The following is a 62,815-nucleotide window of genomic DNA, read 5'->3' as shown; positions in this document are numbered from 1 at the left end:
CTGTTCCCGTGCTGCAAGAATCTACTATTTTTAACTACGATAACGAATTTTCCTTTATGATATCGAAGAAAATAGTAAAATCGAGTAGAATCTTGCAGTACGGGAACAGGTCAAATGTGAAAAGCAGTGTACACACTTGGTCTGTTCCCGTACAGCAAGAATCTACTAGATTTTACTATTTTCTTTGATATCATAAAGCAAAATTCATTATCGTAGTAAAAAGTAGTGGATTCTTGCAGTACGGGAATATACCAACTATCATTTTTGACTGTCAACTTTTTTATCGATTAAGGGCTAAGCAGAATGCTCGCGTTGAGCAATCCGTTGCGTTATGTGTTATCGAAAAATCAAATCAATAATTTCAATATCTTATTTTTTTGGAGATGTAATGCAATATGCAATGTATAATAGTTATAATAGTAGTGTTGATCGATAACTTTTTTTAGGTATGCCGTCTACAAGAAGATGTTGTGTGACAGGATGCGTAAACGCATCTCTGATGTATAGAACAGCGGTTTCTGTGTATGCTGTAAAGAATGCATGGAAACCTATGTTGCTAGATATATACGGCATAACCACTAAGAACAGCTCGGTTATTTGTGCGAGACATTTTGAGGAGGAAATGTTCTCTAAAGCAAAAATGAAAAACGCCAAACATCTGCTATCGTCAGCAACACCATGTGTTAATATGCCACCTCCACTTGCTATTAACGCAACAACTGTAGAGACGTCTATGGTGGAAATTGATGACTGTAAGTATTTTTTTTTGTAATTTCGTTTTGTACATACTTTAAATAAAAATTGATATTCCAGTCACATATATTCCGGTACTTAGGTATTTGCATTTAAAGTTATCTGCCTCTAAAAGTATATCGGTTCTAAACCGATTATTAAAGGAAGGATTATCATATAACCCTCTGTAGTACAAATACATCCCCCACACGAAATGGAGTAAAAGGGTATGATTCTATATAGGATTTATATAGACATAATGTGTATATTTATTAGAGTATAATTTAAATATTACATTTATTTAAGATTTTTCGATAAGTCGACTCTAAGTATAAAAAAGAATACTATACGATATATTACTTCAGTTAGTTGTTCAAATTCATTAAATATAACTTAATTAAAATAATATTAATTACTAAATGTCAATTTAGAATAAAGGAATGTTAGAGCCAATATTTACTACTTGATCTGTTTACAATAAACCAGGCCTGTCACTACAATAAAAACAAATAAAAAAGCGTTAAGTTCGGCCGGGTCGAACTTCGGCTTCCCTCCACCATAGGTATAGGGATTTTTCCTAAAATCTGAAAACCCTAATATTTAAGTTTTGTATCTCAATTCTTTCCTTCTGGTGGTATCATCACATGGGGAGAAATGCTTGGCGACATATTTCATCATTATCAATCAGGTTCGACAGAAAAGTGTTCCAACAGCTGTGCTGACGCGCTGATTACTTTGATTTCTGGTTTCCATTTGTCGTCTGTAGCTGACATAGCACAATAAAAGGAAGTACAGCTGACTAGCTGATTAACTGTCAAAGTGCGTACTTTTTAATTCAATACGACGTTATGAGACATCGCGTAAAGCATTATTTCACCTCGTAACGCGTCAACGCGTACGACATTTTCTTTTACATATGTTATGTTCCCGTACTCAACATTTTTTTCAATTGCCTTCAGTCATTATTTTGTTTGTCTATATTGTATTTCTTTTTTTAGGTTTCGCCAATGGATTCAACAACAATAATGTAAATAGTATCGGTTTGACTAACAGCTATGTAGATAATCAACAATTTGTAGAATTTTGTGTAGATAGTAGTTTAGAATGTAACAACAGAACAGAAGAGGAGGACGTAGGGCCACAGACAAAAGGACAACTTTTACGAAACGAGATTGAGGTTCTTCGTGCAAAACTTTCTCTTCAAGAAGAGAAAATCGTTGCACTTGAGGAAAAAAACCAAATTCTACAAGATACTAACTTTGCTCTCGAAGAAAAGAACAGTTTTCTGCGAGACAGAGTTGGTACCCTTGAAGAACAAGTCACCAATCTCCAACGAAAAGTTGACAATCTTCTTGGAAGTGGCATTTTCCCTAGAGAAGAAGTTAGTAGTGCCGGCAAAGCGTTAGCCTCTTTAATTTGTCATTCCTCTCCACTACCATACAACGCTGCTGAAGTTGAAGTCTACAACATCTTTACCTCTTCTCAAAACACCTCTATAAATACATACAGTATTAAAATTCTCCCTTCCCAGCCCATGTTGTATATTTGGTCAAACAAAACCTTTCACAGTTGGTTTCGACCCCAAAATGATTGCTACTTTGCGCACCATTTTCGAAGGAATGACAGTGGCAGAACGTCAGTGCGCTTTACAGTTTGACCAACTAAAAGTAACAGACTCTGAAGATAATAATGTCGCTACATACGCAATGGGGTTGCAGTTAATTGGCTTAAGTAGTGATTGGAGTTTACTTGTAGGATTTGTACTTACAAAGGAATTCAATATCGTCCAACTGGAAGCAATTATAGATTGCGTTTTCAAGTGTATTAGCACATTGCAATTAAATGTAATTCTTTGCATTTATGACAGACATCCGGTTCACAGTATGTTTGTCCGTAAATATGCCACGTCTTCTGTATGTACTATTCCTTTCCCTCCAAATTCCGAAGGTGGTACTCGTTGTATATTCGACATTCCCCACATGCTTATAACATTAACAAATAGCTTTATGGAAAATAAATTGTACATTAAAGGCATGATGGAAGACACGCGAGAACTGGCATCCCTTGAGTTTATATCAAAAATTTTTGAATTAGATTCCGAAGTAATAGATCACGAACTTAAATTCAGTCCACAATTGCGGAAAACTCTATTCTGCCCAGGTTACTACAAGGGATATAATTTCGAATATGGACCTATGGACAGAGTGGCGGCACTTTTTAACCAAAATGTACTGGCCGCTCTGAACGTAGTACCATTTCCCGAAGAAGTCCAGTCTAGTTTACAGTCGACGATAAAATTCATTGCTAGGATGATACCAATTGTGCGACTTTGCTCAGAGAATATTGAACGCTCTGAATTAATAAATATAATATCCGATACTTGTAATTTTTTGAATCATGTTGAATGCGGTAGTGTTACTGAGATGCTCCAAATGACATTGACAACATTGTCGTCGCTGTTGTCAGAGCATACCGATGTCTTAGTAAAAAAATGTGTGAATGATGCCCTTGAGGGTGATTTTCTAGATATTAGAAAACGTTGCGGTAGAAGACCTTCGTTTATCGAACTAAGGGAAGTTAAGGCAAGATCCGATTATGTCATTATGCTAACCGGATCCCTTGACCGAACATTGTTTTGGGCCGAACATTGTTTTCAAACGTAATTTTCTAATTGATAAAAATTTATCTAGAGAGGAATCATTTCATTTATATTTTTTTCCTATTTTACATACCCAATTCAAGTTTTTTGTTTTTTATTCCGTATTAAATGAATGTCTAAAATACAACACTGTCTTCCGTGCAGTTCCCTGATTATAATCTGTTGTTTCGTCTGTTATTGTTGGTGTCCCATTTGTAGTGATGATATGCTGTGCACTGTTAGTTTTCGATTTACGTTTGAATTTTTATTTTCACTTCTTCTGTTCTATTTATTTTTCATTTTATTTTTGTTCTTTTTTATTTTATTCACTTCGTGCATGTTTGTAAATATTGTGCATGATTTTTTTGATTTTTTATTGTTATTTTGCCATGAATTGCCTGAATTACTAGACTGATTTATAAATATCTGAATATAATTCAATATTTAAAATATTTGTTATTGATTGTTATGTTGTCATAAATAATTACAAGTTTATTTTGAAAATATCTGAATTTAATTTTATGTTTCGTGTAATTTTTAATATTGTGCCTGCTTTTTTTATTTGTTATTGTTATGTTGCCATGAATTGCCTGAATTACTAGACTGTTTTATAAATATCTGAATATAATTCAATATTTAAAATTATTGTTATTTTATTTGTTATTGATTGTTATGTTGTCATAAATAATTACAAGTTTATTTTGAAAATATCTGAATTTAATTTCATGTTTCGTGTAATTTTTAATATATTTTTTTTAGTTCTAGATGGGGGTTATATGGGAAAGTGATGCGATTACATAGCCTCTCCTTTCCAAGTGTCAACCTCGCCCACCCATGGTGGCCCCTGTTTTCGCAAAAGAGGCGCTGGCGAATTAAATTATATACTAATTATATTTCGTTTAACTATTTTCTAAATATTTTTGTGCTCAACTTACTTTTTTATGTCTTTAATAGTACAGATGTGAAGAAGAGAATGCGGAACGCAACTACAGTGAAGTCAAGAACCCAGCCAGGTACAAAAATTCTCAATACGTCGTCGTCGTCGTACGCCACCAAAACAATTAAGACAATTTCTCATAATAGCGCTGTTGTGGTGAGAAACCAAAGAAACGAAAAAAAAGAATTTGTCACGAATAAAAAAATAATAAAATAGACAACTTCACGAGATTTTTCGGTTCCAAAAAATACTTAATTAACTTTTGCGGCAAATATTAATGCCGATAATGACGTTTTATGGTTTTAGTGTAAATCGATAAGTTAATCAAAAGGTAAAACAGAACGAAATCATGAAAAAAGTGTTAGAAACGAAAACTAAAAAATAATCATACGACACCCATTGGTTGGTGATCGAAGAAGTCAAAGAAGCAAAGCAAAAATTGAGCAATAATCTAAATGCGTTGCGTTTTTTTTCTAATATATTTGCAAAAGCAATAAAAACAAAACAACACGGAGGATTATGTGAAATATTGTGGAATAATATGTGGAAATATATCGGAAGTTAATTTATTCGTATTTTTTGTATTGCAAAATTGAAATTGTGGAAAATAAAAACGCACCTCGCATTGTTGTTGTTGCTGTTCAAAAGTTCTGTGTGATTTGTGGTTCATTTGGTTTATTATTATTATTATTATGACAACAACAAAACGAACTAAAAAACTATCATCAACGCTTCAACCTCTTCCAATTATTAAATAAAAACAACAATAACAATGTGGTATGAATAAAAAAACAAGATGTTACCCACCACCACCAGCTCTAAGTAATTTTAATATGAACTATTGGGAAGGTTAAATACAGTGTGTTGTTGTTTTTTTGCCCAATTATCTTATTGTTTCAATCAGGTGGTGGTTAGTTAGGTGTTTGATGGCCTGCTGAATTGAAAAAAATCGAAAAATTAAAAAAAATTAAATAATTTTATGCGGAAGTTTATGTTTCAAATTAAAATGAAATATTTATATTGAAAAAAAAAAATAAAAAAGAATTAAAATGTTGAAAATTTATAGAAAAGAAAAAAATATGGAAAAATTGCTATAACCGCTATCACACTTTCTATGCAGTTTTTCGAGTTATGTTCTATATTAAGCTTCAGCTTGAATACATTTTAAGCTAAAACTGAAAAAGGCTGGTTCCATATACTGTTCCATACATATACACCTTCCTTTGGGTTTTTACTCACCAGGACGGGACTTTATTTTGTGTTTCCAATTAATATCAACGGTTCTCCGAGCTCCTTAAAATTAGAAATATCGATCGGACTTGTCTGCCAGGTGGTTTTGAGAAAATGAAATAATAAAATAATGGTCCGGTTCCGGATAGTTTTAATGTTTTGCCTTGATTACAACATTTTATTTACACCCTTTGTGAGTTTGTACCGTTACGAAATATTGCTCCCAGACCCATATTTTTTTAGCACGATCATATCACCCCTTGCTGAGTCGATTTAGCCGGGTGTGTACGTTCCTCTATCCATTATGAATTGTAAACTGGCCACAATTAACGAGCAATAGTCACGAAAAGTATGTTCAGTCCGGAACAAAGCGGACCATTATTATTTTTCTTAATGATCGCTTTAGTCTAGTTTAGGGCCCCCTCGACCCTCGTTGGGGCCCCTACATTTTTTCACGGTTTTTAACATTTACAAAGGTAATATTGGTATCAATTTAAAGCATTTGAAGTCTTGATTACAAAAACACTATTCAAATTGAAAGGAGATGCGTAGCCGGAGCTGTCACCTGTCCATAGGAGAAAGCCTTAAATTCCCGGCCGAATGCCGGCTACCCACAAACACTTATCTACTTAAAGGAGATTCGTCTACACACAAACACCCACACCGTTTTTCAAAATTATAGAAGTGTCCCGCGGAATTTGGGATACCCATATCTCAGAATGCGTGAACTTATTTGATAAGAACATTATATGTTTGTAATCAGGACTTAAAACGCTTTAAATTGATACCCACATTTAAAATCATAAATACATTTTAAAAATCATGAGAAAATACAAGGGTCTCAAGGGGGCCGTAAACTAGACTTGTTCCAAAAACATCAAGGACCATGACCATACCTAAAATCAGTAAAAATTAAAATATTTAGCAGTGTTGACGGTTTATTTGGGATACCATTTGTATTTTGTTTTTGCAAAATAGTCAGGCTGAATCCCAATTTGTTGTTTTTATAAAAACAACTACTTATTAGTGGGGGAAGTTTTTATGCAGTTTTTCAAGTTATGTTCTATACGAAGTGGAAAAATTCCAATGAATCAAGTTTTAGCCAAAAAAAGTATACAAAACCGGCAAATTCCATATATACCTTTCATTGTATCGATATGTACCCGACTGGACTTTGTTAAGTGTTCTGCATTTATGTCGAAACTTATCTATGTCAAAAAAATAAATCGGAGACTAAACCAATTGATGATTTGACTAGAATACATTATGAACGAATCGAATCATACGACGTCATTAATTGTTGTTGTATCCACCTTATCATTAAATTTGATTTTGTTTTGATAATTTATTTCTAAACACTAGGAAATGCAAAAAACCACATTAAAAAAAAAACAACATTTCAACATTTCTTTAGGTTTTTGAACTTTTAAAAAACAATAATTTGTCTTAATTATATACACTAAACCTGTTTTGTCAATTTTATGTTTATTTATTTACTTTTGTTTCTATATTTTTTTTCAGCAAGCTTTGCTCTGCTTCATTATCTCGGAAGTTGTCTTTTTACGATATTGGTAAATGTTGCTGCGGTCGTCGTGGTGGTGCTGCAATTTCAAATTAGTAAACCTACAACAACAACTTAGAAATCCAACAACAACACCAGAAAAAGCCGGCAATATAAATTTTTCGTAATGTCGGAACCGGCAGCAGCACCAGCCGCAGCACCAACAACAAACAATGCACCCCCACCCGCCCAACAGCAACAAGCTGCAGGAGCCGGCGATGCTGCGGTGGAAATTAATGTCAATCAAATGGCAAATGTAATCAGTGTCAGCTATTTGGCAGCCAATGGTTTGAATAATCAACGAAATCGTGGTGGTGGAGGCGCTGGTGCAGCTGGGGGTGTAATTGGTATTGGAGCACCAGGACAGGTATGCATGTGAAATATTTAAAAATGTATTTGTGTTATTAATAATTATTCTTTTTTTTTTAGAATAACATCATGAACATGCGAAATCGTTTGTTCCATGCTATATATTTTAAAGTGGCACTAATCTATGCCCAAATGTTTCCCAAGTGAGTAACGGAGCTAAAAAACAATTAGGGACTCTCTAGAGGTCTTCTAGGGATACATTTCCGCAAGTAGTGATTCAAATCTTTTATCCAAAGATAAAGAAACAATCATAACGACATACAATATCATGAATTCTATATACTTCCTCAGACTGAAACACGTTTTTAAACAACAGCCCATGGCGTAATCTCCAAATAATTTACGTAAGGAGACGAGAATATTGTTTTTATTCCACGACACATCCGGGAGAACATCAAATACTTCCACCCGAACATCCAAGACATATTTCCAACTGAAGTCGAACGATTGTCAAACGCAGCCGTTCTGAAACAGCACATATTTTTGCCTGTCCAAATAACACTACAGATTTAGGTCTTCTAAAAGTTTTTAGGGGATATAATATTTTCTATTGGTTTCCTTTAAAGAACATCTAGAGATTGACGCCCTTCTATAGGTCTAGTAGAACTATACCAAATTTTCCAGATTTTATTTACACCCAAACTCAAAACTTGCTTTATTTTTGGGTATTTAAAAAATGTTTTTTAAAAGTCTAAACAACTTTTTTTTAAATACAATTTACCATTTACGGTCTAGCAGAGCTTTAAGCGGGATTTTCATAGAAAAATGTTTGGGATACTAAGACTGGGGAGTTATTGCAGATCTATAATCGTTGATTTCTAAGGAAGTTTTATGGATGTTTTGCAGAGCTATACCCTTGGATTTTTAAAGAGTACCTTTCGAAGATCTTGCAGAGCTTTAAGAGTGGATTTCTAAAAAATATTGTTTGGAGTTTTAGCAGAGCAATAAGCGTGGATTTTTTTAGAGGTCTTGCATAGCTATAAGCGTAGATTTTAACATAGCAGTTTTTTAGAGGTCTTGCCGAACTACAAGCATGGAATTTTAATAAATATTATTTGGAGGCCTTGTCGAACTAAAAGAGTGGAATTTTAAAGAATATTTTGGGGGGTCTTGCAGAGCTATAAGCCTGGGTTTTTAAATAATATTTTTGGAGGTCTTGAAGAGCTATAAGCCTGGGTTTTTAAATAATATTTTTAGGGGTCTTGTAGAGCTATAAGCATGGATATTTAAATAATATATTTTTAAGGTTTAGCAGAGCTATGAACGTGAATTTTTAAGGAATATTTTTTGGAGGATTAGAAGACCAATAAGCATGAGGTCTTACAGGGCTATAAGGATAAGGATTTTTAAAGAATGATTTTTGGGGGCATTGCAGAGCAATAAGCATGGATTTTTTATTGAAAAATGTTTTTGAGGTATTGCAAAGCTATAAACGACGATTTATAAAGACGAAACATATTTTGACGGTTCGGAAGAGCTATAAGCAAGTCCCTACAAATCTATGCATTCCAGTATATATAAGTAATTAATTTATCTCGAGAAGGCCTCTTACATGAAAGGTCTTGTCGCTAATATTTAAAATATCGATATAATGTTTATAACCCCATTTGTACGTAATCCGTACTTATATGTTTACTTTATATTATTTTACTTTGTTGCAGACCTTTTCAACGTGCTTTAGAATATTTTTTCCTCGCCAAAGCGTTACTCTTTTTCTCTGCTTTGGTATACATTCATATGTCGTTTATTAAAAATCCAGCTACATGTTTAGAGCACGTACAAGATTGGCCTAGAGATGGAGTCCTAAGGTATGTAAAAATTCTGTAAAAACCCGAATTAGTATAATTAATCATTTTTATTTTTTTTAGAGTTGAAGTCATTCCTAATTTAGACAAACGCATGGAATTATATGAGGAAAGTCAGGTCTATGAGAGGAATATGCGAAAGCTTTACTATGATTAGTAAGTCTTTAAGTAAATATATTAAAGTAGTACAAGAAGGATTACTTTGCTGCTGCTATAAAATCGTCATTATAATTAATGATAACATGATTTATTTTATTACTTCAATTATGTTTCTCCAATTGTTTTATCTCGTCTTTGTCACATTTCAGTTTTTATGGAATAGGACCTAAGACTAAAAATCAATTGTATCATCACAAATATGCTACAAATGAAACATTTACCTATTATCTAGAACATGAAGAAGTCTATGAAAGTTACTTAAAAGATAAACAACAACAGGCTACTGAATATCATGAGAATCCTGAAATGGAAGATGGTAAGTAAATTTAATTCAAAATATCAGATAATCAACAAGTTTATTCAAATAATATTTTATTTTTCTCCACACAGATGAACAATACATTGTGGAATATTCATTGGAATATGGTCATTTGCGTTTATCACCCGCCACCCGGAAGCGTTTACAAATCCCCGTTCGTGTTGTTCGTTTAGATCCCATGAATAATAAATGTTTTGGTGATAAATTTAGCAAATTTTTACTTAAAGAACTTTTAGGGTTAGTAAATGGAGATTTGAAATGAATATTTTATTTTTGTTCTGAACTTAAGTAATAAATTTCTTTTATATATTTTTTAGCTATGATGATTTACTTATGACCTCAGTACGTGTCATTGCCGAAAAAGAAGAGAATAAGGGCTATTTACGTAATGTCATTACTGGTGAACATTATCGTTTTGTATCGACCTGGTGGACGGCATGGAGTTCATATCCAACGGCATTTTTTGTTATGTTGTTATTTGTAAGTATTAATCGAAGTCATTGGAGACTTCTGAACGAAAGATCTATGAAGAATTCCAATAGGGAAAGGCAAATATTAAGAAGAACTAACGGAGCTAAAAGCTTGGATTTAACAATTATTTTAACATCAAATTAGCGGAAATATCAGTTTGGATTTTGAAAGTATACTTAGGAAAGGTCTTAGTTTATTCTAAATAAAATTTTCAAAGGTCTAGCTGGGCTATTAGCGTGGATTTTTAAAGAATATTTTTGAAGGTATAGAACAGCCGCAAGCATTGATTTTTAAATAATGTTTTGGAAGGTCTAGCAGTGCTATAAGAAAGGACTTAAACATAATTTGTATGTTTTCAGGACTAGCAGCAAGTGTGGATTTTTAGTGAGCATTTTGGAAAGTCTAGCAGAGCTTTAAGCGTGTGTTTTTAAGAAAATCTTTGGAAAGTATAGCCGAGATATAAATCTGCATTTTAAAATAATGTTATCGGAAGGTCTAGCAGAGCTATACGTGTGGATTTGTAAAGAATTTTTGGGAGGTTTGGCAGAGCTATAAACGTGGCTTTTTAGACAATATTTTTGGAAAGTTCCAGCAGAGCTAAAAACGTGATTTTTGATGAATAGTTTCGAATGTCTAGTGTGGATTTTTAAAGAAATTTTTTGAAAGGTCCAGAAAAGCTATGAGCTTGTATTTTTAAAGGATATTTTCGAAACGTCTAGCAGGGCTACAAGCGTGAATCTTTAAGGTCTAGCAGAACTATAAAAGTGGATTTAAAAAATATTTTTGAAGATTTAGCAGAGCAATAAGGGGGGATTTATAAGAATATTTTTTATAGGCCTAGCAGAGCTATAATTGTGGATTTTAAAAATAATAATTTTTTGAAGGTCTGGCAGAGCTATAAGCGTGGCTTTTTGGACGATATTTTTGGGAAGGCCTAGGAGACCTAAAAACATGGATTTTTAAAGAATAAATTTGAATGTGTAGGCTGGATTTTTAAAGGATTTTTTTAAAGGTGCGGCAGAGCTATCAGCTTGAATTTTTAAAGAATATATTTGAAAGGTCTAGCAGACTATATGAATATTTAAAGAAGAGCTACATTTTTTTTTATTTAGAAGTTGAGCGGAGCATCAAACGTGAATTTTTAAAGATTATTTTTTGAAAATACAGCAGAGCTATAATTAACAAATCTATAAGAAAAGAATTTAAAAAATAATTGTTAAGGATCTGCAAGAAAAATTAACTTCAATTTTTTAACAATATTTTTGGAATGTCTAAATCAGTGACAAACAAGGAAGGTTTTTTTTTTTAAATCTATAAGCATAAATTTTTGAAGAATATGTTTTGAATATCATGCTTAGCTAGAAGTGTGGTCATCCATGTATTATTTTTAGAATGTCTAGGTGACCAATCAGTATGTATATCAAATACATATTTTTAGAAGGTCTAACGAAATAATAAGTCTGCATTTTTGGGAATACTATTTTTTATCGTATAAATAAGCGCGGAGTCTTTGGGAATATTATTAAAAGGTTTACCTGTCCTACAATAAATATTTTTTTGAAGGCCAAGCCGAACAATTTTTTATTGGTTTTTTAGGAATATTTTTAGAAGGACTAGTTGACCAACAAGATTGTATTTTTAAATGATTTTTTTAGAAGGTCTAGTGGACTAATAAGCTTGGATTTTATTAATAATTCTTATTTCTTCTTCCTTTTCCCATTTCAGACCTTTTCAATTTCCATGCTGCTGAGATTTTCACATCATCAAATATTTGTGTTTATTGGTAAGAAATAGTTGTTACTTTAATTTTTTAATTCCAATTTAATACAAAATTATTTATATTATATTTTAGTGGACCTTTTGCAAATGTTGGAATTCAATGTTACCGCACGTTTCCCCATAGCCCCTTTGTTAATTGTCATTTTAGCTTTAGTTGGTGAGTACTGAAAATGTTAAACATGATTATTTTTACTATTTGTTATTAAATATTTAATAATGTGAATTTGTTTTTTAGGCATGGAGGCTATAATGTCGGAATTCTTTAACGATACAACAACGGCATTCTATATAATATTAATTGTATGGGTTGCCGATCAATATGATGCCATATGCTGTCACACCAGTATTACTAAAAGACATTGGTTAAGGTAAGTACATACGTTTTTGGGGTTATATATATTTAATACAGTTTATAGTTTTTAAGTCCGGATTTATTTTCTTGAAGATTCCTGAAATTATTAGATGCTTAATAAGATTTAAAATCTATATAATTTAAATGATAATTTACGTATAACATCTATATGTGTCATTGCCGAAAAAACAAGAGAATAAGAACTATTTATGTAATGGCATTATAGGGGAACATTATGTTGTGATTGTGCGAAATTAGTAGAGTATAAGCGTGGAGAATATTTTTTTGGGTTCCAGAGTTTTTATAGAATGTTTTTTGCAGATTTAAAAGCTATATAAGCGCTAATATTAATGACAAATTTTGGAATATTAGGCTGAGCTAAGTGTATATTTTTAAAGAATATTTTTGAGGTCTGCCAGAGCAATAAGCTTGAATTGTTTAGGAATATTTATTGAGGGTCTAAAAGTCCAATAATTTAGGAGTTTTAACAATTATTATTTTTTTTAGCAAAAGTCGAGTGAATAACGGCATACGCTTTCGATAAAACTAATAATGGAAGATGTTTTTAAGAACAGTTGTTCCTATGATCTGTCAGCTCAACAAGATTAAATTTTTTATACCCTTCACCACACTGTGGTACAGGGTATTATGTTTTTGTGCATATGTTTGTAACAGTTAAAAGGAATCGAGATAGACCAATGGTTCCTTTTGAGAATATGCATAGAATCACTTTCTGAGTCGATATAAACTAAGTACAGATCGCATTTATAATCCGATTTGGCTGAAATTTGGCACACATCACTTATTCGGCCCAAGGACGAACCTTATTGAGAGAATTGGAGAAAATCGGTTCACATTTAGATGTAGCTCTCATATATATTTTCGTCCGATTTAATGTAAATGAATCATTTGATTTGTACGAATTTCGGCATAGCGTACTGAATTAAGTCTAGAATGAAGTGTGCTAAGTTTGGTGAAAATGGGTTCAGATTTAGATATATTTCCCATATATAATTTAGCCTGATTTTAGGTAAATGGTGCACCAAAGTCCCTGTCAATCTTACTAAATGATGTCTAGAATAATGTGTGCAAAGTTTCATGAAAATCGATATATATATATATATATATATTTTCGTCCGATTTAAGGTAATTGGTGCAACAAAGTCCCTATATACCTTTCGATTTGCACGATATTTGGCATAGCGTACCGAATTGCTTCTGTAATAATGTGTGCAAAGTTTCATGAGAATCGGTTCGGATTTAGACATAGCTCCCATATATAATTTCGCCCGATTTAAGGTAATTGGTGCATCAAAGTCCCTATATATCTTTGGATTTGAAAGAAATTTGGCATAGCATACTTAATTGTGTCTATAATAATGTGTACTAAGTTTCATGAAAATTGATTCAGATTTAGATATAGCTCTCATATATATTTTCGTCCGATTTAATGTAAATGGTCCACCAAAGCCCCTATATCTCTTTCGATTTGCACGAATTTTGGTATAGCGTACTGAAGGTCATTCAGACCAGTAAGCTTGAAATTTTTAAAGAATACCAAGCCAAGGATTATCATAACAATAATCCTAGATTTTAGCGGGATCAGAGTAAAATATTTAAGTAATAGTTTTAAGCATCAATGATCAATAACTAAGGGTTTTACAGAACCAATTTAAGGGATCTGACTGACTAGTAAAGGTGAATGTTTTAAGAACATTCTCATTAAATGACTGGCAAACTAATCTGATTGGATTTTTTATGGAATATTTATTCAAAGACGAGCAGATTAATAAATTATTTAAAAATATTTGTTAAAAAACCATATAACTTATATATTATAGAATGGAATACATAAATAAATAAGTGTACAAATTTTGATAAACATTTTTCGAAGGACCAATCAGCGTTCAAATTTTTCACGGAATAGTCAGAATATTTTTTTAACAGTATATCAGATTTTTTTTTCAGGTATAGTAGAGTTGATTATACACTTATTTTTTTATATTTCATAATTTTTGTTCCACGTGTTTGAGAGAGCTTATATAATATTTTTTTCATATACCAAAACTCCAACTATCCTTTCCATTCTCTGCCATGAGTTCTGCCTCTATAAATATATGTTTTAATTAAATATTCATTATTGTTATTATTTAGGTGGAAAAGTGTGTGTTTAGCTGTAGGCAAAAATTAATTTTGATCGAAATTTGTGTTTTATTTAGTAGAATTTCCCTTGGCATTATTATGTGACATCACGCCGTTTTGTTAATTAGGTTGTAACCTCCATCCCCGCCTCTCACTTTCTATACCACATCTCTCCATAGAAATCTAATCAACATAGTTTTCCATTCAATTCCCAATTAATTGTGTTTTTGTTGTTGTTGTTGTTCTACTACCGAAAAACATGAATTAATTAATTTCATGAGCTTCCTTTCACAACAGCAAAAAACGATATTATTTACTACCCAAAAACCAAAAACAGCAACAACAATAAAATAAACACATTAAACGGTTTGCTTACACACAAAAAAAATGGTATTTCAATTTCAATAAAATTTCAATTTATTAAAATTATACAAATGTTACAAAAAAGGGCATCAGCTTCTGCTACACACTTCAAATGGTATTCCAACCGACCGACAGACCTACTTAATGTAAGGTCATAATACAGTAATTAGTATGTTATTAATTAAATGTTGTCATAATACCTTTCTAATTCCTGGGTTGTGCCATTACTGGTTCGGCAACGCAACCCCCATCCCATTTCCTCATTACTTTCCCAGTTTTTAACGCTTAAGTAACAGAGGACTTTTTGTTTGTTTGTGTGTTTCCTTCTTATGTTTTAAGTCTCAAAACAAGAGATACAAATTATTCTTAAATAAAACACCACCACCAACAACAACAATCAAGTGGAATTGATAATAATGAGACATAAAATATACAAGAGAGGTGGTTAAAAATAAGTCTTAAATTAATAATTGGGTTTAATAACCGAACGACCAACCAACCAAACCCCTGGCAACACCATCATCTGTTCTTATTTTTTGTTTTGTTTCTTATTACTTGGTAACCAGCAACAAAGTTTATGGAGGGATATGGGAAAATGAAATGGAGAATAAAAAAATCCTGGCAGATCTGAAAAAGAAATTCTATTCTACTACTAGAAAAAATATTCTTTTAAAAATCCACATCTTATTTGCCCGGAAAAAATATCATTTTAAAAATCCGTTCCTATTAAAAACCCAGTAAGGAAAGTAGTAAAGTCGGACTGGTCCGTCTATATGATACCCATCACCACTTTATGTATATTGTACATATGTATCTTAACAATTCATGACAATGTTCCCTCGAAGAAACATACACCTTTCTGTAACCTATGCTAAATTTAATTTCAATCGGGCAGATTAATAATCGTTTGCGTACAATGGGACAAATTTATGGAAATCGATTTATATCAAACTTGAAACACACTACTCAGTATGGCGCACTGTTAAAAATGCTGTCTCAATAGTGTCAATCCGACAAACATTAGGAGTTTGGTGCACCATTTACCTAAAATCGGACGAAAATATATATGTGGGACCTATATCTAGATCTGAACCGATATTCTCTAAACAAAACACACCTCATTCTAGACTCAATTCGTTATGCTATGCCGAATTTGGTGGAAATCGAAAGATATATATGGGGATTTTGGTACACCATTTACATTAAATCGGACGAAAATATATATGGGAGCTATATCTATATCTGAACCGATTTTTACGAAACTTAACACACATCATTATAGATTTAATTTAGCACGCCATGCCAAATTTCGTGAAAATCGAAGAATATATAGGAACTTTGGTGCACTATTTATATAAAATCGGACAAAAAAAATAGATGGGAGCTATATCTGAATCTGAACCGATGTTCACGATACTTAACATATGTAACTGTAGACTCAATTCAATGCGCTATACCAAATTTCGTACAAATCTAATGATATATGGGGGCTTTGGTGCCACATTTTACTTAAATCGGACGAAAATATATATGGAAGCTATATCTATATCTGACCCGATTTTCACGAAACTTAGCACACATCATTCTAAACCTAATTCATTACGCTGTGCCAAATTTCGTACAAATCGAAGCATATATAGGGACTTTGGTGCACCATTTACATAAAATCGGACAAAATTACATATGGGAGTTATATCTAAATCTGAACCGATGTTCATGAAACTTAGCTCACATCATTCTGGACCTATTTCAGTACGCTACGCCAAATTTCGTGCAAATCGAAACATATATAGGGTCTTTTGTGCCCAATTTTCCTTAAATCGGACGAAAATATATGTTGGAGCTATATCTTAATCTGAACCGATTTTCACGAAACTTAACACATATCATTCTAAACCTAATTCAGTACCTTATGCCAAATTTCGTGCAAATTGAAACATATATAGGGACTTTGATGCCTATATCGCACGAAAATATATATGGGAGCATTATCTAAATCTGAACCGATTTTTACCAATAAAATTCAATAGGATTCCTCGTTGGGCCAAATTAGTGACTTGTGCCAAATTTCATCTAAATCGGATAGTAAATGCGACTTTGTTTACAATTTAACGTCTGCAGACGGACGGACATGCATTAATCGACTCAGAAAGTGATTCTATGCATATTCTCAGAAGGAACCTTGTGTCTATCTCGTTTCCTTTTGTATGTTACAAACATATGCCCAAAGACATAATACCCTGTACCACAGTGTGGTGAAGGGTATACAAAATAAAAAAATCGAAGCCAGGTCCTTGAAAAAACATTTTTTAATAAAATCATGCCTTGTTCAGGTAGTCGAAAAATATTTTTAAACGCCTTTTTGATCCTTGAAAATAAAAAAATTTAAAATCCAAGCCTTTTTGATCCTTGAAAAAATTAAAATCTAAATTTAAAATCACGCATTTGATGGGTTTTTGAAAACATATATTTTAAAAAATCAACGCCTTGCATTGGTCCTTAAAAAAATATTTCATAAAAAAATCTACGCCTTGGTTTCCTTATCTGGATGCCCTTCATTGTAACGTCAAACAAATCAAACTAATTTCCTTTTAATTATCCCTTCGACCCATTAAAAATTTTTGAAACTTCAAGTGGCACTTACCAAAAACGGAAATTCATACCCACACCCTCCCACCACCACCACTTCCCGCACAATAATCAATGAATTATTCATTGAAATTGAAACCGGGTAGCAATTAACAGACATCAAAAACATCATCGGGATGGTATCGTCGCCATCTTCATCATTTAAAGGAACCCAATATGATGATGGACTACATGGCGTGGTGATTTTAAAAGCTGATTAAATATGTAACTCAGGATGGATGGTGTAAAGGAAGACATCAAAATGAAGAAGAAGAAGAGTCATTAACAGTTAAACGACTATTAAATGGCCAATTCGAAAACATTGAGGATTTAAAGACTTTTGAGGAGCAGCGGGGACTGGTAATTCCACATTTATAGGCAAATGAATAATTAATGTTAACAACAAATGGAGAGTGGTGGACGGAGGGAGGGGACATGGAGATCCTATGGATTTTTTTGTTTTTCTAAAATATATTACAACTTATCCAAGGTCACTAAGCAAACGCTTTACTGCATAACAGTCGGGCTAATTTATTTTAAAATCTGTTATAATTTTCTGGCTCATTATGTTGGATGGGGAAAGAAAAGGAAATTATTGTGGTGGGGGAAGGTGGAGGAAAAGGTTACACAATTAGTCAACTTTATTGCTGGCCGCAATAAAATTAACCGCGCGTGTCCCTTTTTCATAATAAAACCGCCCGGCCAGTCAACCTCAAAGGATTCCTTGCGAGTGTCGAAGCATAGCATTATTGTCGGCACTTTTAAAGTTTCGCCATATCTCTCTCATTAATGTTTCATTAAGTTTGTGTTGTGGTTACAATTGGGTTTGTGTTGGTGTTGTCATTATGGTATTGGTTTGATATGAAATTCTGCTATGCGGTTAACAATTTTCACGGTAGATGATTTTTTCGAATGTGTTATTGAATATTTGTAGAGGGTAAATAATCAAATGTTATATATGAGGTTGTATTGAAGATATGATACGTTTTCTATAAAAGGATAACAAATTTGTAAGGAATATTTTTTCAAGGATTTATTAAATGAAATTGTTTAAAAGACTAAAATAGGGTTGGATTTTTAAAGAATATTTTTTCAAGGGCTAAAATAGGCGTGGATTTTTTAAAGAATATTTTTTTCAAGGACCTATACAAGGCTTAGTTTTTTAAAGAAAAAATTTTCAAGAACCAATACAAGACGTGGATTTTTTAAAGAATTTTTTTTCAAGGGCTAAATAAGGGCTCTATTTGGTAAATAATTTTTTTTGATGGACTAAAATAGGTCTCTATTTTTTAAAGAATATTTTTTACAGACTAATATAAGGCGTGCATTTTTATACCCTTCACCACGCTGTGGTACAGCGTATTATGTCTTTGTGCATATGTTTGTATCAGGCAAAAGGAGACGAGATAGACACATGGTTCCTTTTGAGAATATGGATAGAATCACTTTCTGAGTCGATTTACGCATGTCCGTCCGTCCATGTATTTTTGTGAACAAAGTACAGGTCGAATTTATGATCCGATTTGGATGAAATTTGGCAAAGGTCACTTATTTGGCCCAAGGACGAACCCTATTGAAATTGGGAAAAATCGGTTCAGATTTAGATATAGCTCCCATATATGTTTTCGTCCGATTTAATGTAAATGGTGCACCAATGTCCCTATATAGCTTTCGATTTGCACGAAATTTGGCACAGTGTAATGAATTAGGTCTAGAATGATGTGTGTTAAGTTTCCTGAAAATCGGTTCAGATTTAGATATAGCTCCCATATATGTTTTCGTCCGATTTATTGTTATTGGTGCACCAAAGTTCCTATATATCTTTCGATTTGCACGAAATTTGGCATAGGGTAATGAATTAGGTCTAGACTGATGTGTGTTAAGTTTTCTGAAAATCGGTTCAGATTTAGATATAGTTCCCATATATATTTCCGCCCGATGTAATGTAAATGTAATGTCTTTCGATTTTTACGAAATTTGGAACAGCATAATGAATTCATTAGAATGATGTGTGTTAAGTTTCCTGAAAATCGGTTCAGATTTAGATATAGGTCACATATATATTTTCGTCCGATTTAAGGTAAAAGGTGTACCAAAGTCCCTTAATATCTTTCGATTTGCACGAAATTTGACACTGTATAATGAAACAGGTCTAGAATGATTTGTGTTAAGTTTCCTGAGAATCGGTTCAGATTTCGATATAGATCCCATATATATTTCCGCCCGATGTAATGTAAATGTAATGTTATGGTCTTTCGACTTTTACGAAATTTGGAACAGCATAATGAATTAGGTCTAGAATGATGGGTATTACGTTTCGTTAAAATCGGTTCAGATTTAGATATAGCTCACATATATATTTTCGTCCGATTTAAGGTAAATGGTGTACAAAAGTCCCTTAATATCTTTCGATTCGCACGAAATATGGCACAGCGCAATGAATTATATCTAGAATGATGTGTGTTAAGTTTCGTAAAAATCGGTTCAGATTTAGATATAGCTTCTATATCTGACCAAATGAAAAATTTAGTATCGGTTGCAGAATGACATGTTTATGGATCCAATTTCATTTTACTGGTCCTTTAAAAATGCGACGTCTGCTAGGATTCATCTGTTGAATATACCCAAAGTGGTGTAGGGTATTATATAGTCGCCCCGTCCGACTTTACTACTTTCGTTACTGGTTTAAAGAATATCAAGGACCAATACAAGGCAGACATTTTTAAAGAATATTGTATTAAGGACTAATATAAAAAAATTTTAATTTTAATTTTAAAAAAATTTTCCAGGTTTCGTTTATGTCTTACCGGAACAACCCCATCACAACTCTTCTCTTAGTTGGATATGGTATGGTCGGTTCACTCCTTTTAATATTTCACACTTTCAAGAGGGTATAAAAATCGAGTATCTCTAAATATGAACATCTGCCCCACACATTACTTTCTCTACCAAAAAATCAAACATTTAAGTGAATTTTAATGTTACAGGTTTCTGTTTTTTTTAAATAACTAGAACTAACTTTGCGGATCGATTTAAAATTAATAACACCCGCATCTCCTCACCACCAAACGCACACACCCAATCACATTTCCCGGAAAAGGAAAACATAATGTTGTTGTTGCTGTTGGCCTGTGTTTATGTTTTCTATTTGTTAAATTGGATGAATACGACCCACCGAACGACCGATAGCCGTGGTTGTTTAACAGCCATGTTTGTATGGCCTATTTCCTGTTGTATCCCGATGCTATGGTTTTTTTTTCTTCTTTACCCAGCTACAGTAGTATCCCCCAAGAGCTTGCTCGGCATTGTTGCTTTTTCGTCATCGTCGTTGTTGTTCTTCTAATCAATTTATATTATTGCTGTTTTATGTTATGTTGTTCGATAATGTTTTGCTTTTGTTGTTGTTGCTGTAGTTGCTGTGGTTGCTCTGTCTTTGTTGTTTGTTTGGACGTTAGACTTTGGTGGTTGGTCAGCCAGTCAGTCATACAGTCACTTTGCCAGCCAGTCAACCATTGTTGCCTGTTTTTGATTCTGTTTATAAAAGTGCTTATTTAAATGTTTGCTAATGGTTGGGTTCCACCGGAAAACAAAACAAAAGAGAAAACAAATATTCTCTCCGGCACTCCCAACCCAACCAATTCATCGTCTTCATGGCTACTTCCAATTTCCCCCCAATTCGGCTTTGAGTGCCAATTCACATTTCCACTTTTTTTTTGCCATGGAATTATTAGTTGGCTGGAAGTTATGTACATGTGTGTTTGTGTGGGTGAGTGTGCGCTTTTGTGTGTGTGTGTGAATAAGTTTCAAAATATGTTGACTTAAATGATGATGTTATGAGTGGTGGCCAAGCGAAAAACAACAAGTCCTTGTTATCAAGTATATCACTTTTTTTTGAATATTCACATTCGTTGAGGGAGTGAGAGGTGGAGGAGGATATGACAGACCACACTGTCGAAGTGGAGGAGTGTTGGGGTTGATTGTTGCTGTTCTAGTAACACATACAAATAGTGGGAAAAAGGAAAAATCGGGTTTCCTACAAAAGTATCCAATAAAGGAGAGACCGTTAGGTCCGTGCTGCCTGTAAGCCAGGGCTGGACAGTGACACGGAAGATGTTGCATTCCCAACCACTTTAGTTTCTAATCGTGCTGTAGATTAGATCTCCTTGTTGAGAAGAAGCTAAGACTTGTCAAAATGAGCGTGCCGCATGAGACTACAGTAATCAATTGCATAAAGATCCAGTAATCAATTTCATCAAGATCCAATTTATTAGTAAAAGCCCTGATATTGCTTTGCTCAGGTTCAGCAGTGAATGCGTTCTTTTGATAGACAGAGTCGGCCAAATGGATCTTGACACGTTGCACCTAGGTTCGTTGTGCCAAAGTTCATAGGCTCTTTTGTCGAAGAACGCCTCAAAATTCCGGTAAATATGACATATGGGTGTTTTTTTTTTTCCTGTGGATTGAGATCCGCTCTTTCATTACCCAAGATGTCACAATGGCCTGGTACCCAACCCAACCGATAGCTGTAAGTAAGTTCTTCCAAAGTTGCTCTACACTTGAGGACGGCCTTAGATTTGATATAACAAGATTTGATGGCTTTAAGAGCCGCTTGACTATTCACGAAGATAGTCAGCGGTTCAACGACCTCTGCATTTTAACAATTCCGCTGCCTTCCAAATTGCAAAGATTTCAGCTTGGAAAACACTACAGTTGCAATCCAGCTTGTAGGTTAACTCAAGGCCGAGCCTTTCATAGTAGACTGCCGCCCATGTACCTTCTTCCATCTTGGATCTGTCTGTATAGAAGGCCAGACCGTCCAGAGGAGGGTTACTTCGGTTCTAGTCTTCTAGGAATAACGACATCTACATCGTCAAATCTCAGGACTGGCGATGTAAAGTCGCTTAGTCAATGTCATACCTGGCTCGATCAAGATACGGAAATGCCCAAAGGTACAACTTTGTCATAGGTTTTGTTCGTGCAGCCTTAGGGCGCTACGCGCGGCATGACAATTAATGCTGAGGCCCTGGGGCCTAAAATTCAGCATTGCAATCAGGGCTTCTTGTGGCGTACTCCTGCTGGCTCCTGTAACTAAAATCGAGGCGGCTCTTTGTACCTTATCTAATTTACTGCATGTCGACTTGTGGCGCAGACAGTTCCATCACACAAGAGAACCATAGGATATGATGGGCCTTACCACAGTGTTATACAACCAGTGTATAGTCGATGGTTTTAGCCCCCAGCTTTTTCCAATGGAGTTTTTGCAAGCATAGAGTGCACTCAGCCCTCTCTTCGCCCGTTCCTCAGCGTTCCTATTCCATCGTAGTTGACAGTCCAGGATGGTACCAAGGTAATTTGCTTCAGGAGATAGATGAAGTTGCACTCCATCCAGTGTTGGTGGAGCAAAAACGCCGAGCTTACGCTTCCAAGTGAACATTACCAGTTTTGTCTTTGTTGGATTTACACCAAGGTCATTCGCCTTGGCCCAAAGCGACACCGATAGTAAGGCTCTTTGCATAAGCTTCGAAATTGTTAGCGGAAATTTTCCGGAAATCAATATTACCACGTCGTCAGCATTAGCTACAACTTTCATACCCTTCCCGTCCTGTTCCATCAGTATATTATTAATTACCAATAGCCATAGTAACTGTGAGAGCACCCCTCCCTGAGGTGTGCCTCTAGTTACCGTTTTCCTGATTTTTGTATCCCCCACACTAGAATTTATAATTCTGCTGTTTAGCCCTGGCCCAAAGCGACACCGTTAGTAAGGCTCTTTGTATAAGCTCCGAGATTGTTGACGGAAAATTTCCGGAAATCAATATCACCACGTCGTCAGCATAAGCTACAATATTTGATATTATTCCCGTCCAGTTCCATCAGTATATTATTAATTACCAATAGCCATAGTAACTGTGAGAACACCCCTCCCTGAGGTGTGCCTCTAGTTACCGTTTTCCTGATTTTTGTATCCCCCACACTTGAATTTATAATTCTGCTGGTTGTTAAAGGCTCCCCTCTATATCTAGGAAGGCGGCCAACGTAAAATTTGAATTTTCCATATTCCTCTCAATGTACCCTACCACCTCGTGCAGTGCAGATTCTACAGACTTGACCTATATGTATGCGTGTTGTGAGTTGCTGAGATCAGTCTTTCGAGAGTCTTGAGGAGAAAGGATTATAAGCTAATGGGTCTATAGTCCTTTGGTGCAGAGTGGCTTGGTTTCCCCGCTTTGGGAATGTAAGTGACCTCGTTCCATAGATCCGGAACATATGAGAGAGTCAAACACGCCGTATAGATCCTCTCAAGGATCATATATATATACTTGGCGAGACAAATTGAAGCATCGCCGGTAAGATTCCATCTGGTCCTGGCGATGTATACGGTTTGAATGTATTGACTGCCCATCGTATCTTATTTCTGTTAACCACATTGCCAATGAGATCCAAATCCGGAGTCACAAAAGGCTGAGTGTCATCACTTTCACCGTCGATATATCTTTGCAACCTGGGAAATGAGTCTCAGCTAGGAAATTAAAAGTCTCAGAACCAGAGTCCGTCCACGCTCCAACCTGCTTCTTGATACTTCCGATGGACTTCGGATCCTTGGATAGTAGCCTTCGAAACCTAGCAGCGTCGTTGACTCCTTCTATCGACTCACAGAAATTTATCCAAGACTTTTTCTTTGCGCGTTTTATCAATGTCGAGTTTAGATTTATGCGCCCTGTTGTACAGTCGTCTCACCTGAGCTCACCAAGTTCCTTGTTCTACCACACTGACTGAGATTTTTTTCCCCAGGGTATGTAAGCGGACAGGATTCATTATGGCATCTAAGAAGAACGTCCGTTAGATTGTCCATGGCCCCTTTGACTTCCACAGCTGTTCCTAAGTTTCTATTATGAGTCAGCTGGGAGTTCGTTAGGTCCGTAAATTTCTCCCACTATGTTCTTCTTGGATTCCGATAAGACTGTTTAGGGTTTTCCATAACGAGAACTACAGTATCAAACGCCTCTTATGGGCCCAGAAAAATATTCTTTAACAAATTCACCCCTCATTGAGACGCTACACATTTCATTAAAAAATCCCCACCTCATACTGACCCTGAAAAAGTATTTTTTAATCTACGCTTCTTTTGTTGCCTGATTTTGTTTTCTTTTAAAAATCCACGCCTCTTATATACCCTGAGCTATAGCCGAACTGCCGTAATCTGCCTGTCCTTATTTATATGTTATATACGTTTTTTAATTCAGAATATTTTAAATTTAAAAGCTTTATCCCCCTCTCCGTTACTAACAATAACTGTAATCGTTCTTCTACATCGAACAGGTAATGGGTCATCATATGCAATACTTTGGGGGAATTAGAAACACTTATGTGACAAGTACTTCTGTGTATTATTATTATTTATTTTTTCTATTATTTCCATTCATATATTCATAAACGTGGGTATGAATGACGTCTTTCCCCCTTTATAGGGGGGGGGGGTGGTAGTATCAATTGGGGAAAACTGTTTGTTTAAACTATAAATAAATGACCCATTTCATAGTTGCCCTACCTTAGTTTCATATTTATACCCTTCACCACACTGTGGTACAGGGTATTATGTCTTTGTGCATATGTTGCATATATGACACATGGTTCCTTTTGGAGAATATGCATAGAATCACTTTCTGAGTCGATTTATGCATGTCCGTCCGTCCGTCTGTCCGTCTGTCTGTAGATGTTAAATTGTAAACAAAGTACAGGTCGCATTTATGATCCGATTTGGATGAAATTTGGCACAAGTCACTTATTTGGCCCAAGGACGAACCCTATTGAAATTGGGAAAAATCGGTTCAGATTTAGATATAGCTCCCATATATATTTTCGTCCGATTTAATGTAAACGGTCCCTATATATCATTCGATTTGCACGAAATTTGGCACAGCGTAATGAATTAGGTCTAGAATGATGTGTGTAAAATTTCATAAAAATCGGTTCAGATTTAGATATAGCTCCCATATATATTTTCGTCCGATTTAAGGTAAATGGGGCACCAAAGTCCCTTTATATCTTTCAATTTGCATGAAATTTGGCATAGAGTACTGAATTAGGTGCAGAACGATGTATGCCAAGTTTCGAGAAAATCGGTTCAGATTTAGATATAGCTCCCATATATAGGTTCGTCCGATTTAAGGTAAATGGGGCACCAAAGTCCTTCTATATCCTTCGATTTGCACGAAATTTTGCATAGAGTACTGAATTAGGTCCAGAATGATGTGTGCCAAGTTTCGAGAAAATCGGTTCAGATTTAGATATAGCTCCCATATATAGTTTCGTCCGATTTCATGTATATGGTGCACCAAAGTCCCTATATATCCTTCGATTTGCACGAAATTTGGCATAACGTACTGAAATGAGCCTAGAGAGATGTCTGCCAAGTTTTGAGAAAATCGGTCCAGAATTCTATATAGCTCCCATATATAGTTTCGTCCGATTTCATGTAAATGGTGCCCCAAAGTCCCAATATATCTTTCGATTTGCACGAAATTTGGCATAACGTAATGAATTAAGCCTAGAGTGATGTCTGCCAAGTTTCGAGAAAATCGGTCCAGATTTCTATATAGCTCCCATATATAGTTTCGTCCGATTATGTAAATGGTGGACCAAAGTCCCTATATATCCTTCGATTTGCACGAAATTTGGCATAACGTACTGAAATGAGCCTAGAGAGATGTCTGCCAAGTTTCGAGAAAATCGGTCCAGATTTAGATATAGCTCCCATATATAGTTTCGTCCGATTTCATGTAAATGGTGGACCAAAGTCCCTATATATCCTTCGATTTGCACGAAATTTGGCATAACGTACTGAAATGAGCCTAGAGAGATGTCTGCCAAGTTTCGAGAAAATCGGTCTAGATTTCTATATAGCTCCCATATATAGTTTCGTCCGATTTCATGTAAATGGTGCCCCAAAGTCGCAATATATCTTTCGATTTGCACGAAATTTGGCATAACGTACTGAATTGAGCCTAGAGTGATGTCTGCCTTCTTTCGTGAAAATCGGTCCACATATAGATATAGCTCCCTTTTATTATAGATTGATTTTAAGTATATAACGTATCCTTCGATTTGCACGAAATTTGGCATGGTGCCCAAAGTCGGTATATGGTGCCCCAAAGTCGCAATATATCTTTCGATTTGCACGAAATTTGGCATAACGTACTGAATTGAGCCTAGAGTGATGTCTGCCTTGTTTCGTGAAAATCGGTCCAGATATAGATATAGCTCTATTTTATTATAGATTGATTTTAAGTAATTGACGCACCAAGGAACCAATAGCTTGATAGGAACAAAACGTTCTGAAATTACTATAACCTAACCTGTGACATGTTTGTTTGAAATCGCTTAATATTTGGATAGAGCTTCCATATATATTTTCGCCAGATTTCAAGTAAATTGGGCATCAAACTCCTCATGTAGTCAGATTGACATACATTTTTGCACAACTTACAAAATTGAGCATAGAATTACGTATTTGCGTTTTCTAGAAGTACAGACATAGCCCAACGGATGAAATGTTTATATTTGTTTGAAGTCGATTTACATACTTTATGAATAGATCTAGGAAGATTCACATTTAGATAAATATCACATTTTATTTCAACCAATTTCATGTTAATAGTCCTGTTTAATATACCCATAGTGGTGAAGGGTATCATATAGTCGGCCCCGTCCGACTTTACTACTTTCCTTACTGGTTTTTTATTGGACTCCTCTTTGATAGACTAGTTTCTTTCCTTCTCATATTACTCGGTATCCGTTACAAGGGTGAGGATGATGACGGTTTCGGGATGGTGTCCTATTTTCTTGCAGGTCTTTCTTTGTGTTTTTTATGTTTTTCTAGTATTGCCAACTTTTTCTCCCAGTTCCTACTTTTTTTTGTAACCACTTGTCTTCAGGGTCTTTATTCCGAAGTTTGTTATTTGTCGTCCACCACCGTCGTCATCGTCGTCGTCGTTTTATACAAATCGTGGTGTTACGTTCGTTTATTTAATCATTACTTCGTCCTTCCGCTTTTGACCATGAGGGAGATAGAAGATCTATGTTACGAGTAGTGTAGAGCAGTAGTACCTTACAATTCCAAACACTTGACTTAATATTGGCAAGTGCTTGGAGTTGTGCAATGGAATAGAATTGTAGTATCCTTAGTCGTTGCCTTTGGGGAGCTAAAGCTTTTATAACCAATGAAACCGACACTAAGTTAATTTGCAAAATAAATTATATAACAAAAAACTAAAGACAACATCAACAACAAGTGGGTAAATGGTTTGGTTTGTTGTTGGCCAGGTTTTTGAGGTAGTTTTGATAAAAAGTTTATTTAAATTTTTCGAATAAAAACTAATTTTTCAATTGAAAAATGGATGAGGTATCCGATTAAAACGAATGAAATTTGATAGTCAATAACCATTTGGAAAGTAAATGGTTATGTAGCCCAAGGCCTCTACAGATGAGCTGATGATCAGAGATTAATTACAGAGGAGTCACGGGTCAGATATTCTTGGTGGCCTAGCTTAATACCATTGAAACATTAAAGAAAATCTGGAGACCAGGGTATTTTCATTGACGATAAGGTCAGAAAGTCCATATAGACCAGATGGAGGCCTAATTTCCAGGCCTTGAATATACATTTTCCGACATGAGATGAAGTCCAATGACTCTTTGTTGACGAATTAATAGCCAGAGATTTATGTTCTACTGGATATCCATTTTTAGGCGTGGATTTTTTAAAGAATATTTTTTCAAGGCCTACCCTAGGCGTGGATTTTTTAAAGAATATTTTTTCAAGGCCTACCCTAGGCGTGGATTTTTTAAAGAATATTTTTTCAAGGCCTACCCTAGGCGTGGATTTTTTAAAGAATATTTTTTCAAGGCCTACCCTAGGCGTGGATTTTTTAAAGAATATTTTTTCAAGGCCTACCCTAGGCGTGGATTTTTTAAAGAGTATTTTTTCAAGGCCTACCCTAGGCGTGGATTTTTTAAAGAATATTTTTTCAAGGCCTACCCTAGGCGTGGATTTTTTAAAGAATATTTTTTCAAGGCCTACCCTAGGCGTGGATTTTTTAAAGAATATTTTTTCAAGGCCTACCCTAGGCGTGGATTTTTTAAAGAATATTTTTTCAAGGCCTACCCTAGGCGTGGATTTTTTAAAGAATATTTTTTCAAGGCCTACCCTAGGCGTGGATTTTTAAAGAATATTTTTTAAAGGCCTACCCAAGGCGTGGATTTTTTAAAGAATATTTTTTCAAGGCCTACCCTAGGCGTGGATTTTTTAAAGAATATTTTTTCAAGGCCTACCCTAGGCGTGGATTTTTTAAAGAATATTTTTTCAAGGCCTACCCTAGGCGTGGATTTTATAAAGAATATTTTTTCAAGGCCTACCCTAGGCGTGGATTTTTTAAAGAGTAGTTTTTCAAGGCCTATCCAAGGCGTGGATTTTTAACGAGTATTTTTTCAAGGCCTACCCAAGGCGTGGATTTATTAAAGAATATTTTTTCAAGGCCTACCCAAGGCCTATCCAAGAATATTTTATTAAAGAATATTTTTTTAAGGGTCCGTCCATACAAGGCGTGGATTTATTAAAGAATATTTTTTCAAGGCCTACCCAAGGCGTGGATTTATTAAAGAATATTTTTTCAAGGCCTACCCAAGGCGTGGATTTATTAAAGAATATTTTTTCAAGGCCTACCCAAGGCGTGGATTTATTAAAGGCGTGGATTTATTATTTTTTTCAAGGCCTACCCAAGGCGTGGATTTATTAAAGAATATTTTTTCAAGGCCTACCCAAGGCGTGGATTTATTAAAGAATATTTTTTCAAGGCCTACCCAAGGCGTGGATTTATTAAAGAATATTTTTTCAAGGCCTACCCAAGGCGTGGATTTATTAAAGAATATTTTTTCAAGGCCTACCCAAGGCGTGGATTTATTAAAGAATATTTTTTCAAGGCCTACCCAAGGCGTGGATTTATTAAAGAATATTTTTTCAAGGCCTAAATGAGGCGTGGATTTATTAAAGAATATTTTTTCAAGGCCTACCCAAGGCGTGGATTTATTAAAGAATATTTTTTCAAGGCCTACCCAAGGCGTGGATTTATTAAAGAATATTTTTTCAAGGCCTACCCAAGGCGTGGATTTATTAAAGAATATTTTTTCAAGGCCTACCCAAGGCGTGGATTTATTAAAGAATATTTTTTCAAGGCCTACCCAAGGCGTGGATTTATTAAAGAATATTTTTTCAAGGCCTACCCAAGGCGTGGATTTATTAAAGAATATTTTTTCAAGGCCTAGAAGGCGTGGATTTTTTAAAGAATATTTTTTCAAGGCCTACCCAAGGCGTGGATTTATTAAAGAATATTTTTTCAAGGCCTACCCAAGGCGTGGATTTATTAAAGAATATTTTTTCAAGGCCTACCCAAGGCCTACCCCTATCCAAGGCGTGGATTTTTAAAGAATATTTTTTCAAGGCCTACCCAAGGCGTGGATTTATTAAAGAATATTTTTTCAAGGCCTACCCAAGGCGTGGATTTATTAAAGAATATTTTTTCAAGGCCTACCCAAGGCGTGGATTTATTAAAGAATATTTTTTTCAAGGCCTACCCAAGGCGTGGATTTATTAAAGAATATTTTTTCAAGGCCTACCCAAGGCGTGGATTTATTAAAGAATATTTTTTCAAGGCCTACCCAAGGCGTGGATTTTTTAAAGAATATTTTTTCAAGGCCTACCCAAGGCGTGGATTTATTAAAGAATATTTTTTCAAGGCCTACCCAAGGCGTGGATTTTTTAAAGAATATTTTTTCAAGGCCTACCCAAGGCGTGGATTTTTTAAAGAGTAGTTTTTCAATGCCTACCCAAGGCGTGGATTTTTTAAATAGTAGTTTTTCAATGCCTACCCAAGGCGTGGATTTTTTAAATAGTAGTTTTTCAATGCCTACCCAAGGCGTGGATTTTTTAAATAGTAGTTTTTCAATGCCTACCCAAGGCGTGGATTTTTTAAATAGTAGTTTTTCAAGGCCTAAATGTGGTGTTCTAAGGCATTAAAAGTTAATTTTGTTAAAAACCTGCAGAACATTTCTAAAAAGTTCTAAATCTCCGTGTTTATCAATTCTTGGAGAGCAATGCTTTTAAGGATGTTAGTTTACAATGAAACCTGTTTTGTTTTGAGCCACCACCTCCTACACAGAAATTAAATAGATTTTTTTCTAATCCCCTTCAAATTTATCATGATGTTCTTCTTTCTTCCGAAAATAAACGCCTCCACACAAACCTTTTTTTCACAGTTCATAAAGAAACATTTTAACAGTTCATAAAAAAACAATCCTTTTTTGTTTAAATTTCCAACAAATTCTTGTAAGTGGACGACGGAGGACGTACTAAGCAAATTGACATTTACAATTGAAAAACATTTCCGATTTACATATTTATGGGTGGGAATATCAACAGAATCCTATTCTATTTTTTTTTGTTTGTCGTCTCATGGGAACCATTTATCTTGGTGACCAGATGTGTAGCCTCCACGACGGTCAGAAACATCTTGCTTGCTTGCTGCCTGTGTGTGTGTGCCAAAGGATATTCTTTATCAGAAGATGATGTTGTTCCATTCCATTCCAACCACCCACCCTGCAGATGAAAATATTTCATTTCAATTTTCTAATTACATTGACAGTCATTTTGTATTTTGTTTTCTGCTTAAGCGAATTCTCTTGGAGCATTCAGTTTGGTGTGGTTGTTGCTGTTGTTGTTCGCACTCCTTCGAATCCATTACCATGAATCCTTCTTCTATGTTCTCCTACTTTCTTTCGTTGTTGTTACAAAAAAACCTAATGTTGCGTAAAAACAAAATGACAGCTGCAGCAGCAGAGCAAACATTGACATAGACGACAAAACATAAAAATGTCAATGAATGTCGTCGTCGTTGTTGTTGCTGATGTTGGTGTTCGTCGTGTGTCATCATCAACATCGTTCGCTTTGTCGTACTCCATAACTTACTTAGTGACAAAGACAAGTGTTTCTATTCAACAGTGGTTTCATGGGCTTCTAGCAACGAGAACTCTTCATGAAAAGTTTCAAGTTCCTCTGGAGGGTCTGGAAACCATACGAGGCCTCAGCGTGGACTTATTTTTATGGAAGGCTTCTGGAGGGTCTTCTGTCCATAGAAGGTCTGTACAGATCTATCAATAGAATATCTCTTCTGTCTGTATTTTTTTTTAAATCCTTGCCTTATTAGAGTCCTGGAAAAATATTTAAATTCACGCTTTGTTTGGGTCCTTCAAAAATATTTTATTTCTTTAAAAAATCTACACCTTTAAAAAAATTACTGAACCACTGTGCCAGCCTTGGTGGTATTGGTTACAAATCTCAGAAGCAATCTTATTCAACTACATTTAGATGTAAGTGTATAATATAATGACAGCCAGCCAAAAGGATGTGGTTGAGAAGGATTTATGATGTGTAAATGTTTTTCACATCCCATTATGCTCAACTATCAGCCAAACGATTTTCCAGGCATCCATCCAGTCAGCCAACCCAGCAGCTTTTGCTCCTTTTTAGCTGATGAGGAGTGACGTGTGTGTGATTTTTTCCCTCCCCCCAACTCGTACAGATTGAAATAAATTCAAGTCGAATTTGAATAATCAAAATATTCGACACATTCTTTTAGCAGTTTCCTTTACACGTCGAAGTGCTTCGTTTCGTTATGGATGAATGAATGAATAACTGGATTTGAAGGAATCATCATCATGGTATACTAGCCAAAAAAAGCGCCACAAAAAGTAATTGATAAATACTTAGCATATGGTCAATGGCCAAGGGAATAGAAGGATAAATGAGACGGATATAGGCATATGGGGATATTCAAATTAGTAGATGGACCGTGGGAGGAGATAAATTAAGATAAGCAGTAGGGATGGAAGAGTTATCAAGGAATTTAATCATTTTGAAGGACTTTCAGTAATTTTTAAAGGATATATTTTCAAAGGCCAAAACAGGTGTGGATTTTTTAGAAAATATATTTTGAATCCTTGACTAGGCCTGGTTTTATTAAAGAATATTTTTTTAGGCCAACCAAACGCGTGGATTTATTAAAGAATATTTGTTCAAGGTCTATCAAAGACGTAGATTTATTAAAAAAAATATTTTTTCAAGGGGTACCAAAGGCCTACCATAGGCGTGGATTTATTAAAGAATATTTTTTCAAAGCTTACCAGAGGCGTGGATTTATTAGAGAATATTTTTCTAGGCCTACTAGAGGCGTGGATTTATTAAAGAATATTTTCCAAGATCCACCAGAGGCGTGGATTTATTAAAGAATATTTTTCCAACGTCCACCAGAGGCGTGGATTTATTAAAGAATATTTTTCCAAGGTCCACCAGAGGCGTGGATTTATTAAAGAATATTTTTCCTAGGCCACCAGAGGCGTGGATTTATTAAAGAATATTTTTCCTAGGCCTACCAGAGGCGTGGATTTATTAAAGAATATTTTTCCTAGGCCTACCAGAGGCGTGGATTTATTAAAGAATATTTTTCCTAGGCCTACCAGAGGCGTGGATTTATTAAAGAATATTTTTCCTAGGCCTACCAGAGGCGTGGATTTATTAAAGAATATTTTTCCTAGGCCTACCAGAGGCGTGGATTTATTAAAGAATATTTTTCCTAGGCCTACCAGAGGCGTGGATTTATTAAAGAATATTTTTCCTAGGCCTACCAGAGGCGTGGATTTATTAAAGAATATTTTTCCTAGGCCTACCAGAGGCGTGGATTTATTGAAGAATATTTTTCCTAGGCCTACCAGAGGCGTGGATTTATTAAAGAATATTTTTCCTAGGCCTACCAGAGGCGTGGATTTATTAAAGAATATTTTTCCTAGGCCTACCAGAGGCGTGGATTGATTGAAGAATTTTTCGTGGGCCTACCAGGCCTACCAGAGGCGTGGATTTATTAAAGAATATTTTTCCTAGGCCTACCAGAGGCGTGGATTTATTAAAGAATATTTTTCCTAGGCCTACCAGAGGCGTGGATTTATTAAAGAATATTTTTCCTAGGCCTACCAGAGGCGTGGATTGATTGAAGAATTTTTCGTGGGCCTACCAGGCCTACCAGAGGCGTGGATTTATTAAAGAATATTTTTCCTAGGCCTACCAGAGGCGTGGATTTATTAAAGAATATTTTTCCTAGGCCTACCAGAGGCGTGGATTTATTAAAGAATATTTTTCCTAGGCCTACCAGAGGCGTGGATTTATTAAAAAATATTTTTCCTAGGCCTACCAGAGGCGTGGATTTATTAAAGAATATTTTTCCTAGGCCTACCAGAGGCGTGGATTTATTAAAAAATATTTTTTTTAAGGCCTAGAATTCATTAAAGAATATTTTTTTAAGGCCTAGAATAGGCTTGGATTCATACAAGAATATTTTTTGGAGGCCTAGAATAGATGTGGATTCATACAAGAATATTTTTCCTAGGCCTACCAGAGGCGTGGATTTATTAAAAAATATTTTTTTAAGGCCTAGAATTCATTAAAGAATATTTGTTAAGGCCTAGAATAGGCTTGGATTCATACAAGAATATTTTTTGGAGGCCTAGAATAGGCGTGGATTCATAAAAGTATATTTTTGGAGACCTAGAATAGGCGTGGATTCACAAAAAAAAAAAAAAAAAAAAAAAAAATTGGAGGCCTAGAATAGGCGTGGATTCATTTAAAATATTTTCTCACAATGAATCTCCCATATATGCGATATCCCCATGTATAATTAAAACCTTTTAATAATTACATTGACGAACCACTAAAATGAAGATAATTCCGCATGTAGCTGTATCTGGTGGCTGAACCCCGCAACCCGTCAGCTTTCAAATGAAATCATCAAGAACTTTTCGTCATCATCAACCGCATTTGTCTTTGACTGCAACGCACACACACACGCACAGACACAATATAATGACAACAACAATAGCTGCAAATTACCATTGTCAATACGATGATGGGGGGTAGGTGGTATCAAAAGGAGGACCACCTCCCTCCTTACATGCCAAAAAGCCACTTATTACACCAATCAAGTGTAATTAGTTAACACCGTATGTTGCTGTTGCTTCCATATCCATGACATATGGAGGATGATTATGTATCTGATGATAATGATGATGAGGATGCGGTTGCGGACGGAAGCTTCTTAAACGAACAATAAGATACTGAAAATGCATTCACCAACACACACACATACATCGTCACCACCATTTGTAAACCCCATTTTCGAATATAATTAACACTATTGGATTCATGGGTATTATTATGAAAATTACAACACCTACAATGAGAGGAGGGGAGGGAGGCATACGAAGCCAGCGATGTGGTGGCTGATGAATACTCAGAAAGAAAATTTGAGAAAAATAAAAGACATATATATGGTATTCAATACACAAAGTACCATTGAGAGTTTTCGGTCTATGACAAAGGTTCTCAGAACATAAAAGATCTTCATAATGACAACCTTTAAAACAACTTCTCATCAAGTTTTCTATCTATCTGCGGATCACTTTTTAAATGTTTTATAGGAATTCATTGACTTTTAAATCTGTGGCATATTTTTATATCACCTATAATATAGTGCTTTTATTATTCCCAACCTATGGAAGTTGCTGCAGGATGTTAATGAATTTTCCTTTCAAGGAAAAACTAAATCCATCATCCATGTGTTATTGAAACTAATCAACAAACCATCCATTGCTATTGTGCGGAATTTGTCATTTCATATTACATGTATGGGTGTGGATGACATGTGTGTGTGTTCTCTACACACACAAACAGGTGTGTAAATCTATATAACATATGTATCCGCATTATATGTCCACGGACATTACAATGAATTTGTCATTTCATTCCCATGAAATAACAATAAAAATGAGGGAGTGGAATTGGCGTTGGTATTAGATGGCTGTCTAATCGCATGACAAGGATTGCAGGAGAAAATAGAAATTTTGTTTTTGCAAATTTGATTTTTGATATTGGCTATATATGAGATTGACAACTCGTTGGATGGATTCGATGGTGGTGATGACGATATGACATTTGTTTTGCCAATATATATATATATATATATATGTGTGTGTGTGGGCTGAGAATATATATTTAATTTTGTTGAAAATACAAAAATATTACGAAAAATTTATAGAAATCAAAATCGAACGCCAAAATATTGTTATTTAAGGAAGCTTTTTAACTTTTAGTTCCCTGGCAATATCTTTGAGTTTCCGATGCCCAAATTCCAACGAGATTTTAGTTTTTTTACACTCAATAAAGTATTTTTTAAGTGTTGGGGTATATGCCCCGCTGTTGCCGGTATGTCCTGCTACATCAATACATACATGAAAATTACACTAAGTAAAGGCCTAAAATGTATTTTTTAGACGTTAGAAGCCTTTTAACGCCTTTTTAGGAAATAGAAGACTTTAAATGCCTTAAAATGCATTTTAGTTCATAGAAGCCTTTATAGGTCTTAAAATTCACTTTAACATGATAGAAGCCTTTGAAGGCCTTTTTAGACGATAGAAGCCTTTAAAGTTACCATAATTGTGTTCCATTACATTTAATATTCCTTTAGGAGCACATGGTATTTAAAATAGCGGATATTACTTCTCGCATCCCTCATAGGCTCAAAAAAAAAAAACGTTTTCTTCATAGAGATTGAGATTTGTATTTAAAATGTGAACAGAACCCTAAAATTTCCTGAGAAAGTGAACAATTAAAAATATTGAACTTTCAAGAGGTTTAGACTTCCGCGAGGTTTATATATAAATAGCAGATTTTCAAGTGGCCCTTCAATAGATAGCAGTGCTCCAAAATGTCTTCAATAAATAGTAAGCCTTCCTGATAGTACACCTTATTTGGTTGGTCCCTCAAAAAGGTCTTGTTTTGGTCCCTGAAAAAAATATTGTTTTAAAAATCCACGCCTCTTTTTTCGTACTTTAAAATATATTCTTTAAGAATCCAGTCGGGCGGGGCCGACTCTCTATTTAATATAATACCCTCTGCCAAATTTCGTAATAATATAATACCTATATCAAAAACAGAATAGATTTCAACAAACCTTATCATTTGGTGTATCATTCACCAAAAATCGAACGAAACTATATATGAGAGCTATATCTAAATCTATATTTGGAAGCTATATATAAATCTGAACCGATTTTAACAAAACTTCGCAGACATCAATCTTGACCTAATTCAGTACACTGTGCAAAATTTCGTCTCAATGGGACAAATATTAGGAATTTGGTGTATCATTCACAAAGATCGGACGAAAATATATATGGGAGCTATACCTAAATCTGAACCGATTATAACAAAACTTCGCAGACATTAGTCTGGACCCTAGTCAGTACTCTGTGCAAGAGTGTAAATCGACTCAGAAAGTGATTCTATACATATTCTACTAAAAAGGAACCATGGGTCTATCTCGATTACTTTTGCCTGTTACAAACATATGCACAAAGACATAATACCATGTACCGCAGTGTGGTGAGGGGTATAAAAATCCACGCCTGTTGTTAGTCTGTGAAAAAATATTCTTTAAAAATCCATGCTTGATTTTAGTCCTCGAAATCCATTCCATTCAAAAAAAATGTTTATATATAAATCGCAGTATAGTCCCCTACTTCGCCAATGTTTTCCCAACTGGTTCAAATATGAGGTTCCTACCTCGGCTACAGTTCCTTAACTCACCTATGGGTCCCTAGTTCACCAATGACTCCCAAGCCCACTAATGTTTTCATAGTTCTCCTATTACGCTCCAGCTTAACAATGGTTTCCTAGATCACAAATGGATTTTGAGAATGCCAATGGCTCCTTGGCTCACCTATGGCCCATAGTTCTACTTAAAGTGGCCGTAATTTTAAATTTCGGATTTTCAGAGTCTAAAAGACCTCCTAACTGAAAAATTGTATTTTCTGTCCTATGTTGAAGTTGTTTAAACTCCCAATAGGTTTTAAATTAAAGACGAACTTAACATCGTTTTTATTTGTAGTTTATTTTTCTTCTATTTTTATTCGAAATAAATTTAATATGGTGTAACATAGTCCTGGATGCTGTTGTTACACTGCAAATTCTGTCAATATAGGTGTAACATATATATGTGTATTGTATTTTTGTAAAATTCATTGGTTGCTTTCCTCCCTCCTTCTTTCCGCCCTCCTTCCTTCCTTGCTTTTTTATTTGATTTCAATATGTACAATTTAATTCCAGGAATTGCTTGTGGCTTTGTTTATATAATTCTCTTGTTCCAAATATTTATATGTTTCCAGAGTGTGTGTGGATGTGTATGTGTGTGTTTAAATGTCATACATGTATGAGGAAAAAATGTGTTGTGTGCGTTTTTCCCTCTGTGGTTTAATGGAACAAAGTTGACTATTACTGCTTTTGAAATACTTTAGAGACTGCTTCACCTTTGGGGAAATGGACTTTTTAATGCAAATCTACTTAATTATGTTCTGAAGGGAACAAAATACAGTTATATAATGGGTTCATATTTTAAATCGAGTGGATCCATGATTTGGGCAAAGACTCCTTAATAACTTCCAATTTAATCTATTTTTATTTTTACCCAATATTAAATTCCGATTGTTTTATTTTTAATAAATAAAAATTGTTTTTTTTTCAACATTTTCCTATCGAAAAATAATGTCCGTAATTAGCATCAGCCGTCCTTCTTTTTTGACCTTATTCCCAGGCAATTTATACCGTATTAACAAACAATATATTTTTAATTTACTGTAGCATATTTTCCTTTTCATATTCTCTGAGGTCCTTTAAACGCATCACGCTGTTGTTGTTAATAAGCTGTGGAATTTCTGCTGTTGTTCGGCGAAAAATATGAAATGCCAAAAATAAATGCACAATTGTTAATATAGTTTTTAATATCGAAGACTTATTAACAGAAAAATATGTCAGGCATAATTATTCGATATTTGTTTTTTATCGATGTACCGTCACTGAGAAGATATTGCTCAAAATGTCAATGTGATTAAGTGGGAAGGAAATTGTTATTCAACAGGAATAGGAAATGTCAATTTATATCTTCCAACCTTAATTATAATTCTAATTATACGTTTCCTCTTATCTTTACAGATTCTTCTACTTATATCATTTTGCCTTCTATGCGTATCACTATCGTTTTAGTGGACAAAATCGCAGTTTGGCATTGGTCTCATCGTGGTTGTTTATACAGGTAAGAATTTTTTTCAATATATTATTGCCTAAAAGGAACTGTTGCTGTTGTTTTTTTTTTTTTTGCCATCCTATGATCTAAAACCACTGCTAAAGGGTTGCATGTCCCAAGTAATTCCAAATTTAAGATATATGCACTTTTACCAACGGGGTATCGTTTACAATGTTCTCAAATATTGCGAAATTTTGCGGAGACTCGAGAGGTAGCTCTGCAAAAAGTCAGACGCTACGGCTTTACTTACTGGTTTAAATATTGAAATATGATTCCATCAGAAGTACATAGGCGTATACGTTGTGACACCATGTATACGCAACAATGTACCTAAAACAAGTGAAGGAAATCAGAATAAAAATGTGATTATAGCAAGGCTTCAATTTTGTTTTAGAAATATTTTTCAACGACAATTACACTGTGCAGCACAAAAATTTTTGGACCAATCGGGATTTTATCTGAAGTACATAGGCGTATACGTTGTGACACCTTGTATACGCACCAATGCACCTAAGAGAAGTGAAGGAAATCAGAATAAAAAAGTGATTATAGCAAGACTTCAATTCTTTTTTAGAATTTTTTCAATGACGATTATACTCTTTAGCACTAGTAATCCAATCGGGATCGCAAAAATTTGAAAGCTTATGATTGTAGAAGAAAACCCCTAGCTGCGTTTTTAATGATCAGCTAAGTTTGTATACCCTCCACCATAGTATGGAGGATGTATTAATTTTGTCATACCGTTTGTAACACATCGAAATATTCATTTTCCACCCTATAAAGTATATATATATATATATATATATTCTTGATCAGGGTAAAATTCTAAGACGATCTAGCCATTTCCGTCCGTCCGTCTGTAGTAATCACGCTGTTTTCTGAAGGAATTGAGATAGGGTGCTGAAATTTTACATAGGGTTGTCTTTTGTCTGCAGGCAGGTCAAGTTCGAAGATGGGATATTTCGGTCCACGTTTAGGCATAGCTCCCATATAAGGGTACCCCCAATTTTTCGGTATTTTGGGGTTCTTGACCGAGTTTTTCAACCGAATTCGGGTAGCTCCCATATAAGGGTATCCCCAATATTCGGTATTTTGGGGTTCTTGAGCGCGTTTTTCAACCGAATTCGCTGCAATTTGGTATTTTGTAGTCGTATATGGTAACAAATCTCCCTAACAAAAATTATTTATATTCGCCCCCTTTTTGGGGTAGTCCCCATATAACTCCCTTTTTATTTTTATTAAAATAGTTATCTAATTTTTTCCGCGTTTTGGGTTTGGTTATAAGAGTCTGTCGTAATCATTTAACCTGCGGAGGATATCGAGATAAAGCTAGAATGTAAGGTTCGGTAATGAGCTATACATGAACTATAACCCGCATTTAGGCCTAGCCTGGACCGATAGTCCACATCTTCGTACCTGAACTAAGTTTGGAAGAAATAATAAGATAGGCACAGGTTGGATGAAATCAAAATTTTCTTGAACATGGTTTACATACGTCGGTATAGGTCCACTTTTTGGTATTTTCCCTACATTTTCATTTCATGTACCTGTCAGTATATCTATGGTGGAGGGTTTCCAAAGTTCACTTGTTTTTCTTTAAACCCGGTTTTAATATTGTCGGTGGATTTTCAAATAAAATGTACGATTATCTTGTAAACCTCTCGAAATATTGATTTTCACTCTTCAGGAATGTTTCAACCTAAAATAAGAGTTACAAATGGTGTTTTGAGATAAAATAAAAAAAAAAAAAAAAAAACATCATCATCATACTCAAAAAAATCATAAATTTTCGAAGTTTTTTTTAATGATACTTTGCACTTGGTTTAGATCTTGTAATTTATTCGACCAACAATATACGACAGGAAGATAGTCAAAGGAAAAACAAACAACTATTCTTAAAACCCCGTTTGGTTTGGATGATTTTTTTCACATGTTTAGCGTCTCAGAAAGTCAAAGTCTCAACAGCTAGAGTTTTTCTTTCAGATTTTGGCGGTCCTGATTGGTTCAAGATTTTTAAGTTGAAAAAAGTATCGCATTGTTATAGGAGTGCAGTTTTTTTCATCTTAAAAATATATTTCATTTGACCGTTAAAATAGGTTTTTATCAGCAACACGTAGGCGTATACATTGTGACAACACGCATACGCTTCAATGTACCCAATATGTGTTATGGATAACATGATAAAAATGTGATTGTAGCGTAGAGGCATCGCTCGTCGGTATAATTTCTGTACAAAACAATTTCTTCGAAATTAAAAGAAAATTATAGGTGTGGATTTTTTTTTTTAATATTTTTTTCGAGGCCAATTTTAGAGTTGAATTCTATGACGAGGTCAATTATAGGCTTGGATTTTTTACGAGGTCAATTATATGCTTGGTTTTTTTTTTAATATATTTTCGAAGTCAATTATAACCGACCATATTTTAAAAAATTATGTTTATAACCTACACAACTATGTTGTCAGGGTATTATAGCTTTGTGCAGCCCCAAAAGTTTTTAACGCCGCGAAATATTGTCCTAGACCCAATTTACCGATCGTCATATCTCGACTAGCTGAGTCGATCTAGACATGTGTGTCTGTCCGTCCATTATAATTTGTAAACGCGATACAGGCCACAGTCATGAACCAATCTTCACGAAATTTTGCTTGCAGGATGGGTTCTGCCCAATGAAGACCTCTATTTTTGGTAAATATCGGTTAATATTTAGGGGATGAAATGGACCAAATACTTAATTTTTGTCGGGTTTTCTGCTCGCTCCAGAGGCCGCAGTTATGTTCCGAACATCGTGACATTTTACATGGAGAAGGGGATCGGGCCAAAGAATAAGCATGCCTTTTTTGATAAGGATCGGTCAATATTAAGCGGGCCAAATGGACCCTGACTTTTGTGTGAAAAATTACAAAATTTTTATTCTGGGGCGTATATACTTGCTCCTGAAGGATAGTATATCCAAGAAGTTGATAGTATATCCAAGAGGAGTTGTTGTCCTTCAAATTGATAGCAATTATATATACAGTCATATTTGGGAGTTATACGAAATTAGGTAAAGGTGACTATGTGCATAGTATTACTATTACTCCATTAGAGGACGGAAGTGTCACGCTGATCGCTTTGAAATTGTACATGAAGTTCCGATTATGGTCAAGGACGACGCCTATAGTTTTCGGTGAAGTTAAGATTTCATTCAGGGGTGCAATAAACCGAAAACAATAACTTTGTCAGATTCTCTAGTCGCTCTAGGCGCAATTATTATATGCAAAACATCACATATTCTACAAGGTGATGGCGATCTGACCAAATACTTAGAGCGGCTGTTTAGATGTTGATCGGTCACCAATGACCAATTTTTTATTTTATGGCGTAAAAATTCACTTCAAGAAAAAATTTTTGGAAAATATGGCAGGTTTAGAAAGTGGAGTTGTTGATCTATAATCGGTAAAAGGGTGCACGAAATATTGCCCAGGCTCAAAAAATATAGAACGGCAGAAAGTTTGCTCTTCGTGGTAGTTGTGTAGGGTATCATATGGTCGACCCTGTCCGACTATACTTCTCCGCTCACTGGTTTCGAGGGTTGAATTCTTTGAAAATACTTTTACAATTTTGCTTTTTAAAAATATATTTGCAAATTCAATTTTTATTTTACTTTTAAAATATTTTTTCCATGTCATTTATAGATCTGGCTTTTTTAAGTTAATTTTTTTTTTTAATATTTAAAATATTTATTTCTTAGTATTGAAATATTTTTTTCTCACAAATACGTTGGCGTATACGTTGTGACAACACGTATACGCATCAATATTGCCAAGAACATAAATGAAGGAAATCCAAAAGAAAAAAAAATGCAATTCAAATCGTCGAAGGCATGAGGTTTTCTTGGTCCTTGATTTTTTTATTTTTGAGAACAATTATAGGAGAGGACTTTTTTAAAGGGTTCATATAATTCTTGGATTTTTTTGATAGTGGCAATAATAGTTGTGAATCATTTAAAAAATATATTTCAAAGGACCATACAAGCCCTGGATCTTTTAATGATCTATTTTCGAGCAAAATTTTAGGTTTGGAGTATTGCGAGATTTTTTAACTTTATTTAGATTAGTGATCGAAGGAAGGACGAAAATATTTTACAAAAAAATACACTTTAAGTAAATATGTCATACAAATATGAATATAGGTTGCTTGAAGAACTTCGCTGTCCGCATTTCTACAATACGCCATCCCTTTACTTCAAATAGTTCCCGCACACAGATATCCTTGGATGCGAACGAAGGAGACAATGTACTGTATGTATTTTGCGTCATTTTTTGTGTACACAATGACACATTTACACGAAACGCTTACACGTATCATACAAATGTATCTTCTCTCGGTTACAACATCACTGCACAACAACATTTATTTGACACGTGTATTGTTGGGTGATGAGTAGCGGCAAATGACGAGGATTCCGTATCACAAGCAGCGAATAACAACAGCGACAACGATAACGAATTGCAAAGGCCCAACAGTACACGTGAAAATACAAGAGATGTGGATGGATATGATGTGTTGGAGGATGTGCTATTTTTTTTACTCTATTTATTTGTTTGTTTTATTTGGAACTAAGGCGGCGGCAGGTATCACAAGGACATCTCCGAACAAATATATAACTCAAAAGGCAAACAAGTGGAAGATGAGAAAAAAACAACTCAGCATCAATAATAATTAATAATCTGCCATAATTGGGTCGACATTAATTATACCATACACGACAGGGCTCATTGCCAACTGACGAAGAAGAACTGTTAGAGAATTTTGAATTTGTGGGGGTGCTGAATTTACAAATTGTACACTTAGTTATTTTTTTTTGTAAAAAAGGTAACTCCAAGGTGACAACAACAATAAAACAATTCAATTCACATAATACAATGAACGAAAAAAACAAAACATTATTCAAAACAATTTTGAATATGGTGAAACCTTACACGAGATGTAAAAGAAAGGCCGAATAACAAAAAAATTTATTCGTGGAAATTCAGAGGAGAAATTGCGAATTTAAAATAAAATAAAATGAGACTGCCTTTCGCAGTATTATTTTTATCCTTAAAAATGTTTCACTATAATATTTATTTAAATAGGTTTTTATTAGAACTACGTGGGCGTATACGTTGTTACAACATCTATACGCATCAATGTACCCATGATTAGTGAAGGATATCTGAATAAAAATGTGATTATACCGATACATTCGGGTATGTTCTGGAACTCACGGCGTGTTCTTTTCACTTTACACATACACTTCACCTCAGAAGCTACCTCCTGTTCTGCTTCTCACGTGAATTGAAATTTTGAACTGCGACAAAAATAAACGTCGACATGGTACTTTGCAGAAATAGTGTTGCCATTCAATATAAACTGTATTCGTTTTTAACATTGTTTCTGTAATTTTTTAGTAATTTCGTTAATTTTAACGACAATTTTATTATTATTTTTTAATATTTTTTTATTCGCAACATAAAATATATGTATGAAACCTCTGTAATAACATTAATTTCTTGATTGATTTAAGGGGAACATTTGGTAACCCTATCTTTTTCGGCCTTACTTCAAATCAGTTGTTTGTGTCAAGCAAGAAATTCAATTGAAGAAAATTTAAGACAAACCTTAGTATCTATTTAAAATTTGTTGTTAATGGTGTTTCATGTTCATTTTGTGATTTTAAACAAATTATACGCAATAATAACAAATCAATCTATCATAATGTGCGTTTTTTATTTCAAAAAAGATTTTCTTTTATATGAAAAAACAGGAATACACCCGACTCTCACTATGGAAATGTAAGTGTAAAGAATACACCTCAAATGGGTGTAAAGTGTGTTACAGAACACCTCGGCGTGTGTTCGATACACTTCTGCCGTTGAAGTGAATGCCAGAACATGCCCGATTAACTCGTGGATGTCAATTAGAAGTTTTTAAAGATATTATAGGCGGAGATTTTTTTAAATATATTTCTGAGAACACTTATAGGGTAGATATTAAAAACAAATTATTAGAGGTGTGGGGTTTTATTTAAAAATAACTTTTTGGAGACGTGAATTATTTAAAAATATTTTTTTTAATTTTTTCCACGACCTTTAAGGTGTGGATTGTTTTAAAATCATTTTTTGGAAGGTGTGTATTATTTTAAAATTTTCTTCGAGGCCCTTTATAGGCGAGGATTATTTTACAATCATTTTTGGAGGCGTGAATTATTTTTGTTTTCTATAGAAAAAATTCGCATACCCTCAGGTCGTACTTTTTTTCTATAGGAAAAATCCCAGACTCATAAGTCGGACTTTTTTCGATAGAATAAATTTCGCTGAAACTCAATCGGAGTTTTTCTATAGAAAATAAGTCAGACTTTTTATCGAAAAAAGAACAGAACACAAGGATGGATTTTTTTCTACTAAAAAAAATTAAATGAAAATGAAGTCTGGTATTTGCAGACCCCCAAAGTACCATAGGGACCACAAACACTTCTCCTGAAAACCTCATCAGCTCTATAAACTCTATAATCAACCCATCTAAAAAAGGCTTCCTTCGGCTCGCTTTAGAGGCTCCCTTCAGGTCGCCTATAAATACTTCCTTCAAGTCACCTATAAAGGCTCACTTCTGCTCGCACATTAAGGCTACCTCGTGCTCGCATATAGAGGCTCCCTTCACCACGCTTATAGAGACTACCTTCAGCTCGCCACTCGCCTATAAATGCTCCCTCAATTCACCTATAAAGGCTCACTTCAGCTCGCATATTAAGGCTACTTGAGCTCGTATATAGAGGCTCCCTCCAGATCGCATATAGAGGCTACCTTCACCACGCCTATAGAGCTTCCTTTCAGCTCGCCTATAAAGGCTCCCTTCATCAAGTCAATAAAGGATCCCTTTAGCTCGCCAAAATGTTTGGTCCAATAAAACTTCCATTCAAATCGCAAAAAATTTTTGGTTTTTATCTATCCCGCTTTAAATACCTGCCTGTCTTCTCAATATTGACAAACATAATTCAATATAATAATAATTTTGAGTCATATTATACGATTTAAAATAAAAACATCGAATCTTCTTTTCTTCGAAGACAAAAAGTCTTCAATCTTCTAAAAATATTTTTTCGGGGCAATTTTTAGCCCTGGATTTTTTTTAATTATTTGTTCGAGAACAGTTATCGACGTAAATTACAAAAAAATAAAATTTCAGCTTGTGTATATCGTTCGTTTACTTTCCTCTGCTTCCTTCAATTCACCTATAAAGGCTCACTTCAGCTTTCATATTAAGGCTACCTCGAGCTCGCATATAGAGGCTCCCTTCACCACGCTTATAGATGCTCTTTAGCTCGTCTATAAAGACTCCCTTTAGCTCGTCTATAAAGACTCCCTTTAGCTCGTCTATAAAGACTCCCTTCAGCTCGTCTATAAAGGCTCCCTTCAGCTCTCCAAAATGTGTGGTCCAATAAAACTTCCATTCAAATCGCAAAAAATACTATTTTTGGTTTTTATATATCCCGATGTAAATAAATACCTGCCTGTCGTCTCAATATTAAATATATATGTATAAAAAATATAATAATAATTTTGAGTCCTATTATACGATTTAAAAAAAATCGAATTTTCTTTCTTTCGAAGGCAAAAAGTCGTTAATCTTCTAAAAATATTTTTCGGACAATTTTTAGCTTTGGATTTTTTAAAAAATATTTGTTCGAGAACAGTTATCGACGTGAATTAAAAAACAAAAAATAAAATTTCAGCTTGTGTATCATATATTTTTCGTTTACTTTCCTCTGTATGTCACTGCGTATACATGCTGTCACTATGTATACGTCACAATGCCGCTCAAACAATATACATTCTATGAAAAGTATTATTTTCGATTTATTTTCGTTAAATTATTGCTCTGTTCCAGAACCTGCTAGAATGTACAATTTTTTACTACGATAACAATTTTTCCTTTATGATATCGGAAAAAATAGTAAAAATTGGTAGATTCTTGCATTACGGGAACAGACCATATGTTTCCTTCAATATGGATATCATGTAAATATGTCACTATGTGCATCACATCATATTGGAATAAATTTTGTTTTTCCAATACAAAAAAAAATATATACATACATATATATTTTTGCCTGATTATAATTTTGACAATGTTTCTGGATAGGTGATATTTTTTTCTCTTTGTATCGATTTGTTTGTGTAGATTGAATGTTGTTGTGACATGTCATTGTTGTTGTGGTTGTCAGCGATGAATTCATAAAGTTATGACGTTTTCGTGTTTCAATCGAAACCAAATAAAATTTAATTGCATGTAAAATAATGCCATCGTGATTGATGTTGCTCTGATAAGATGGAAGACTCTGTCGATTTTCTAAAAAAATAAACGTTCTATAGAATATCCTCTTGGTTTTCTGTAAAGAAAAATTCCTTAAGGTCTTCCATAAGGGGGCTTCTATAAGACTATCCTTTCTGGTCTGCATTTAAAATATGCCTCATAAATATTTTTAAAATAGTCATGCCTTGTATTGGTCCTTTAAAAAATATTTTAAATATCCCAGAAAAATATTTTTTAAAAATCCATGCTTGTAATAGATTTTTTTTTATAATTGTTCCCACAATTATTTTAAAATGGCTTATAACTTTAATATTTTAAACTCCATTTTGAATTTTTCAATTATGAAACAATTGATTTTATTAAAAAAAAACCCAATCATGTAACACTTTTTTGCTCTGAGCTTAAATTCAATTGCGAATAACTTAATTTAAATAGTTTATATAATACTTTTGCCTGTTTTTTCCCTCCGCTTCGAACTTCATTACATCCATGTGGCATTAGTGGCATATTTTCATATTGTTGTGGGTTTTTTCCTTTTCATGTTTTTTGTTTTCTTTTTTTTTTTTAATAAAAACTGCGACGTTATTCAGCTCAAGGGCTATCCCGATTATTATATTGAATTTCATTAATTATCTGTTTTTGTTGTTATTGTTGCTGATTGTTTTGTTTTTATTTTTTTTCGAAATCTGTTGTTTATGGTAACCGAACAGCTACTCATCATTATCACGATGATTTTTTTTCTACTATCATTCCAGCATTCCATGTTGTATTTCTTCCATCATTACGAGCTGCCGGTAATTATGCAACAGGCCCAAGTACTCATATTAACACGTAATCAAAATAATGGTGGCGGTGGTGCTGGCATTATGCAACAGCAACCGCAACAACAGCAGGGACAACAAATGAATCGACCGGGTGGTGGTGGTGGCGGTGGTGCTGCCGGTGGCCAACCTCAGCAGCAGCAACAACAACAGCCGGGAACCTTTGCGGCAAATCGCATTTTCCGTTTGGTACCATTGCCCCAACAGCAACAACAACAGCAGCAACAACAACCACACCAACTCAATGGTCAAATGCAACCACAACAACTGCCATTTGTTGGTGGTTTGTTACAACACTATGCCGGACAGAATGTTGGCGGTGCCCTTGGTATGATACGCAGTGCCCTGTCGGCTCGTGGCTGGCGCCAGCCACTCGTTCGTGTACGCATACAGACAACAGGTAATTTGCAACGTATCAATTTGGGTTCCATACAAATAAATCCTGAGAATTTGGCACGTGCACCAGCAGGAGCAACAACGCCAACATCAACATCGGAGGTAACATCATCTTCATCCTCATCGACGACATTGTCGTCGTCCTCGCAGGCTGCTACTACTACTACTACAGCCAATGATGCATCACCCACATCAACATCACAACAACAAACCACAACCGCAGATCCAGCTGCGGATAGTAGTGGTGGCAGTAGTTGTAGTTCGTCGTCGCATTTGAATGACAACTCAACAAATAGTATTGTTGTGACTGGTTCAGGTTCGGTAGGTAGCAGTACTGCTCATCCAGTGAGTTGTGAGAGTTTATCAACATCATCACCAACAACAACAACAACTACATCACCGACATCATCATCATCACCGATGTCATCGTCGTCGTTATTAACAACCGCCAATGCTGCGCCATCTGTAAAATCCTCGACAACTATTGCTGAGGATAGCGGATCAGTAGTTCAACAAAACAATGGTAAGTTGATGCGGATTTTGTGTTGAAAGCCACAGCTTTTAGAAATGCGTACAAAAAATATATTCTAGAAATAGTTAATGGATTTTGATTTTCTTTTTGAAAGGTTGACAACAGGTTGCAGCGCGGTATTTTTTTCTTTTGGAACACCATTTCCAGGAGTATAATAATTTTCAGGTTGTGGACACTAGGTTGCAGAGCTTAATCAAGTCTTCTAGAAGAGCTATAAAAGAGCTTTATAAGTTATTTCGGTTAAATCTTCGCCCTACATTAGAAGATCAAGTTTTTATGTCGCATAGAAATGTTATCCACCCCTTAGAACGGCTTTAGAATGTCTTCTATGCCATAGAAAAGCTTTTGAATGACTTCTATTTCGTAGAAGGAATTTAGAAGGCATTCTATCTCATAGAAAAGCTTCAGAAGGTATTCTATCTCACATAAGTTATTCTATATCGTAGAAGGGCTTCTAACTCACAGAGCTTTAGATGGCACTCCTGATTACCGGATTTCTCACAAGGGGACTTTTAGGTGGTCTGAGGAATACCGTCAGAAGTTCTTCTATCTTATCGACCTCTTGTAGAAATTCAGTCGTCTGAAATACCTTCTCACAGAAGACCAGAAGGATATTCCCCGAATATCTCACGTCACATCAGGATTTCCGTATAATACCTCTTTCGACATTGCAACAGCTGTACACAGTTTTCTTTAGCCTACAATAAGCGTGTATTTATTAAAGAATATTTTTTCCAAAAGCATTTATTTTTAAAGAGTATTTGCAAGCCCCTTCCATAGAGGTGGATATATTAAAACATTTTTTTTTAAATGCCCGCAGAAGGCGTGGACAAGAGGTGTGGATTTATTAAAGGATATTTTTTCAATCCTTCCAAAGGCCTGAAAAATCCATGCATTTTCCAAGGCGTAGATTTTTGAAGAATATTTTTCAGGAACCATTACAAGAGGTGTGGATTTTTAAAGAATATTTTTTCAATCCTTTCCAAAGGCCTGGAGGATTTATTGAAGTATATTTCTTCAAGCCCTTCCAAAGGCCTGAAAAATCCATGCATTTTCAAGGCGTAGATTTTTAAAGAATATTTTTCAGGAACCATTACAAGAATATTTTTTCAATACTTTCCAAAGGTCTGGAGGATTTATTGAAATATATTTCTTCAAGCCCTCCCAAAGGCCTGAAAATCCATGCACTTTCCAAGGCGTAGATTTTTAAAGAATATGTTTTCAAGTTTTTTCCAAGCGTGAATTTAGTCAATATATATGCCTTCACAATAAATTGGTTTTTCATTGTTCTTGTTGATGTTATTTCAAAATTCAAAGCATACCTTTAGGCGTATATATCATTTTATTCATATACAATGTTTAATGTTGTATTACCCCTTTGGAAATGGTGTTACGCCATTGAGTTTTATTCCAATTAAGTTATTCCATTAACAATAACCCTATTGGCCTTCATTATAGATTAAAAAGAACTATGTGTTTCCTCAAAGATTAGAATATGAAATTCTAAAGAGTTTTAAGAATTGAATTTTTTTATTTAACTCCTCTGTTTTATCGTTGCAGGAGGTGGTTGCAACGGCAATACTAATGGTATTAATGATATGGTCCAGCTTGAAGATTGCGCTAAGAGCGAAACAATCGTTGATGATGGGACATCAGGTACACTCTAGATATTAGAGCCCGAGCTGGAGATGGAAAAAAATAAGAAACTACGGATTAAGATACATCACCCCCTGAATAGTCAGTCAGGATACAAGAAGCAGAACTATGTTTTATACAAATTTCAAATGAAAACAACAAACAAAAACAAAATAATACAGAAAAATAAATTTTCCTTTGAAAGCGAAGTCGAACAGATGTAGAAAATGAAAATTGATGTGAGAAAAACTATACCATAAGAGAGAAAACATTAATAACAAGAACGTCACATAAATTTGCTCTAATGTGAAATGCATATTATTAAAGAAAAAGAACAGAGCCTAGCCCCGTTTATTTTATTTTTATTTTTTTTAGTTTTTAATTTATTTTGTAGTTTCCCTAACTAAAATGGAATATTCCCCCGCTTACATTTGGCCTTGTATGTATGTATAATTTATATGTTTTTATTTTGCTTTATAATAATAATTAAATAATTATAATTAAAAAATAAACAAAATACCCTTTACATATGTAAATTAACTCGATCTCAAATGACGAGGTAAAAAAAAGAAATGTGTCACGAACGATGATGAAAAAGAAGAAAGAAGTTATTGAATGAAATCCATATGTGTTAAATTTTCAAGATGTTGTTTTATTTTTTTTTCTGATTTATTTATTTGCGGTTGAGAGGGCAGAGGGATCATTATTGTGTTTTTGATACCAAAATAACAACAACAAAAAATTAATAAAATCATACATGAATTAATTATTTAAAAAAAGGTAAAAAAATTGTTATAAATATACTTATATATGTGTGCGTGTGCAGTATGAATCTGGCCCAAGCAGAATACAACATCGATTGACAAAAAAGAAAAATAAAAAATTAAACCAAAAAATAATTGAATGATTTTTACTAAGGGCGTGGTTTACACGAGGCGTGGATTTATTAAAGAATATTTTTTCAGGGTCTACATGAGGCGTGGATTTATGAAAGAATATTTTTTCAAGGGCTACCAAAGGCGTGGATTTATGAAAGAATATTTTTTCGGGGTCTACATGAGGCGTGGATTTATTCTACATGAGGCGTGGATTTATTAAAGAATATTTTTTCAGGGTCTACATGAGGCGTGGATTTATTAAAGAATATTTTTTCAAGGGCTACCAAAGGCGTGGATTTTTGAAAGAATATTTTTTCAAGGGCTACCAAAGGCGTGGATTTATGAAAGAATATTTTTTCGGGGTCTACATGAGGCGTGGATTTATGAAAGAATATTTTTTCAAGGGCTACCAAAGGCGTGGATTTTTGAAAGAATATTTTTTCGGGGTCTACATGAGGCGTGGATTTATGAAAGAATATTTTTTCGGGGTCTACATGAGGCGTGGATTTATGAAAGAATATTTTTCAAGGGCCAACTAAGGCGTGGATTTATAAAAGAATATTTTTCAAGGGCCAACTGAGGCGTGGATTTATGAAAGAATATTTTTTCGGGGTCTACATGAGGCGTGGATTTATGAAAGAATATTTTTCAGTGTCTGTATAAGGCGTGGATTTATAAAAGAATATTTTTTCGGGGTCTACATGAGGCGTGGATTTATGAAAGAATATTTTTTTCGGGGTCTACATGAGGCGTGGATTTATAGAAGAATATTTTTCAGTGTCTGTATAAGGCGTGGATTTATAGAAGAATATTTTCTCGGGGTCTACATGAGGCGTGGATTTATTAAAGAATATTTTTTCAAGGCCTACCAAAGGCGTGGATTTATTAAAGAATATTTTTTCAAGGCCTACCAAAGGCGTGGATTTATTAAAGAATATTTTTTCAAGGCCTACCAAAGGCGTGGATTTTTTAAAGAATATTTTTTCAAGGCCTACCAAAGGCGTGGATTTTTTAAAGAATATTTTTTCAAGGCCTACCAAAGGCGTGGATTTTTTAAAGAATATTTTTTCAAGGCCTACCAAAGGCGTGGATTTTTTAAAGAATATTTTTTCAAGGCCTACCAAAGGCGTGGATTTATTTAAAGAATATTTTTTCAAGGCCTACCAAAGGCGTGGATTTATTAAAGAATATTTTTTCAAGGCCTACCAAAGGCGTGGATTTATTAAAGAATATTTTTTCAAGGCCTACCAAAGGCTTCTCTTTTAGTTGCTTGTTCCGTATTTTTTTTTTATTAATTTCTCATAATTGTAAAGTTTTTGAAAATCAATCTGTAAATTATATATTTCAGATAATCCGCTATACAGTTTCTGTTGCTGTTCTTTTCTTAATGAGCAAAAAAAGACTTGTTGATAATAATAAATACCAAAGCCGTAATTTCAGCAGCTTTTGAGTATCCTCCTTTTTCTCTCTCGATTCCTTTAATAAGGATAATGTATTTTTATGTTGACTTTCTTGTTGTTTTCTTTTATGTTGTTGCTGTTGATATTATTATTGTCAAAGTGTGTGTATTATTATGAAGTGTAACGCTTGTTATTTCGTGCAAAATCCCTACTCTGCCCAAACTCCACTCCATTCCCCCTCCCTTCTACCTTTTACTACTGCATGGTGTTTTATTTCATTATACTCGTTATGGATTGTCGTTATCATCATTCGTTCATTCGAAATGAATATTTATTTTAAGCTAATTAACACAAAACTGTCATAAATGGATGGAAGATATCTTCTGATGCTCTGTTTGTTTGGAATCCATCTCCTGAAATAAAAACAAATAACAACAAAAATCGACAACAACATAGTAATGATGGGATAAGCAGTAGCAGTTGCCAATGTTACTGTTTGTTTGTTGTGTTGTTGTTGCTGGCATTATCCCTATTAAAATGTCATTTTAATTGGTATTTTATTACAATCTCCCATATGGTATGGGGAGGTTGATAATAGGGGCCAGTGAGTTTATTTTCTTAAAGAAAATACAAAAAAAGGATTTTTTAAAGAATATTTTTTTCAAGGCCAACCAAAGGCGTGGATTTATTAAAGAACATTTTTTCAAGACCTACCAAAGGCGTGGATTTATTAAAGAATATTTTTTTAAGACCTGTCTGAGGCGTGGATTTATTAAAGAATATTTTTCAAGGGCCAACTGAGGCGTGGATTTATTAAAGAATATTTTTCAAGGGCCAACTGAGGCGAGGATTTATTAAAGAATATTTTTCAAGGGCCAACTGAGGCGAGGATTTATTAAAGAATATTTTTTCAAGACCTAACAAAGGCGAGGATTTTTTAAAAAATATTTTTTCAAGACCTAACAAAGGCGTGGATTAATTAAAAAATTTTCTATGGCTTCAAAAAATATTCTGGGCGTCGATATTTTAAAAAATATTTTTGGAGGTCAAATATATTTTTCAAAGTATAGAAAAGGCGTGGTTTTTTGATGCCGAGGATTTGTCAAAAAATATTTTTTCAAGGTCTATAAATGATAATAAAAGCGTGGATTTTTTTGAGATTATAAAAGTGAGAATTTTCCAAGAATATTTTTTTCAAGGACTTTACAGTTTTTCTTATATCATACTTAGGCTACTCTTTTAAATTATCGATTATTTCCTAAGCTTTCCTCTATATTTTATATTTTATCTCTCTTCTGCCTTCCCATTACCTTAGCAATTATATATAAAAAACTATTTCATAACAACATTATTTGTGGTAATCATCACCTTCCTACCAGCCTAACTCTGCCTTAGAGGCAATATTATCATCTTCTGTCTACACCTCCATCATCGGTATTATTATTCGCAAACCCCAAGCATTCTTGGCCATATTTTCCACATCCACAAGATGATCCTTAACTGACCAATCAACAACCCGACCAACTAACGAACTAAGTGAACATAAATAGCAAATCCAGTTGAGGACAAGGTTGTAAAAATATTCGCATTCATCTGTGAAATTATTTAAAAAGAAATGGAAAAATGCGACTAAAACGAACACAAAACTGTAACAAAACTGAAAGAGAAGAAGTAGCAAAAAAAGTTTTAAAAAAAATATGGTGTAAAGAACTACTTTCATTAAAGTTGGCTTAAGTTTGGTTTTTACAAGAATGATGATGGCGGTGGAAGATAAGCCAGCACAGTGGTTAGAAGGCTTATAGCTATGGATTTTAGAAGACCTATATGAGTCTTATATATCTACATTAAATTTTCATAGTCTTGAGTAATCTTCTGATAAAATCTCACAAGATTCTCTTCTTGCTTTGCATTTATTTTCGAAAGACCTTTGTCCTTATTAGGACCCCTTAAGGTTTTAATAAAAAAGTTTAAAGGACTTTTTCTTCTATCTACAGAAGAGCTTTTGAAACATCTACAAAAAATCTATCCATTTTCTATTCTACTAATAATTACCTTCAATACGGACATCCAATTCCTGCACCACTGTTAGTTAATAAACTCATTCCATGAGACGGTACCAAAGAAGATTTTTTTCATTATGCAAAAAAAAAAAAAAAAAATATTTTTCTATTGCTTCGTTAGAATATTTTTCATATTTTTAATTTCTTTGCAGTTGGGTGTGTGGATGAGTGCGTTTTGTTCTTGTTCTGCTCTTTCCTGTTGATGACAGGAGTCATCCGAGGAGCTGTAGAAACTATGGCTTTATGAATGTGTAGCCATGTGTTTGTTGCCTTTTGATTTTATGTTGTTGTTGTTGTTTTTCTTGTTATGTAGACATAATAATTTTCTAATTAATTGAAAAAGTAAATCCATATTGAAAGTTGATTATAGTATAGTTTGAATCCATAGAAGCCGATGGTGAAACTTTCAAAATGGATTAACAAAATGAGTAGGAGTTTGAAATTAAGTAAGGTGCTTAACAAAAAGAGGGGGAGGGGAAAATAACTATTCAAATAATAACAATGACTTTCTTCTTTAAAAACTCCACGCCTTCTATAGGCCTTTAAAAAATCCAGGCCTTCTATAGGCCTTTAAAAAATCCAGGCCTTCTATAGGCCTTTAAAAAATCCAGGCCTTCTAGAGGCCTTTAAAAAATCCAGGCCTTCTATAGGCCTTTAAAAAATCTAGGCCTTAAAAATATCCTTTAAAAAATCCACGCCTTCTATAGGCCTTAAAAATATCCTTTAAAAAATCCACGCCTTCTATAGGCCTTAAAAATATCCTTTAAAAAATCTAGGCCTTCTACAGGCCTTTAAAAAATCTAGGCCTTAAAAATATCCTTTAAAAAATCTAGGCCTTAAAAATATCCTTTAAAAAATCCACGCCTTCTATAGGCCTTAAAAATATCCTTTAAAAAATCCACGCCTTCTATAGGCCTTAAAAATATCCTTTAAAAAATCCACGCCTTCTATAGGCCTTAAAAATATCCTTTAAAAAATCCACGCCTTCTATAGGCCTTAAAAATATACTTTAAAAAATCCACGCCTTCTATAGGCCTTAAAAATATCCTTTAAAAAATCCACGCCTTCTATAGGCCTTAAAAATATCCTTTAAAAAATCCACGCCTTGGTTGGGCCTTGAAAAAATATTCTTTAATAAATCCACGCCTTGGTTGGGCCTTGAAAAAATATTCTTTAAAAATTCCACGCCTTTGGTAGGCCTTGAAAAAATATGTTAAAATATTCACACTCCAAAATAATTTTTCCACCGTTCTCCTTTTGTACATAACTTGTACATCACTTATAAATTCGTTATGGTCCTTCACGTCCTCCATGCTACTAAAAAACATGAAAAGGAGTATTTAAATCTGTTTCCGGATATCAAAAATTTCTTGGCTATTACACGGTTGTTAATGTCAAAACAAATGAAAAACAAAAAATAAAATTTAAATGGTGCCTTGAATCTCTCGGCAACAATAACAACAATCGTCTGGTGGTGGTGATGGTTAAAGTCAATAGGGTTGTAGTGTGGAGGGTGGTTTTCGGCCTAGTTGCCCAACACAATACCAATTGGAGGATAATAGCAAAAGATACAAATTTGAAATCTGAATTTATTCGATACAGCACATTAGCATTCACATTCTCATGATTCCGGTCCAAATGGACCAGCAACCATGGATCCACACCCCCTTCTTCCCACACTTCTTTTTTCGGCAACAATCAAAAAATCGTATGGAAATACCAATGATATTGGCATCAATGCTAGTGCCTTGTTGATTTACCCCCATCTCCCCTCGCCCATTCATCCACCTAGCCTTTCATTTATAGATTCATCCCATTGCGTGCAGTGAAAGAAAGGGGTTCTGCTCAATGGAGTGATAATGGCCTATAAATTGCCCGGCGCATAGCATCAAACGTCGACGTACAACAGTCACATCGCTTCACAGTAATCACTTAAAATCTCAGCTTAATTTCGTTTAAATTTTCCACACATTTCACATTTCAAGTATCTCCACCTCGGATTTGTTGTTGCTTTGTTTTTGGAAATCCTTCGAATGGCAACATATGCCAATGTACACATAGACCGATTTATAACATTCTGATACCTTAAGGATATTTCGAGACAGCTTAAGCAGGGTGGGAGGAGATTTTTTTGTGTGTTAAAGAGCGAAAATAAAAAACCGAATGCTTTAAGTTTGGCCAAGTCGAATCACATATATCCTGCACCAGGAAGAGAATTACGTGTGTAGGGTGTTGTCTATATCCTTCTTCGTATGCTCTTCCAATCTACTACTTCCAATATTTTTTCAAGTCATATTGAAGTTATTCTGGTTGTTGTTTTTTTTTCTCCTTTTTGACTATCAATTGAAGAGAGTCTTGTTGGTGTTATTATTGCTACTGCTATTGTTGTTGTTGTTGCTGTTGGTGATCCCAAACCGCTTGAACAATCAATTTAATTGAGGCTTAAGCTTAAGGGTTAACCATGTGAAAGCAATCAGGTTTACATTTTATATTCCCTATGGATGATGGAAGGGTGTGGGTGTATGGGTGTGTGTATGTGCGTGTATTTGAGTATGGTGCTGTGTGTATATTTGTGTTTATATAAATATTTTTATTAGTAAATTGTTATTTTGGTTGCTTTAGATTTCTTGTGATGCTGAATATGTAAAAAAGGAATCCTTAAACTGTCGATATGAACTCATGCAAATTATCGTTGAGTGTTAACAACGAATTGCATATTTATAACAATTTATGGAAATTTTGTTTTCATTGCATTGGAAATATTTTGGAAGTGGAGGGGAAGAAAAATCAAGGGAATGTAGTGAGGAGTGATGGTTTTGTCAAGGGTTTTAACATTTGTAGATTTTGTAACGAATATTTTATTAAGGCCTACCAAAGGTGTGGTTATTATAAGGAATATTTTTTCAAGGCCTAAAAGATGCGCGGATTTATAAAAGAATATTTTCCAAGGCCTGAATGAGGCGTGGATTTGTTAAAGAATATTTTTTCAAGGCCTACCAAAGGCGTGGATTTATTAAAGAATATTTTTTCAAGGCCTACCAAAGGCGTGGATTTATTAAAGAATATTTTTTCAAGGCTTACCAAAGGCGTGGATTTATTAAAGATTATTTTTCAAGGGCCAACTGAGGCGTGGATTTATTAAAGATTATTTTTCAAGGGCCAACTGAGGCGTGGATTTACTAAAGAATATTTTTTTAAGGCCTGAATGAGGCGTGGATTTATTAAAGAATATTTTTTCAAGGCCTGAATGAGGCGTGGATTTATTAAAGAATATTTTTTCAAGGCCTGAATGAGGCGTGGATTTATTAAAGAATATTTTTTCAAGGCCTGAATGAGGCGTGGATTTATTAAAGAATATTTTTTCAAGGCCTACAAAAGGCGTGGATTCATTAGAGAATATTTTTTCAAGGCCTACCAAAGGCGTGGATTTATTAAAGAATATTTTTTCAAGGCCTACCAAAGGCGTGGATTTATTAAAGAATATTTTTTCAAGGCCTCAATGAGGCGTGGATTTATTAAAGAATATTTTTTCAAGGCCTCAGTGAGGCGTGGATTTATTAAAGAATATTTTTTCAAGGCCTACCAAAGGCGTGGATTTATTAAAGAATATTTTTTCAAGGCCTCAGTGAGGCGTGGATTTATTAAAGAATATTTTTTCAAGGCCTACCAAAGGCGTGGATTTATTAAAGAATATTTTTTCAAGGCCTACCAAAGGCGTGGATTTATTAAAGAATATTTTTTCAAGGCCTCAATGAGGCGTGGATTTATTAAAGATTATTTTTTCAAGGCCTCAATGAGGCGTGGATTTATTAAAGATTATTTTTCAAGGGCCAACTGAGGCGTGGATTTATTAAAGAATATTTTTCAAGGGCCAACTGAGGCGTGGATTTATTAATGAATATTTTTTCAAGGCCTACCAAAGGCGTGGATTTATTTTATAAAAGAACATTTTTTAAACATTTTATTAAAGAACATTTTTTCAAGGCCTACCAAAGGCGTGGATTTATTTTATAAAAGAACATTTTTTAAACATTTTATTAAAGAACATTTTTTCAAGGCCTACCAAAGGCGTGGATTTATTAAAGAATATTTTTCAAGGCCTACCAAAGGCGTGGATTTATTAAAGAATATTTTTCAAGGCCTACCAAAGGCGTGGATTTATTAAAGAATATTTTTCAAGGCCTACCAAAGGCGTGGATTTATTAAAGAATATTTTTTCAAGGCCTACCAAAGGCGTGGATTTATTAAAGAATATTTTTTCAAGGCCTATCAAAGGCGTGGATTGGTTAAAGAATATTTTTTTAAGGTGTGGGATATAGAGAACACCTCTTCTGTATACAGAAAACACTTTTTTAATTAGAAGCAACCTGAATAGGTTTTGATACCAAAGGCGTGTCAAAGGTTTTGACATTCATCATCGTTCGCTTTCGTTCCACTTACATTTGCCTTTTATTTTTTACGAATAACCACCAACGTTCCCTCTGATCTTGTTGTTACCCCCGTATGTAAAAATACCCTCAGTTGTTGTTTTTATTTTACAAGATAATATTTCCGGTTTCCTTTATTTCATGGTCATAGTATTTGTTAAACTTTAAATGTGGCTTCTTCCGCCACACAACCTAACCCACCCCTCTCCCCCCTTTCTAACAGACACCATAACAACTCATCCCGAACAAATGACAAAAGACTGTAAAAAAGCACAACACAACAGCAATCATTAATAATCCCAGTTTATATAACAGATTGATGTTTATTGCCAAAGCAACAGGAACTCCATGATACCCCTCCCCGCAGCCACATCCTAAACGGAGGAAAGAAAACAACACCATACAACACAAAAGTCCTCTTTTTCAACGAGAAAGAAAAACGATTTGCAAAATTCAAAAAGACATGAATGAAATTGACACATCATAAATAAATCCATAAAAAGGACAATTTTTGGTGTTTGTGTGTGTGTGTGTTGAGATTTTAAAGAAGTTGTTGAATCCAAAATACGTCCAGAGAACAGGAAAATGTTTTTTCCTTTTGTTATTTTTAAAGTGTGGGTGTGTGTGTGGTGTTTGTGGGGTGGGGGAGGTCTATCAGAGAGCTTAAAATCGGTTTTATTGTTGTCTTTATGTGTCGTTTGTTGTGGGTAGAAGAAGAAGAAGAGGAAGGATGTTTTGGCGATTAGGTTGAAAGTGTGGTGGAAAACAAATTTGGAATAAATCTTGATTTTATTATCTTCATATAAAAATTCAGAGACTTTTGTCATTAAAAATATTCTTTAAAAAATCCTCACCTCGTATAGTGGCCCAAAAAATATTCTTCAAAAAATCCTCACCTCGTATAGTGGCCGAAAAAATATTCTTTAAAAAATCCCCGCCTCGTATAGTGGGTCAAAAAATATTCTTTAGATAATCGTTTGTCTATAGAAGATATTAAGAAGATATCCTGGCTATAGAAACCCGTTTGAAGGTATCCTGTCTATGAAGGACTTTACAAAGTTTTTCCGTCTACAGAACATCTTTAAAGCCTGTAGATGACCCGTTGAAGGACTTCTGTTCTCCAGAAAGATTCTAATTTTTTCGATTTTCTCTTCCTCCAATTTGTCAAACACACAATTGTTGACAGACAATTTCAAGCTGTATTGGCTAGTTATGCCTAATTAATGAGACTTCGAACTCTCAATTCCTTTCCAGGATGCCATAAGCATATGGCAATGCCTATGTGGCGACGAATGTTTACCCTCCAATGAATGAATGCGAAGAAGTAAAAAAAAAACAACAACAACCAAATTAAATCCTCCCAGACAAGAAAATTCAAGAGCGGGAGGGACGGGGGTGGTACTGTCATCAGCCCTAATGAAAGGGAAGTCAGGACAACAATAACAAACGCCCAAAACAAACGTTGTGTGGCAGATTGACTGTCAGAAGTCATCAATTTTACTGCTGGTGATGTTCGTTCCGATGATGATGATGATGTTGAGGACGACGATGATGTATTGGGTTGGTAGGGCTTTCCCTCAACATCAACATCAAAAACGACAACAACACAGCCGAATATCCTCGCCGATGATGCATTTGCCATTGAAATCAGTGACGGATTATTGTTGTCATGGTCATTTTGTGCCTTTCCAATGAGGGCTAGTTTGTAGTTGAAATTTGTATACTTATGTATGAATGTGTGTGTGTGTGTGAGTGAGTGTGAGGGGAGGATGGGATCGGTGTTGTGTCCTGCCGACAATGATAATGATGATGGTCATGATGGAGTGTAATTTGTTGGCCCTTCCGTCCTCTGTTGCCTATCCAAATATAGAATTGACCTTATGGACTTTGATTATAGGCTGACTGCTTGACTGGCTGGCAGCCCGACCGACAAACTAGTTATTGGTTACATTCGGTTGCTATTGATTTCGACAGCTGTTGTTATTGTGGTCTGTTGTTCGGCTTGTGTTTATTGTATCATCATCAATCATTTCAGCTACGAAATCAATTTTTGGTTGTTTTGTTTGTCGGTTGTTGTTGTTTTTTTCCTTTGCACTTTTCCCAGTCACATTGTGGGGTTTAGATTTGGGTTGAGTTGGATGCAATTGAAGATACTCTATAGGCAGTAGAAATTTAAGGGGAGACATTAAAAGACCGAGAAACAATAGAAAATATTTTCTTTAGATTCAAAACTTTGATATTTTATATGCGAAGATATTCCAAATGGATCTGCGGGCAGAAGCCCCTAAAAAGGCTTCTAAATGTGTTCTGAATACCTTTACGGGATCTGGGGAAATCCATTTTTTTATATATATAGATCCTTGAATAAATTGAAGTTTTAAAATATTCAACCCTGGAATATCGAAGTAAAGATAAAAATCCTAAAAAACCCCAGCCTTCCTATTGTAGCCCAAAAACATTTTTTAAATCAAAGACTGTTTTAGTCGCCCAAAAAATATTCCTTAGAAAATTTTCTCCTACTATAGTGGCCAACAAAATATTCTCCTAAAAATTTGCGCCTCTTTTACTTACTTACTTAGCTGGCTTGTTACAGAACGGTTGTTCCATAAGCCGAGCTTAAAAAAGATTTCCAAGCGTGTCGGTCTTGTGCGCAATTCCACCAATTTGGAAGACCACGTTCCAAGATGTTGTTTTCTACATTGTCTTTCCATCTAATACGTATCCTTCCCCTTCTACGGCAACCATCAGTAGGCTCGTTTTGATATGCCTTTTGAGCTGGGGCATTCTCATTCATCCCCACAACATGGCCTAGCCACCGTAGTCGCTGCAGCTCAATACGACTGACTATGTCGATGTCCGCGTATAAATTGTAAAGCTCGTGGTTCATTCGACGCCGATATTCACCGTCGACGCAGATCTGCTCGTAGATCTTTCGGAGAATTTTTCTTTTAAACACCCCAAGAGCTGCCTCATCTCATTTCAAAACTGATGTCATTCGTTTTATTTATGGCGGTACCAAGGTATATAAAGTCTTTAACTACCTCGAAGCTGTAGTTATCAAGTTCCACAGTTGATCCGAGTCTACTGGACGTACTGATACCATCAGCTTGGTCTTCTCGCCGTTTACTGCCAGACCCACTTTGGCAGACTCCTTTTTAATTTGTTCATAGGTGGCTGTTACCGCTCTCAATGCTCGACCCATTATATCGATGTCATCGGCGTAGGCGAGTAACATGTGTTGTTTGGTGTACAGAGTGCCATTTCTGTTCACCTTTGCGTTTCGTATGACCTTTTCCAGCAGGATGTTAAAAAGACCACACGACAAACTGTCACCTTGTCTGAATCCTCGTTCGGTACTGAAGGGCTCCGATAGGTCCTTTCCTACTTTAACTGCTGACCTTGTGCCACTTAAAGTTATCCTGTATAGCCGTATTAATTTTGCAGGAATGCCGAACGTAGACATGACTTTAAACACCTCTGAACGGATATGCCTGTCGAATGCGGCTTTGTAGTCGACAAATAGGTGGTATGTGTCGATGTGTTTTTCGTGGGTCTTTTTCAGGATTTGGCGCATAGTGAAAATCTGGTCAATGGTGGATTTGCCAGGTCTGA

At 34.7% G+C, this 62,815-nt stretch overlaps 1 protein-coding gene across 1 annotated transcript; it reads left to right on the top strand.

Annotated features, from left to right (window-relative positions):
- The first annotated feature begins 7,225 nt into the window (after positions 1 to 7,225).
- On the top strand, positions 7,226 to 50,470 carry LOC133337461 (membralin). The gene is made up of 14 exons (XM_061545680.1): positions 7,226 to 7,465; positions 7,528 to 7,610; positions 9,129 to 9,275; positions 9,336 to 9,428; positions 9,581 to 9,747; positions 9,822 to 9,987; positions 10,068 to 10,230; positions 11,947 to 12,004; positions 12,074 to 12,157; positions 12,236 to 12,368; positions 38,631 to 38,730; positions 47,810 to 48,616; positions 50,262 to 50,313; positions 50,364 to 50,470. The coding sequence occupies exons 1-14, from the start codon at positions 7,226 to 7,228 to the stop codon at positions 50,468 to 50,470; spliced, it is 2,400 nt and encodes a 799-aa protein (XP_061401664.1).
- The last annotated feature ends 12,345 nt before the right edge of the window (positions 50,471 to 62,815 follow it).

Source organism: Musca vetustissima, unplaced genomic scaffold, assembly GCF_032173495.1.
Source record: "Musca vetustissima isolate MV318-11 ecotype Yass unplaced genomic scaffold, APGP_CSIRO_Mvet_v1 utg10921, whole genome shotgun sequence".
NCBI lineage: Eukaryota > Metazoa > Arthropoda > Insecta > Diptera > Muscidae > Musca > Musca vetustissima.
This window is presented reverse-complemented; position numbering and strand designations above follow the sequence as displayed.

Bases quoted from the DNA above. Each gene is read 5' to 3' on its own strand.
- LOC133337461 (XM_061545680.1), top strand. From the start codon at position 7,226: ATGTCGGAACCGGCAGCAGCACCAGCCGCAGCACCAACAACAAACAAT. The intron at 9,748-9,821 runs GTAAGTAAATTT...TTCTCCACACAG, and splicing joins GAATCCTGAAATGGAAGATG to ATGAACAATACATTGTGGAA. The intron at 12,158-12,235 runs GTGAGTACTGAA...TTTGTTTTTTAG, and splicing joins TGTCATTTTAGCTTTAGTTG to GCATGGAGGCTATAATGTCG.